Source organism: Rhododendron vialii, chromosome 10a (assembly GCF_030253575.1).
Source record: "Rhododendron vialii isolate Sample 1 chromosome 10a, ASM3025357v1".
Classification (NCBI taxonomy): domain Eukaryota; kingdom Viridiplantae; phylum Streptophyta; class Magnoliopsida; order Ericales; family Ericaceae; genus Rhododendron; species Rhododendron vialii.
In genome coordinates this window covers 12,252,077-12,324,165 of record NC_080566.1, presented here as the reverse complement: position 1 = coordinate 12,324,165, position 72,089 = coordinate 12,252,077, and the positions used below count along the sequence as shown (strand labels likewise).

Here is a 72,089-nt window from a genome sequence, read left to right as displayed (position 1 = left end):
CATCTTGTACAAGCGGCAAATTATTAACCCAAAATTTTTGACAAAAAAAACTAAACAAAAGATTACTAAAAGTAAATAGAATTTTAGTAGTTAATATTTTGCCTCTGCTAATAATAACACCACATTTTCTTAAAGTTGAACATATGTTTTAAGTTTTAAGAGACAAACTTATTTACGGTGGGGTGAATCGGGACAGTCCGGGAGTGTTTTCGACGGTCTGGATTTTAAATAAGCTTTTTTGGAGAAGAGTCTCCAAAACACTTTTGGAAAGTCTGGATTCAAAAAATTATTTACGGACCACCCTCTGTAAATAAGTTTTTCTCATGTTTTAAAAACCTAGCTAGCTAGTTGCTTCAGAATCAGAATGAGACATTCTTCATGTCATGCACTGATTTATCAAAATCGAAGAGGCAAGTATTTGATGAATAACAGCCATGGAATGGAAGCCAATAGAATCGAGAAGATCGAACAGCCAGCCAATGAACAGAGGAAAGACGGCTCAGTACTACTGCATGCTTTTAAGATTTGATATGATAATGATGCATGCTGTGGAATTTCACAACTATCTTTTGACGAATTGGAATTGTCACACATAGAAATGACTTAATACAAGGTGCAGTGGTGTACATATAAAACTGCCGACCAAATGGGTCCGTCCACTTTCATGAGGACATTCGTGTTTGCTAAAATGGGGCTGATGACTTTTTAAGAGTAATATTGGTTGTGGCGGCTAGATTTCGCCCCCACCAGATGACAAACTTGTGCACCCGTGCGCTCTCTCTCTCTCTCTCTCTCTCTCTCTCTCTCTCTCTGATGAACGCAGGGCCGGCCCAGGCCCAAGGCTCAAGAGGCATCCAAAAAATTTTAAATTTTAGGGGCACTTCAATATTATTTGTAAATTAGTATATATATATATTATTTGTTCGTTTTATAACACAAATGTCCTAGCTAGCTCAGTAATAAGTTGATTTTAGTCTATTTGGAGTGTCCGAGTTCAAGTCTTCTTTTAACTGCCAGATTTCGAAACCAAGTCAAATAGAATTCAAGCCAAGCACTTTCTTTTGAAATGTTTTTCCCCCGAAAATAATGCTATTGTAATTGCCAGGTTTTGGTTTCAAAACCAAGTCAAATAGAATTCAAGCCAACTACTTTGGTCGTTGGTGACAAATAAATTAACATGCATTATAAAGTCTAAAGTAATAATATAAAGAAACATTTCTATCATAGTTGTTTAATTCTAAAAATACGTAGGGCACCACCCCACAATTTAGCCTTGAGGCATCCAAATCCCTTGGACTGATCCTGGACGAACGGGACAAAAAAATCAAATTGATTTTTTTTTGGGTCCCATATATTGAATAGGAACAACACTAGTTATTACATATGTGTGGTTGAGAATTAGTTTGGAGCACCGTCGGGCATAGAATATTTTTAATTTCCTCCATATTCACAACCCAGCCTAATCAATACAATAAATAAGCTCATTATAAACAAAGCAAGAAAGGAAAAACCCCTCTAAGGAATGAACATTATCACGTATGTGGAAAGATTCGAACTCCTGATCTTTAAGTAAGATGCAAGAGTACTGGCCAACAGAGCTAGCCCCGGCCAGTTGGTTATGTCCGGCTCGATTGGAAACCCCATTTTCTGCCCCACCAATCAGCACTTGCAAACTAATCAATTACTTGCCTCTGAAGGCTTTGGAAATACACGTGCACCAACAGAGACTATTAAGCTTGGGTTTTTTTCTTTTAACTCCATTACATTCCCACTGAGATGGGAATTACTAGCTTTGATGCAAGAAACATAGACCAATTTTTGGTCACGTGGCATCAAAGAAGTTCTCTCCCCTTAAAATCTCAGTGAAAGTCTTACCTGGATTAGAAATCTGTTATGGTGAAGAAGTTCTAATTAATCATCCCATCTTTAAATGAAGAAAGTATTTTGTTGACAATATACCAATTCTGCTAGCTAGGTTAAATTATTTGGTTTGACTTATTTTGCCTATAATATTGTTTTTTAGATGATGGACTATATTATGTTGACCATATCAACTGTTTGGACTTAATTGTTCAGTTTGGCTAATTTTTGTTTTTCTTTCTATTGGATTTTTGTATTTGGTTTAAAATGTCTTATTTTTGCGATTCGTCTGGATGAGAGTAATTGGCCGGAGGCAAAAAAGTTCTGAATGAAAACTTTATTAAGGTCAATAATGACGATTCTCTTTTGAGTTTTTTTAATGTGTTGAAAGTTGGTTCGTGTTTTATTATTTTTTCAAACCCTCTTATCAAAACGAAGTGATATCCCTTAGATAGTGATAAAAAAAACTCTTAAAAGAGTCACTAAAAAATTAAAATAAAAGATTAAGTTAGGCCAGGAATAGAACACCATTGGAGCACAAATAGAGCACAACTAGACATTGTGATTTGTTTTGGTTTGATGTAAGTTAGGCCAAGAATATCGATATTAATCCTTGGAATTCAAGGCGGATGGCCAGTAGCCCAAAGAAAATAAAGAATTGGTTACATTTTTCTTAGGATCTCCTCTTATAGATAGATTCACATAGAAGTGGGTAAATTTATATTGTATCATAATTGTGAAATTATGATTAAGCTGACCAAATTAAAAGTTGGCATTGTTTGTTATGTATATAATAGTTAAAGACTAGCTTTTAAGTTACTTAAAATTTAATATCTGGTTTCAAAAACACCCTAACCCAACTTCGCTCCAAATCTAATTTTAGATCATTTTTTCAACTTCAAGAAAATGTCTTTTATGTCTTTCAAAATAAACTTCAATAATGGTGTGTAAATGTCAATAATGGTGTTCTATAAGTGACTATTTTTGCAGTGAACAAACTGTGTCTGGGAAGAAATATTCAACACCACAAAGGATGAAAGGTAGAAAAAGTAATACAAGGGCTTATTATATTACTGTAACTCAGAAGGACAGGGTCATACTTCAAAGCTGACGACTCCTGACAAAAATTATACTACAGTAGCTGAATTGCCGTTACCCCCAATACATTCCAATATCTCTCTTCTTCTTTTTAATAATTGATGTCCGGATCGGTCTGCGCGCATTTCGACTAATTTCGAGATCGATTATTAAGTTGAGGATCAAACAAACCTCTAGCGGCCCCAAAATGTGAAATGTTAAACCTTTATGGGATTCAAACTTATGATCACCTCTTAAAAGACAAATTTGGTCTTTAGTTATTTTCTCGTACACATTTGACCAAACACTTAACTCCTTTCTTTGGTCTTCGCCTCTTCTCTCTCTCAATGTCACCTTCATGATCTGACATTCACAATCTGTTTACTTTATACAGACTGCAAGTATATATATGATTGATATGTTCTCAGTTCTCATTACACAATACAAGTTGCATACTAACTCATAAACACAAAGTTAGGTTCCAATGGTATCACAATCGTACTCTACTTCCTCCTCCTCCTCCTCCACCACCAACCCTTTTCCATGCCCACAAGAACGTGACAAATTCAAACCACCCCCGCCTCCGTCGCCAGCACCCCATTTTCATTCCTCGCTCCATTCTGTTCGTAAGCTTTCGACGAAGATAATGAAAGAGCCAATAGCCCCGCTGCCACCGACTCCGCGTAGAGTCTACAAGGTGGATCCTTCAAACTTCAAACAACTGGTTCAGAAGCTAACTGCGGCACCTGAGTTCCAGTCACGACGTCTCGAGAGCGTGGCACCTCCCCCACTTAGTCTCCCAACAACCACAGTATCTGATAAATCATCAACCACCTTAGAGCTCCTTCCGTCACCCATTGCCATAACACCTACTATGTCTGAAACTTACAGTGAGTTGATGAGTGAGAAGCTGGAGATACAGGCGTGGAAGCAATCAGACAGTTTGGCGACGACGAGTGCCATGGGATTTAGTCCGTCGCCAATGTCTCATGCATGGTACTGTTCCAGTGAAATACTGGATACACAGCCATTTTCACTGGATACAGAGCCATGGAAGCAATCAGAGAGTTTGGCAATAGCGAGTCCCATGGGATCCAGTCTATCGCCAGCGTCCCATCTGTGGTGTTCCTTCCCCCTTCTGAGTCCGGGAACTGTATCGTCTTTGGAGAAGGGCATGTGGATCAGGGATGGACGCATGATTTGAAGTTTGGGTTGGTGGACATTAAAAATAATTGAAGTACTAATACCCGAACTAATATGATATTTTATCCAAGCATTTCCAAAAATATTTTTATTTTAAAAGTACTCTTGGTTGTATGTACGGGTGTTAGACTGTTCAAAATGATATTGGGTGGGCGAATGTGTGTATATATATATATATATATATATATATATATACTTTTAATACTTTTGAGATGAAAACTATTATAATTCTCTGTAAAAACTTGAAACATGGGTAAGGCAGTTGCCCGGACTCATCTGCCCATCTACCTCTCCTTGATGCAGATCCCCTACAAGTAAAAGCAACTTCAGCCTCTTGTAATCTCTATCTCTTGTTACAGTTCTGTAAAAAAACCCCTTTCCCATGTCGGTTTTTGGAGGATATAAAATGCATGAATTCTTGTACTGCTTTTCCCTCTGAAGAATGCAAATTAGATGTCATCGTTTTAAGTTCTTTGTGATAACCATTAACTGCACTGGTTGTTTTCAACCTACCTCAGGCTTCCAAAAAGACCAAATCAATGACTACCGATTTGGACAAAGCCAACTAAGGTTTTGCATTTTTAACCATTGGGAGGGAGGGAAGAGGAAAAAAAAACAAGGTGCTTTGTTCTTCCGGTTGCCTCACACACACGCAAGTGGCTGTAGAAAACTTGGTGAAACTGGGGAAAATTTAAGGCGTGGGGTTTATATGTTTTTATTTGTTTACCTTAGTTTCTAATATTCTCATATTCGGGTTTTCTGTGTTAAGCGGACAAAAGAAGTAACGACGGGAAAGATGGGCACGCCAGAGATGGAGTTGTTGGAGTGGGTAGAAAGAGATCAGGTGAGATGGAGAAAGAAGAGAGGAAGTGGGTGATTTTAGGTTTTAATCTCAATCATTCATTTCAATGGCTGAAATATAATGTCAAAATTTGTGTCCAAGGAACCGGCCCTATATATATAAGTTTTAATCTCAGCCATTCATTTCAATGGCTGAGATGGAGTGTCAAAACTGGTTTTTAAATTTGTGTCCACATAACCGGCCAAGACCTTTTAAGAAAGCATTCTTGTTGGAAGTTCGACGTTATTCGGTTTGGAACTGAACTTTTAGTGGAGCATAACTTGGCTTCCTATCTTGTCCTGAACAATGTTGTTTGATAAAAGGTTATTTAGCACTTCTAGATTCTCTTACAGAACACTGCATACACCGGTGGATAATGGCAAACAATCAGCGCCTTAGGGTCACCCATTGGTTACCTATATAGCAAGGGGACTGGCATTCTCTCACATCGAAATCAATAAGAATGTGTCAAGCCAATCAATTTAATTTATTGAGACAGTGAGGAGGCTAACTATTTTCAAACATCTATTTTTACAGACGTGTAATACTTGAAAATGCTCCAAGTTTTCTCCTGAGCGTGGGTCGAAAATCCAACAAAAAAGAAGAAGAAGAAGCAGCAGCAGCGTTGTGCTGAGACAAAGGTGACAGATAATATGAGCCTAAATTTCGACAAGAACAACTTAATTATACTAGTCATGGAGATCAAAGCAAATTCTGATGAGAAATAACAGAGAAATTAAGGACAGCGGAGATAAAAATTACGGTCTCAAAAAGCTTAGTACTGCTTAATTACACTTCTAGGACGTTTAAAATCGACTGGCCGTAAACATAGTAATCTGTGCGAGATAAGCCATAGGCCTCATAGTGGGATTCCCCAGCAATGGTTTTCTCACGCATCTCCAATATGAACCAAAAAACATGAATCTTAGGAGCATTCTTCACTGCTAGGGCCCATGCCACACCCAACTTTCCCCTCCCTAGTGAAACTAAACGTGCGCCCCCGACGACGAGGGGTATCCATTCGAAATCATCATCGTCATCGTCGCTGTCATCATCGACAGACGAAGACGATCCTCCTCCTCATACCATGTTAACTGTCTTCACCTCGTTGTTAGGCTCCGAGAGATCGAGGGTGAACAAGTAACCAGTAATGCACGCGTCCATGAAATACAGAACCCTGTCATAAAAGGCAGATGTCCACCTATTTTTTCCGAAATTCTTATGATACATCTTCCATCTATCAGCATCCGCGTCGTAACCATAAAGACGTTCGTTCATATGACCAAACACGAAGATCCGCTTTCCCCATCGAGGACAGCATGCCCGTTTACTAAAACGGGCGCATCCTCTCTGTCCTTCAACTCGATCCAACTCTCCTCCTCCCTGCGGGTATCGAAAACTTCGGGCACTATAGTTGAAACCTGAAAAGGACCGTCAGGTACGAAACCTCCAAGGACGTAGATCTTCCCGTCTATGTGGACGCCGTAGGGTTCCTGTCTCGGTCTATTCAGGGAAAAGCTTAGTTTCTTCCACCCTTTCTCGGGGCAAAGGGTGTCGATATAGAACACGTCGCGAGTGCATGGAGGGTTCCAGTCCTCCACCTGCTCTTTGCCGCCGAAAACATATATGGTGGACCCAGCGGCGACGCAACTGGAATAGCATCGGAATGGTTCTGGATCCAGAGCCGGAAGCAAGAGTTTGTCGTCGCCAACTTGATCAAGTTTGTTCTAGATCACAAACATAGTTTTAAATCGCGGTATCGGTCGCCGTCGCGGTATCGGTCGCGGTATATCGGTATCGGGACATATCGGTGATACGTCGCGGGAATCGGGTGTCGCGGTCGTGAATTTTTAAAAATCATCAGCAACATGTATAAAACTTGAAAAATATACTGTTGCCCCAAACATTGGCTTAAATTATCACATTTTATTTAGTTTAAGACATGTAATAGCCCATTCTCTTTATGTGAAATATCCGATAATTTATCAAAACTCGCAAGTCAATAAGATTTTACAAATATGAGAAAAATGCAACATTATAAGTTTCGATATAATTGACATAAATAGCAAAAATAAGATGAAGACATTAAAATAAACACACTATAGAGGTTTTACATTACATAATCGCTAGCCACAATTAATTTCAAGCTCATAGCTTTTAAGTCAAACATAATTTTGCTAATACAACTTCAATGCCAGAATGAATGACGTGGAGGTACCGATACGTACATGAATGACGTGGAAGCAAATATATACATATGTGTGGAAGGAGCTCTGTTTTTTGATTTTTTCTGTTTTTTTTTTAAGCTCTGTTTTTTTGGTTTTTTCTGTTTTTTTTTTTCCAGAACCGATACGTACCGGCCGTAACGGCTGTATCGGCCGTACCGGTCCAAAAATCGGTTACAGACCGATACGTTTCGGGAACCGGCTGATACGCCTGTGAATTTCAATCTCACCGATATATCGGCCTATATCCGAACCGGGAGTCGAAAATTCCGGTACGAACCGGCCGATACGTACCGTATCGGCCGATATTTAAAACTATGATCACAAACCATTCGTTCCTGTCCGCGGCCACAGCAGCGTGGAAGTAAATCCTTGGATCGCATATATCTCCTTGATGTTTCCGCTCTACAATTTCTGAACCGGCTTGGGTCTCGGTGGTCGACATCTCACTGTCACAACTCTTTTAGGGCTTCCGAATTTAGGGCTTTCTTATGTATATATACACAATACAAAGAGAGAGAAAGAGAGAGGAGAAATTTTGCAGTGCCAAGCGGGAACCGGCCACGTGGCGCCGAGCACGCATCTCGGCCGTTCAAACGTGTTTTGAACGGTCCAGATTTATTTGGGCTTGAGGGGATTTTTTGGTAATTTTACACTCAAAATTTACCCAAACAGATCTGAGCTGTTCAAAATACGTTTGGACGGCTGAAATGGTGCTCGGCACCACGTGGCTGTACCCACCCGGCATTGACAAACTTCTCGAGAGAGAGAGAGAGAGAGAGAGAGAGAGAGAGAGAGAGATGACGTTGGGCGCATCAAGATATGCCACATGTGACGCTTTTTTCACCGACCTACTTTCGCATACGTTACCTCTTTTCTTTTCTTTTTTTGACATGATACATGTCACGGGGTTGTTTTCCGTCTAGAAATTTGTCCATGATAGCATCAAGTTTGCCAGCAATTTGGTTTCAGCCAACTAGTGTTTACTCACACACCCGATATGTTTGAACGTCTAGAAACACACTCAAGAGTTACGGAAGCCATCCCAACCTTTATTAAGCATCAACTTACAAAGGAACACACTCAAGAGCCTAGACAGAACATCCCCCTGCCTTAGGCTACGAAAATGCCTTGCTTATATAGGTTTACAATCATAAAAACGTGGCCATTAAGTACATGAGATCATGGGGCCAACCCATGATCTTGCAGTTGACACCCTCAACTGCCCTAGGGCTGTGCTGGCTTTGCCAGAATCTACCAGCACATTGAAATATGAAATTGCTTGGAGATAACTGTCGATAACTGCCTGTTTCTACCTTGGGCACCTGTCCCATGCTCCCAGCAACACGTGCAGAATGCTGTTAACCGTCAATAACCGTTTTGCCTGAGCTAACTCAAGTCTGCCTCCGTTTTGCCTGAGCCAACTCAAGGCTGCCTGGCCAATTTCGTGATCCAACCCCACCTCCTAATACTAAGCCGTTTTTTCTCGATTGTCTTGTCCCACAAGCCTGCTTCCCCGTTTAGCATCCCTGCCTCGATATCATTAGGCCTTCACGTGCATCATGACTGCCACTTACCTAAGGGACCAGTGCCAACACCAACCGACACCATAGGGTCACCTTGTAAAGACATGTCTGCCTCATGCCTTTGATTCCATCGGTTGACTAGGGTGTAAGGTGCCACTACTAGCCAAGCTTAGCAAGCCTTGGAAATCAAGGTGCTATCAAACCACCCCCACCAGAGGAAGTCGACGTCCTCGTCGGTAAGGCCCGGAAGTACTCCAGCACTTACTTCTCAGACTGCCACAAAGTTCCATCTGTTTCCCATGTAGCCTCTGGGTCTTGCCTATTTTCACACTTCGCCAAACAGGAGGTTCTCCCACTTGTCTCGCTTTGCCCTTTCGCCATATCACCTAGAATCCCATGCACCTGAATTGCGAGAGAAGCCCTTTGAGCTTGTTTTCTTCCAACATCTACCAAGTTTGGAAAATTCTGCACTTGAATTGTCGATAGACAGCCAACTGTTGCTTTCCTTGCCCGCTTTCCCTACTCTGCCTTAGAACAACACGGTACAAAGCGAGGCCATTTCTCATCAGCAATCAAAATCCCCCCGAGATGTGGCATCACAGCCACTTTTGCAGCCACAAAAAACTCATTGCCCAGTATAAGTTCGAAGTCGTCAAGCGGATACACCATCAAATCCATTTGCCCGTTTCAGTCCTTGATCCTCAAAGCGACATTGCCCGTCATTCCATGCCCCGCCTGTGCATTGGAATTTTCTGTCTTGATCCGACTAAAACTTTCAATGACTTTTAATCCGAGCGACTGCACCACCCATTTTGAAACAAAGTTGTGTGTGGCCCCCGTGTCCACCATGGCCAACACTTCCGTTTCACAAAGCAACACTTTGACGTACATCAAACCAGATCTCTGTGAGGTTACTGCCTTGTCTGCATGAATCACGTTGATGAATCACGTTGAGCAATTACATAGGGTTGACTTGAACATGCACTTCCGAGTCTGAATCACCATATTTCCCTTCATCCACGCAAATAGCATTCAACTTTTCACACTTTGGGCAATCCTTTGCCTGATGAGGCCCATCGCAAATGAAACAACCCTTGCTGAAATTCCCTTTGCCTTGCCGTTTGTCCTCCATAAGTCCTTAGTGGATTCGACTTCGGTCTTACCGGGTATTGTGCTACATCGGTCTCAGCCCTACGCTTGGGGTGATAAGTACCAAAATATACATATTTTGGCCCTCTAATCTACATTTAATAGTCCTTTATTTTTGTTAACTGATTTTTATTCTGTGTTTTAATGTTTATAGGTTGCTCGAGCTCGGTTTCCAATAATTTGGGTAAAAAGAAGATTTTATAGAAGTTCTGGATCAAAATGCAAAGTCCTTCGAAGTTGAATGGCTAATGTTTTATTATGTGAAGTCCAAGGGCCAATATGTAATTTATACTTTCAATCCCTATAAAGCTAAACTTATACCTACTGAGTAAGGGTTTCTCGGCAGCTTTTGGAAAAAAAAAAGAACGACAGTAAAAAAAAGAAAAAGCTACGCACAGGAGGCGATTTCCCACTGGTGGAACAAAAGGCTGCGCAAAAACGGAGAACAAGAGCTGTGCGAATTGTATTGTGCCGAATATTATCTTGCAGTTTTATACTCATGTTTTTCTTTTCAGATTTTATTTTCCTTTCAAGTTTTCAAGTTTTGTTCAGATCTTCGCACTCCGGTAATTCGTATTAATTTTTGTTTTTCGTTAAAATTATTCGTTGATATTCAATTAGTTGGTAGTTCTTGTTTATTGTTTTCACCTCCAGTTAAAAAGCATGATTAATTCTAGGGTTTTATTCTTTTTAGTTTTAATAATGAGTGAGTAGTTTTTCTGAGATTCGGTCGCTGGGTAAAGGCGCGCAGCAACTCAATTAGGATTTGTCTCACAGCTATTTCGTACATTAATTTAATTAAATAAATTTAGTTGGTGAAAACTACGTCCGTTGGACGAATCCGAGGCATTGCCTGGACTCATGTGAGCAGGAACATGAGACCAAAACCTGTTTGCTGCTGTGTACGGGACCGGCAACCTTAGGATTCGCATCCTTCGGAGTTTCCAATTCTCCCTGAATTTAACCATTTTTTTAGAATTTTGAAAAGCGAGCGGATTCTGATTGGGTAGCGAGCGCCGGATTCCCTACGACTGTGGCTCTCTTTTTAATCATTTGAGCAAGTTATTTGTTAGTATTAATTAATCTCAATCAAATCAACAAAGGGTGGCTACCTAAGAGCCCGTTAAATTAGTAACAACCCGAGTTTTTAGTCAGCACACATCACCGTCTTCGTGGATTCGACTCCGGTCTTACCGGATATTGTGCTACGTCGGTCTCCGCCCTACGCTTGGGGTAACCCATTATTTTAGGTCTAGGATTCCGTCAAGCATTTTTGGCGCCGTTGCCGGGGACGGTTACGTGTGTTAAAGAATTCGGGTAGTTAGTTTTATTTTTGTTTTTATTTTTAGTTTTGTTTGAGGCCATCATAGGTAGAGGTGCGCAATCCTCCATTGTAGGAAAGCAATCACCTCTAAAGCCTAAGTACTACCGAGACAATACCAGGCTTCTCGTAGCCATTGAGAGAGAGCCGAGAGTAATCGTGGAGGGAGAGTCTTTTAGTGGTGATTCTTTTGATATCGGTGCCCTTTTTGTTGATTTAATAATTGAGCCACCAATAGTAGAGCCACCGATGTCGATGCGTGCACACATGCATCCTGAGAGGACCACTCCTCTCGGTCCAATAGTTTTACCAACCGAGACGGTGGAAGCACGTAATGCTTTCACCATTAAACCTGGTACGCATAATGCCCTTCCCCTGTTTTGTGGGAAGGAGAATGAGGATCCGTACGAGCACGTCCGTCATTTCGAGGGGTTGGTGCTCACCCTGGCAACCACTACTCAGTGGGAGAATGCTTGCCTTAAGCTTTTCCCAGCATCGCTCAGGGACAATGCAGATAAGTGGCTGCGGATGCAGAAGCCACAATCTCTCATGACGTGGGCTGCTGTCCGAGATTTATTTTACAAGAAATATTTCTCGGAAAGTAAATCGAAGTACCTGACTCGCCAAGTCCAATCGTATAAGCAGAAAGAGGGTGAGTCGTTTTTAAGGTGCTGGGAGCGGTTTAAGGACTTGCTATTGTCCCTACCGCATCATGGTTTCGTGAAACACCAGTTGGTGTCATTTTTCTATTTGGGCTTGAATGTTGCTACGGTCCAACAAATGGAGTACCTCTGTAAAGAGGAGGATTTTCTAGATAAGTCCCCAGATGATGCATGGGACTTTCTCGACGAGTTGGCCGAGAAGCACCGAAGTTGGGAACCTTCCGACCTCGGTGATAGGGCCATGGCTGCACAGGGACCCAGTGGGTCTGGCATTTTTCCTTCTAGTGTACGAGAGCACAATGTCTAGTCTCAGCTGGACAAGATGGCTAAACAGTTAGAGGACTTGAAGCTTAAGCAAGTCCATCAGGCGAATGAGGTAAGAGTTGAAGAGGTGTGTGCATTATGTGAGTGTCCGGGGCATCTTGTCACTGCTTGCCCCGCATTTCCCATTGTCAAAGACGCATACCATAGTAACCAGGCTGAGGTGAACGCGCTTAACCAGCGTTGGGATCTTTATTCAAATACCTACAATCCAGGGTGGGCCCAAAACCCACTTTTGAGTTGGAAGGATCAAAAAGCCCCGGTGCAACCCCAAGCACCACCTCAACCGCAAGTTCAGCAGTTTTGGCCTCCTCAAGGCCAAATGACCCAGTTTCGTTACCCACCTCAGCAGCAGCAGGGGTTCGGTCCTTCATCTTTTGGACCACCCCCAGGCATAAACCATCCCCCGCGGGATAAGCAGACTGATGAGATGATGAAGGCTCTCATGCAGTCTCAGTTAAGCTTCACTGAACAAACCAAACAGGCAATTGGTGACATTAGAACCCAATTGACCCAGTTGACGGCGGCAGTTGGACAAGTCCAACAAGAGAAGGGAAAGTTTCCTTCTCAACCTTTAGTCAATGCCACTGGTACCCATTATGTGGGCGATTCTTCTGGCCCAAGTAATCCGAATCTCAGTCTGGAAGATGCTAAGGCGATCACCACTCTCAGAAGTGGGAAGGTGATTGACAAAGATTTGCCCCTAAAGCAGAAATCGGTGCCACCCCCCGTGCCGGTAGCTATTCCAGCAATCATTCCAGATTTGGGATGTATTCCTGAGGTAGAAAAAGAGAAGGAGTCTCCTGAAATGGTAGTGCCTGCAACTGCGGCCCCCGCGACTCCAATGCCACCCGTTGCTCCATATCCAAATCGCTTGGTGGCGAAACCTAAGGTCAATGTGAACTCTCAAATGCTTGAATTATTCAAGAAAGTTCAGTTTCCTATTTCTTTGATGGAAGCCATTGACGCAATTCCTCAGTTTGCTAAGGTCTTGAAGGATCTGTGCACGTCGAAGCGGAGAACCAAGAGTCAAGACAAAGTGTTTCTGACGGAGCAAGTGAGCTCCATTCTCCAGGCTGAGATCCCCACCAAGTGTAAGGACCCTGGTTGTCCCACCATCCCCATAGGTATCGCGGGCCAAAAGTTTGATAAAGCTTTGCTTGATTTAGGAGCGAGTGTGAACTTGCTCCCATATTCGGTATACTTGAAACTGGGCTTAGGCGATTTGAAAGCCACTCCAGTCACGCTACAGTTGGCTGACCGGAGTGTGAGAGTTCCAAACGGAGTGGTGGAGGATGTTTTAATTCAAGTGGGCGAGTTCCTATTTCCAGTCGATTTCATCATCCTGGATACTTGCCCGATTCCGAAGGTTTTTGAGAAGACTCCTATCATCCTAGGCCGTCCATTTTTAGCCACTTCCAGTGCTGTCATGAATTGCAAAACTGGACAAGTCCAATTGTCGTTTGGGGACTTGAAAATGGAGGTGAATGTTTTCAACGTGGATAGCCGGGTTGAGGATGATGAGGAGATATATGAGGTGAGTTTGATCGACACGCTGGTACAAGAGCATGTCGATAGTGTGTTATACAAGTATCCTCTGGAGATAGCCTTAACCGCCGAAGAGGCGTCATTTTTAGATTCTCCAGAGGTAGGAAGTTTGATGGAGATGCTTGCAGTGGAGGATGTGTGTGGCGCAGCTTGGAACCCAGTTCCTGAGCCACTGGGCGCCCCATCTCCTAAAGTTCTCCCATCGTCTGTCCAGCCGCCTAAACCAGAGTTAAAGCCTCTGCCGGACACGCTTAAGTATGCCTTCCTTAAAGGCGATGATACTTTTCCGGTAGTGATTTCCTCATCCCTCAAGGAGGATCAAGAGGCTAAGTTGCTTGCCTTGTTGAGAAAGCACGTGGGTGCAATAGGCTGGACAATAGCGGATTTACAAGGAATTAGTCCAACGGTGTGTACACACCGCATTTTTCTAGATGAGGATGTGAAGCCTTCTAAGCAACCTCAGCGTCGTCTGAACCCCAATATGAAAGAGGTGGTTCGAGCTGAGGTGCTGAAGCTTTTAGATGCGGGTATTATTTACCCGATATCCCATAGTGAGTGGGTGAGCCCAGTGCAGGTGGTGCCTAAGAAGGCAGGAGTGACCGTTGTGAGAAACGGCGAGGGCGAGCTAGTGCCGACCCGTGTTCAAACCGGGTGGCGAGTTTGCATCGATTACCGGAAGCTCAATGCGAGCACCCGGAAAGACCATTTTCCTCTCCCATTCATTGATCAAATTCTGGAGAGAGTGGCTGGCCGGGCATTTTATTGCTTCCTTGATGGGTACTCTGGCTACAATCAAATTGAGGTAGCCATGGAGGATCAGGAGAAGACCACCTTCACGTGCCCTTATGGTACGTTTGCCTACCGTCGCATGCCCTTTGGCTTGTGCAATGCTCCCGGAACCTTTTCAAGGTGCATGATGGGAATATTTAGCGACATGGTAGAGAAGATCGTGGAGGTGTTTATGGATGACTTTTCAGTTTTTGGGGATTCGTTTGACGAATGCCTCGAGAATTTAGGAAAGGTCTTGCAACGGTGCGAGGAAAAGCAACTTGTGCTTAATTAGGAGAAGTGCCACTTCATGGTGAACCAAGAGATTGTGTTGGGACACATTGTTTCATCCAAGGGTATTGAGGTGGATAAGGCGAAGATTGATTTGATAGCAAATCTTCCCACTCCAAAGTCTGTAAAAGACATTCGATCTTTCCTCGGTCACGCCGGTTTCTACCGGCGTTTCATTAAGGGATTTAGTGCTATCTCCCGGTCATTGTGCCATTTACTGTCAAAAGACACGCCCTTTATATGGTCCGAGGCGTGTGAGGAGGCTTTTCAGACGTTGAAGCGGAGTCTCACTACTCCGCCGATCGTGCAGCCTCCAGATTGGAGTTTGCCCTTTGAGTTGATGTGTGATGCCTCCGACTATGCAGTCGGAGCAGTTTTAGGGCAGAGGCGAGGGAAAGATCCCTGCGTTGTTTATTATGCGAGCAAGACGCTGAATGAGGCACAAATGAATTATACCACCACCGAGAAAGAGTTGCTGGCGGTGGTATTTGCCTTAGATAAGTTTCGATCCTACTTGTTAGGGTCGCAGATTGTGGTTTTTACCGATCATGCGGCTTTGAAGTACTTAATGACCAAGCAGGATGCGAAAGCTCGCCTTATCCGGTGGATTCTTTTGCTGCAAGAATTCCACATTGTCATTAAGGATAAGAAAGGGGTTGAGAATGTAGTGGCCGACCATCTGTCTCGTCTTGAGTTTGAGGACCCCACCTCTCATCTCCCCATTGTGGATACTTTCCCTGACGAGCAGTTGTTTGCTACTAATATATGCCCATGGTTTGCAGATATCGCCAATTATTTGGTGACTGGGCAAATTCCACCCCATTGGTCCACAGCTGAGAAGCAGCGATTTTTGAGAGAGGTCCGGCAATATATCTACGATGATCCATATGTGTTCAAGTATTGCGCGGACCAACTTTTGCGTCGATGTGTCCCCGACACTGATCAAAGGGGAGTTTTAGAGTTTTGTCACACCGAGGCGTGTGGAGGTCATTTCTCCGCAAAGAAGACCGCCGCCAAGGTCAGTGAGTGTGGTTTCTATTGGCCGAGTCTATTTAAGGATGCGTATGTCTTTTGTAAGTCGTGTGACCGATGTCAGAAATTAGGTAAAATTGGCTCGCGGAATATGATGCCCCTCCAGAACATTTTTGTGATAGAGGTTTTCGATTGTTGGGGCATTGATTTCATGGGCCCGTTTCCAGGGTCATACGGTTATGAGTACATCCTCCTGGCGGTGGATTACGTTTCCAAGTGGGTTGAGGCAATCCCCACTAAGACCAGCGATTCTAAGGTCGTGCTAGAGTTCTTGCGAACTAACATTTTGTCAAGATTTGGCATGCCACGTGCCATTATCTCTGATCAGGGCACACATTTTTGCAATAGGTCTTTTGGGGCATTAATGAGCAAGTATGGCATCTCTCACAAGGTGTCTACTGCCTATCACCCTCAAACAAATGGTCAGGCTGAGCTAGCAAATCGCGAGATTAAGGGGATTCTAGAGAAGACCGTGAACCCGAATAGGAAGGATTGGTCACTTCGGTTGACCGATGCCTTGTGGGCCTACCGCACTGCTTACAAGACCGTGTTGGGTGCTTCACCCTACCGGCTCGTTTATGGTAAGGCGTGTCACTTGCCCGTTGAGATGGAGCATAAGGCCTATTGGGCAATTAAGACGCTAAATGCGCGTTTACCAGAGGCAGGTGCCCATAGGAAGCTCCAGTTGTGTGAGCTTGAGGAAATTAGGAATGACGCGTATGAGAGTGCGAGTATTTATAAGGCTAAGGTTAAGGCGTATCATGATAGAAATATTCAGCACAAAACCTTTAGTGTTGGTCAGGAAGTGTTACTGTATAACTCGCGCCTTCATTTGTTTCCTGGTAAGTTGAGGTCCCGTTGGGATGGTCCCTACGTTGTGCATAAGGTGTATCCGAATGGTTCGGTAGATGTTTGTGACCCTAAGAATAACAATGTTTCCAAGGTTAATGGGCAGCGTCTAAAGCCATTTTTGGAATATGTGGAAGTAGGTGAACCTGATGAGATTTTGGTCGATCCTGTTTATTCGGATGACCCTGTTGTGTAGCTGTTGGGCTATATCCTGACGGGTAGCTTTTGCGTACCACTCTCTTCACTAAGAAGTGGACCCGGCTCCTAGCAATAGGGGTACCCATCATTGACTTGGGTTTTGGGCACAATATCTGTATACTTGTTCTTTTATTTCTTGTTAAGCTTTTAAATCCAAAAAAAAAAAAAAAAAGGAAATTGGAAAAGGAAAAAAATTAGCATAATGGTCTGGTATAGCCACCTGGTCGAAGCTATGTATGTAGTACTTAGGAGGTTGGGCCTGACGGCAGGCGCGTAGTTAGCAGCGAGAATTCTGTTCGAACCATCTGACTTTAATGTCCAAACTCTGTGGAGATTGCTTCACAAACGGAGTGGTGGGTAAGGAATTTGGCAGCCCCAGAGGGAGTGACAGCCTATTAGATGATGGTACCATTTCTCAAGATATCATTGAATCCTATGCATATTGTCCTTCCAACAAATAGGGAAACACAGTCTTTGGCTAGGGAGAAAAGTAGTACTCGTGTCTTTCGCGTGAAGAAAGTGGATGGTTTAATTTTTTGTCTTTCATTTTATTTCTTGTCTTATTTATTTCTTTTAGTTATTTTTCTTGCTATCTTGGAGGCTAACATTTTGCAGGTTATTCGATCCAAGTTGGGGGGTCTCCCTCTCTCTATAGTTTACTCTGCTTAGCCCTTCTTTTTCGAGGTGATATCTATCCTCTCTTTTATGTTTATGTCCTATCTTTATTTTTCATGCTTTCAATGTGGACATTGAATAATTCAAGTTGGGGGGAAGGATCACTTTGTTCTTTATTTTGTTAAAAAAATTGAAAAAAATAAAAAATAGATGGAATTCTTTTTGCATGAGATTGAAAGCGGTTGAGATTGGCTCTTAGTTGATTGAGTTTGTGATGTGATAGTCATTGTTTTGATATTGTGGTGGCATAGTAGTTCTTTTTACTAGCCTGTCGCGAAGAATCTGTCATGGCATCTATTTTTAGCACATTTGCACTTCACGTCTGTTTGGGCTTTGGTTGCTTGTGAGCTGTGACTTAATTATTCTTGATGGCTAGTTTAGTGGAGACTTATGCCCCATGTGAGTTTAGAGCCTTATCTTTTCTTGGAGTGGTGTCAAATAAACTCTTGTTTTTCACGAAAAAAGTAAATTCGTTGTTGATCTCATTATTTTTGTCGTCGAGTGTTGGGAATATTGCCTACTTATCTCTTGGGTTTGGAAATTGCATGGTTGTATTGCTCTTTGGAGAGGATTATAGGTCATCTTTGCTATTTTGAGTCGGTTCATTTCTTTCTTTCACACGTTTATCACTTATGAACCAATTTGAGCCTCATGCATACAGCCTTTTTCTTGTTGAGCTCCACCATCTATATTGTGTCTTGAGAATGGTTAGTTAATGATGTGAAGGTGAATTATTGAGAGGGGGATGAGTGGAATTGTGAATTGAACTTTGATTGTTGGTTATCTTTCTCATTCAAAAGAAAAAGAGAGAGAAAGACAAAAAGGGAGGACACACCAAAATTATTGTAGAAGAAGAAACATTTGTTCTTAATGTGGGATTGTATTAAAGAGTTAGGGAGAGAGATATGGTGAAGTTGAAAAAAGAAAAAAAAAAAAATGGGCATCGTTATATTTGTCCTATGTGAATTATGGTTAGACTATTCTCAGACACTTGAATGTGTACCCTAACCTTGAAATATTTTCCCTACCCTAACGTTATCACCGGAATTGAAGTCCTATTTGATCCTAGGGGCAATGGTTTATGGATTGGTGGATAAAGAGAGTTTCCAACACTTGGTATTTCTTTCATGAGATCGTGTGTCTACTATATAAAGCTTTCTTTTCGTGTCAACTTGTGCAGGATACTTTTGCTTTCATTTACATAACATCCGCCTGCACATATTGAAAGTAATATGCACCTTGTTTTGAGTGATTTCAATTGTTGAGTGCATGACACGGTGAGATTTGAAGTTGAGACTCGGTCCAGAGAGAACTTTTGGTTATTTTTCACTTATAACCGAAGCCCTTGTTCACACACGCTGAGTATCGGTGCCATGACTTATTTTTCTGACTTGATAGTATCTAGAACTGTTTATGCCCATTATCTCATTGCGATGGCTTCATATTCTTTGCTTGAAATATCATTAAGCCGTCTTACAGGTTTTTGGGGTTCATGTGAAAAGTATTCACAATGTTTGTGGGTGTTCATTGCTGTAAACCCTCACGAGACTCCACTCGTCCTCTGGGGATCGCCTAGGGGTTTAAAAGGCTTGTTGCACATGCTAAGTGCAATCGTGAGTCCTACGAAAGTGACATAGTTAGAATTTATTTATTTTTATTCTCTTTGCTCGAGGACTAGCAAAATGTAAGTTGGGGGGTGTGATAAGTACCAAAATATACATATTTTGGCCCTCTAATCTACATTTATTAGTCCTTTATTTTTGTTAACTGATTTTTATTCTGTGTTTTAATGTTTATAGGTTGCTCGAGCTCGGTTTCCAATAATTTGGGTAAAAAGAAGATTTTATAGAAGTTCTAGATCAAAATGCAAAGTCCTTCGAAGTTGAATGGCTAATGTTTTATTATGTGAAGTCCAAGGGTCAATATGTAATTTATACTTTCAATCCCTATAAAGCTAAACTTATACCTACTGAGTAAGGGTTCCTCGGCAGCTTTTGGAAAAAAAAAAAGGACGACAGTAAAAAAAAGAAAAAGCTACGCACAGGAGGCGATTTCCCACGGGCGGAACAAAAGGCTGCGCAAAAACGGAGAACAAGAGCTGTGCGAATCGTATTGTGCCGAATATTATCTTGCAGTTTTATACTCACGTTTTTCTTTTCAGATTTTATTTTCCTTTCAAGTTTTGTTCAGATCTTCGCACTCCGGTAATTCGTATTAATTTTTGTTCTTCGTTAAAATTATTCGTTGATATTCAATTAGTTGGTAGTTCTTGTTTATTGTTTTCACCTCCAGTTAAAAAGCATGATTAATTTTAGGGTTTTATTCTTTTTATTTTTAATAATGAGTGAGTAGTTTTTCTGAGATTCGGTCGCTGGGTAAAGGCGCGCCGCAACTCAATTAGGATTTGTCTCGCAGCTATTCCGTACATTAATTTAATTAAATAAATTTAGTTGGTGAAAACTACGTCCGTTGGACGAATCCGAGGCATTGCCAGGACTCATGTGAGTAGGAACATGGGACCAAAACCTGTTTGCTGCTGTGTACGGGACCGGCAACCTTAGGATTCGCATCCTTCGGAGTTTCCAATTCTCCCTAAATTTAACCATTTTTTTAGAATTTTGAAAAGCGAGCGGATTCTGATTGGGTAGCGAGCGCCGGATTTCCTACGACCGTGTCTCTCTTTTTAATCATTTGAGCAAGTTATCTGTTAGTATTAATTAATCTCAATCAAATCAACAAAGGGTGGCTACCTAAGAGCCCGTTAAATTAGTAACAACCCGAGTTTTTAGTCAGCACACATCACCGTCTTTGTGGATTCGACTCCGGTCTTACCGGATATTGTGCTACGTCGGTCTCCGCCCTACGTTTGGGGTAACCCATTATTTTAGGTCTAGGATTCCGTCAAGCATGGGGCAACCCATTATTTTAGGTCTAGAAATCGGTCAAGCACACTCCGGTTCGGTTCAATTCCTTTTAGATTTAAGGTTTCGGTTCGGTTTGGTTGGGCTTTGGGTGAAAAGTCAAGTGACCAAACCAAACTGAAAATTTCAATTTTTTTTATTCCAAAACCAATTACGCTATGAATGTCAGACTTTGGGAGTACTTTGTGGCTCTAAGCCTCTCTATGGGAAAGACATGAGCACCTCCCAAACCAGCGGTGGATTTAAGAAGGGGCGAGTGGGGGCACCTGCCCCCACTGCTGCAAAATTCCGGAACTTTTTTTTTTATTTAAATTTTGCCTTTAAAAAAATATTTGCTCCTTAGTCCTACCTTTTTGTCCTCTTTACAATTTCCACCGACCAGCGAGGGCAGGGAACCAGAGAGGCAGAGAGCCGATCGTCGACATCGAAGCTCGTTGGACCAGCTCCAAGGCCGATCGCCAGAGATCGTCGGACAGTTGGGTATTTTTTTTCCTCGTTTTGTTTGTCCTCCCTTTACAAGCAAAACTAGGGTTGTTTCTCATTCCTTTTCCGTGAATCTGTGTTCGTATGAATCGTATTTTGATGATGATTCATCTGTTTGACTAATTCGAGTTCTTGTGGGGAAGAAAACAAGGGGACTGGGGACCTAGGGAGGTGAATCTGACAAATGATAATATACATATACCTATAGAATAATATAAAACAAGGGGAATAAAATAAGTCTACACTACTTTAGCAAACAAAATAATCAATAATGCCCACTACCATCAAAATGACCCCCTCTGTTTTTTTCCGGATGTGTTATAAACTATTTTTTGTTTACAGATATGGAGAGATACTATAAAACAAAGCCAAAAACTGATGAAATCCGTGATTCTCAAAAACAAGATGAGAGTTCTCTTTCCAAACGAAGTTGTGTGGATTTTAATTTGACAGAACTTCCAGCGGATCCAAGGCTATGTCCTTCGATTATGGATTGAAATCTAAATGATTAAGACTAAAAACAAGATGAGAGTTCTGTTATGCCCCTAGAGGTCTTCATTCCTGGCTACGCCACTGTCCCAAACCACAACTGGAATCAGAACTTGGGTTTTCGCCACTCATTTCCCTCAAGTCCAAAGTGTGGTTTGAACAAATTGCCTGTATTTCGGTGCTAAAAGTTGTCAGTTCTAGCTTTATGGTATGCATTGTTGTTGACAAAAGCACAGGTTCCCACACTATACTAACAATCAGAAATGGAAGAAATAGTTGAAAACAAAGCGGGTATTTAGAAGACAACAATTCCCATAAAAATAAACTACTAACTCAGAAGTGAGAAAATTAAGTCAATGATACAAAAAAAAGAGAGAAGGTGTTTCAAACTTTTACCTCTCTACAAACCATTGCGAAAACATCACCGACTGTGAGATTAAGCTATGGAGATGATGCTGCATCAGTTATTCATTTCCAATTAATTTTAGGAAAAAAAAAGACATGACAAAATGAAGCTCAATAGCTTGGTCAATTTGGACATATTGGTATGATATGCATGGTTGTCTGATCCAGTCTTGTAGATTCATTTGTGAATGCATGATGGTAATGGTGTTGGGCAAAAGGTGGCTAGGGAGGGAATTCTTGGGATTGGGATATGGTTTCTTTATGCAATGAAAATCATATTTATTTGAAGGAAATGCATTTTTTAAACCTCAATGGCAAAATCTATTAAGATAGTGCATAATTATTGCTTTTCTTTAATTTCCAGCCCCTTTCTCAGTTGAAAATTGAAACAGATGCATGAAGGTTGCTCCGTATTGATAACCCTGTAGGTTGGCTTAGCCACAGCACAATATATGATTTTGGTTATAGGAATTACAAAATAAACAAAGACTCCCGTTTGGTATTTGCAGTTGTAATCTCTATTTGCTTACTTGTATATGAAGCTTGCTCTGAATTGGGAGGATCCCAAATTTCAAATTTTTGTATATGAAGCATGTTTAATTGCAGTGGGAAAACATTAGTTATTGAGATCTCTATGGCATTTACTTCGCTATCTTCCACGTGCATCCCACGTGCCTCTTTGCTAGTTTGCCCAAATGTACCAGCCCATTAATTGTCCAACAAAAAAGTAAGCCCATTAGAACTAGCCAAACTTTACGACCCCAAAGAAATACTAAGACCAACCCTAAAGCAGAAAGACTGAGGCTCCTTTTATTTTGATGTAAAACAATTTTCTGTAAAATATTTTACCTATTTTCTGTCGTCTGACATTTCGTTTAGGAAAAGACCGTAAATTATTTTAGTAGATAAAACATTTTCGGTCATATGGATGAAAATATTTTACTCTTTAAAATAGCGTAAGTCATTTTTAGTTGCTTGTTACTTCACGTGCTCAATCAATATCGTGAGTTTGTTGGAGTCCTCCACAACACCAACCTTTTCATTCTCAGTATCTTTACGAAGTTGAACTACTCTAATCACAATCAATCTATATGCTCCATTTATGTCCAGTGTCTACTCTATTTTCGTTGAGGAAAATACTCTTCAACTATCAACCAAACATGCATCAAAACGACGAAACAGAAAATTTCTTTCTGGGGAAATTGTTTTTTATGGAAAATATTTTATACCAAAAAAAAAAAATTATGTTGAAACCAAATGGAGCCTAGAACAAATCCTAGTTGAAAAGGAGAAAAAAGCGCAGTAGAAACAGGTCGTTCTTCTTGACGCAGCTACAGCGACGATCGTTTCCTCTTCTATTTCATTGGTGAACCAAATCTGCAGAAACAACCGTGTCCACATTTTTTCCGCCGGATCTCGTAAGTATCACGCACCCGCGTCGTGTCGACACGGGTTCTTCTTCCAAAACTAGGAATCCGTGTAAAATCGACGAAGACATAAAACAGCATAGAGAATCAGAGATGTTTAATGAATAACTAATACTAAAAAGAACCCGATTGTTAATGAGTATATGTGTGTGTGTAGAGAGAGGGAGAGTATTCCAATACCATATCATGCAGGCATATCACTGTCTGAGACCAACAAGTACGTTTATATTAAATCCCAACTCTCCCGCATCACAAGCACTTGTAACATGGTAGTATTATTCATGTGATTAGATCTCTTTCTCAATCGCAGCTTTCGCGTTAAAACCATAAACCATAATCACCGATGAACGTTCCTACCGGTGAAGAAGACAACCACATAGGGGTTTTCCTTGACAAAAGCGATATCATCCAGACCTTCGACGATGAAGATCTTTCTAACGCGGAGGATGAACCGGGATCCGATGGTGAAGACCACAGATGGGTTTTCCTTGATGAAACCATCAACGACGATGATCTTTCTGAGGCGGAGGATGTACCAGGATCCAATGGCGAGGCAACTGATGAAGCCAATGATTCCATGAACATATTTACTAGTCACACAGACGCACTTTTTACATTAGCGCGTAGTCCAACAGATGGTACATTGGTGGTAACAGGGGGTGGATATGATAAAGGATTTCTTTGGACAATGGGGCAAGGAGATTGGACATTTGAGCTTCAAGGTCATAAAGATTCTGTGTCTAGTTTAGCCTTTAGTACTGATGGACAATTGCTTGCATCCGGAAGCTTTGATGGACTTGTTCAAATCTGGGACACAAATTCTGGCAGTCTCAAGTGTGCACTTGAAGGTTCTGGAAAGGACATTGAGTGGGTCAAGTGGCATCCAAGAGGACATCTGGTCTTGGCTGGTTTATTTGATTCTACTGTTTGGATGTGGAATGCGGACACAAGTTCATATCTTAATATGTTCTCGGGTCATACTGACAGTGTGACATGCGGTGATTTCACTCCTGATGGTAAACAAATTTGTACTGGTTCCAAGGATGCAACTTTGAGAATATGGAACCCGAGAATTGGCAAAACGGTCCATGTCGTTGGAGGTCATCCTTATCACACTAAAGGCTTGACATGTTTAACAATAACATCCGATTCAACACTTGCTCTTATTGGTTCTAAGGACGGCTCAGTTCACATTGTGAATATAACAACTGGGAGAGTTGTTAGTTCTCTAAATGCACACTAGGATTCAATAGAAGGTGTTGGGCTTGCAAAAAGCTTCCCTTTGGCTGCGACCGGAGGCGTTGATCATAAGCTGGTTGTTTGGGATCTATAACATTCATCGCCCCGTTGCATATGTGAACATAAGGATGTGGTTACATGCTTATTGTGGCTCGATGAATCTAAGTACTTGGCCACTGGTTGTTTAGATGGGAAGGTGCGAGTGTGGGATAGTCTCTCTGGAGACTGTGTGAGAACCTTCCGCGGCCACTCTGAACCCATTCAGTCTTTGGTTGTATCTGCTAATGGGAAATTGCTGGTTTCAGGTTCAGATGATGGAACTGCCCGAGTATTTGAGATAGCATATAATCTCTATAGGTTGGCATTTTAATGAGTTATGTACCCTTTTTTTTGGTTGGTTTGTTTTTTGAATCTTCTTAAGGTGCATAATGTGGATTTTTATTATAAAATGGACTTAGAGTTGCATATTTGTGGCTTTTAGTAATCAACATGGTACTGTAAATTTATTTCTCGCAAAATACATTCATGTGATATTAGGTTTATAGAAAATGGAAAAAATAATAGAGAGTAATAACTTCTCCACTCGAAAATCAAAATTGGAAGGATGCAGGCTCTAGTTCAAAAAAGCAGGTTCAATCATTTTTAGTTTATTCATTTTGGTACGTTAGGGCTGTAACTTTTGATCTATTATATTGTTATTCCCCTCTTGTTATCTTGTTGATTTAAGGTCTCCTCATAGAAATTGTGCAGAAAGTTTAAGATGTTAGGAAATGGGTCCAGCAATGGAGATTACATTGTCCAATACCTCCCTCACGTGCGACCCCATCTAGCACGTAATGACATAAAGATGCAAATACAATACCTAACGCGAAGAGGTTGCTAAGGGGGAACCAGTGCAAATAGAGAGAATTGAGCCTAAGACCTCCTAGAACCAAAGCACTGGTGGCATGTTAGATTCATGTATAGGCCCAATAGCTGCAGCTGTTAGGAAATGGGCACAACATTGTATATCAAGCTATCCAACAAATTGAAAACTTTTGGTCAAGGGGAATAATTTACATTCAGGACTGATATGTCAACATGCGAGAACTGAGTGTACTTTCCGGCAGTTTACTGTTGAGGAATAATTTACAGAGTTTCAATTGTTGTCAAAATTCTGTTGTTGGTTAAAGTTAGAAGCCCACATATATATGTAGATGCTCTTAATCATGCCGCTGGTGTGCAATAGTCTGATGTTGGAGCCAAAGTACGCTTGTAGTCCAGATCAGTAAACGAAAGAGCTTTGACTTACCCACTTACATGGACAATCATGATTTTTCTATGTATGGTGTTTTTGGTGGTGGCTATATAGTTGAGCATCAAAAGTAATTAAAGGGTGTTCATTCTCAGAGACTCTCACTAATCACAACCATTTTTTTGTTTACAGCTGTGTTCTTTCACCTAATTGCCAAATTCTAAGTCACCTTAGCTGCTCATGAGTATTAACAATGCGGCAAGCATTTCTAGGATTCCTGTTATCGGCTAAAGCACTGCCCATGTGTTCAAATTGACATCATAAAAAGAGTGCTCATGATGAGTTATAATGAGTGATACTGATTATGTTTTCCACTTTCTTGTTTTCCTGTTGCTGAGATAGTGAGATTGCAGAGGCCGATGGAGTGGTAGGTAAGTACCACACTAATGAATCTCTGATTATAGGAAGGAGGATCACGTTTGGTAGAGTTGTTTTTTCAATATGGGAAGGAGGATCATGTTTGGTAGAGTTGTTTTTTCAATTTCCTAGGCTCGATTCTAGGCCTTAATTCCTCATCTCCTTTGGTTCTGCTTTATCTGCTATTTTTGGCTATCATTTTTGGAGGATTGATTTGCTGCTGACTGCTGTCGCTATAATTGGAGGAAATATGCTGCTGGATATGGACTGTAATAGTTTTTCTATCATTCATCATATTCTGGTCCTCTTTTCTGGAGGTTTTGAACTGCTGCTGCTACTATGATTGGAGCTGTTTATGCTACTATCATTCTTGCTGTCATTGTGGAGGAAATTTTGCTGTCATTATGGAGGAAACCTGATAAGTGACATCCATTGTTTTCATCGTTTCTGTGCTGCAATACTTGATGGAGAACCAGTCATCTCCCTCTCCTTACGTGTCCAATTCAAACTATCGAGTCATAACTCTCATTGGCATCTCAGTGCACCATTTCAAATTGTAATCTTAATCTTAACTTTTGTGGGTGCATTTATACCCTAACGTTGTTCAAAACCTCGGCTGAGTAATACGGAATAAAATTCCCCGCTTTCATTTATCCCAACCAGGTGCCCTCGTTTTGAAACACTGATGCTCTCTCTCTCTCTCTCTCTAAAATCACCTTTCTTGCCGCCGCTGTAGTCTAGGGTTTCGGAGGGGAGGAGGCACTGCCGGCCCCCTTCCACCCCCTCCCACCGCCGCTACCACTCCCTCACGCCGACGATCTGTCTACGCTGTCGATGTGTCCGCTTCCCCCGTCGCCGTTCACGACGATTTCGATCTGTGTCGCTCCGCCTCCCGATCTGTCGATCTGTGTCCATTTCCACCGTCGTCATCATAATAGGTAGTACAACTTAGTAGTATAATAGTATTCTCTCTCTAACTACTCTGTTCTCTTGTAATCGTCACTGCTTTTACTAATTGGATTTTGGATTTTTGGTTCGTGAAAATTGTTTAGCTATGCAGACCGAAGCGCTTCCTCTTGTGAACAAGTTCCAGCTTAAGGAGGACCTCAATTCTGTGTTAGTTTCCTCTCTCACTTTTTTCTTCTCTTACTAGAACGTGTGTGTTGTATTTTCGTGGAGAAGAAAATTACAAGGGAACTAAGCCAACGAAATTTGAATTTATCGTGCTTAATGTAGAAAGGGAGTTTTGTTAGAAGTTGTCTGTGCTAGCTTGTTACAGGTGGTGTACGCATGATTTGTGTTTAGCAGGGGCCCAATCACATGTATTTTCATATTCATGATAGAAATATGTTTTATGAGTGTATATATTGCTACTTGCGAGATACAATGAAGAAACCATATTGTGTGTATGTGGGTAAACACCATTTAATTTTATACATGCAACCTAAAAAATGATTGATAACTTGAAATTTTAGGAAATTTTACTCAACACCGTATAGAAATTTTAAGAAATTTTTATCATTTGAGGGACTTGTAGGGGCCAAGCCCAAATAAATTTTCTTAATTAACCTGAAAATTGGTATAATACACGAGAATATTCTGAATGTATATGATACTTATAGTTATGCTTTTTCTCTCTTTTAAAGAGTACACAGACGCCAACTGGTTAAGTGTATAGCAGTAGTCCTTACCATTATACACAAATGTCTTGCATGCACAGTACATAGACGTATTTCATGGCAACTCTTCTACAACCACATGCACTTACACAAACACAATACACTCACACTAATGTTGGGATCCACACACTTTCAATGTGTGGGGCCAGAATGTGTGTGTAAGAGTGTGATTGTAGAGTTTTTGATTTCATAGGCAGCAGAGGTATGTCCTTTTATGACAGCTACATAAATAGCAAATGCATAGTGATGATGATTGATTAAGGAAATGGTACTAGGAGAACTAAAATTATGAAGCAGGACAGTTTTCCGGTTCTTGATTGTGTGTGTGTGTGTGTGTGTGTGTGTGTGTGTGGGGGGGGGGGGGGGGGGGGGGGGGGGGGGGGCGGTGTTGAATTCCACTTAAATCCTTTCCTCCCTCTGTTGAATGATGTGGGGGCTTGCTGAGTCTGGAGAGATTTCTACCGAGTTTGGGGTGGTTGTTGCCGAGCAGTGGAGCTTTGCCGAGCAATAGGGTGGTTGCCACCAAGCCTGGTACCTACAAATCGGTGGGGGGTTCCTCCGAGTAAAGCTTCCGACGAGCTAGTTAGTACCCGGAGAAGATAAAACGAAACATAAAGCAAGGAATATAAGCCGTTATGTAGGAGAGGAGAGTTGTGTACCTTAGGTGAGGGGAAGAGCTTTGCTTATATAGAGAAAAGGTGAGTGAAACTTAATGACTAAGAGCATTCACAATGTAATAATCAAAACTTAAAGGTTGCTAAAGTTAGCAATGTTTGTTCAAAAAAGTGCTCACATTGTAAGGCCATCCACAATGATATAATCAAAAAAGGATAACCAAAAGTTGACACATCAGCTTTTGATTATTTACCTAAGAGGTTGCTAAGCTTAACAATATTGAGCTTCACAATGGTCACTTCTAGTCCATAATCAAAATAAGGGTCCACTACAATTTCACTCTCTCTCCCCCTCTGTTTTCTGTCATTCACTTCCCCCCATTTACAATTTTTTTTTGGCAAAAATATATCGATTTCCTCTCTTAATTTTTGGAAAAAATCGGTGACTTTCTTCCCTCCTATTATAAATTTTTTTGGGGAAAAAAAAATAGAAACAAAAAAGAAAAGTGAAATACCTTAATCCTGCGATGATAGGTTGAATTGTAAATGATCGAAAGATATGAGCTTCACTTTTTGAGGGAAAGAAAGAGAAATAGTTTGTAGGTAAAGTGAAGAAGATATAGAGTATGCGAAGAAGAGAAGAAAAAAATATCAATTGAAACACGCGTGTATACAAATTTTGGAACTAGTTAACTTATGTGACGTGGAGTCCACAAATTTTGATTATTGAAAAAGGTTGCTAGTTTTGATTATCCAAAGCCCAAAATTTGATTGTTTCTAAAGATGTTGCTAAGTTTGATTATACCATTGTGAGCCACCTTTTGCACCAACGTTGTTAACTTTAAAGACAATTGGCTTTTGATTATACCACTGTGAATGGCCTAATAACCAAATTTAACAACCTCTTAGCAACTCATCAAATTTTGACCTTTGAATAACCAAACTTAACAACTTTTATCAATAACCAAAACTCAATAACCAAACCCAATAACCAAATTCAAAACTAAAAAATTAAAAAACACCTCACATTAGAATCGTCTCATCGAGACGAATAATTTGGTGTGGTTGGGTACGTGATTGGAACTTATTTGCAATTGGACATAGATGCATTGCGTATTGTAATGGGGTTTTTTATAAGGATACAAAAATAACCAATGTGGAGATCAAGTTTGTTAGGTTTGATTATGAACTAAATGGATAATCAAATGCTGACGTGGCATATTTTGGTTATCGATTTTGATTATTCCCATTGCGGATGCTCTAAGTAAAGGCTATTAATTGAAAGTTACTATAAATGAAAAGTTAGGAGACTTAGGGAGTAAGCTAGGTAAAAAAGTGCAAAGGAAGCTTCTAGAAGATCACAGCTTGTCGCGTCCACATACCGAGCAATAGCAATACGTTCCGAGAAATATAAAGAACCTTTCGAGCAATACAAAGAGCTGCCGAATGATACTAAGAACTGTCGAGCCGAGTGATAAAAAGAGCTGTCGAGCGACAATAAGAACTGCCGAGTAATATAAAGAACTCCTGAGCGTATTTAAGACAAATGTTCGGCAATACTTGTGGGATAATACTTTACTTGCTGAAATTGTTCGGCTGTAATGATGTAGCTTCGGCAAGATAATAAATGGAAGTCCCGAAACTTGAATATGAACAAAGATAAACATCTTTTGGTCCTTCAGAGATATAACGGTACACCTTTTGGACCTTATGAACTGAGGGAAATTTGGCCTCCTACAATAGCCCATCAACTTCTTCTTTATTGCTTAGATGAAGGAGGAGTTGAACCCATGTGTTGCCGAATGACCGAAGTGAATTCTTTGCAAGATGCAAAATAGACCATAATTGCGTTTCGAATAAATTTAGCATAATAACCCAAGCCGGGGTGATGTAGCCGAGCCCCAGAATGCTAATAGAAGTCCTGTCCTCGACCAGATTTCGGCTGGAATGAGAGAGAGCTCTACGGCTAGATTCAGACAATCATTCAGCCGGATTGTCCAAAGGCAATGAAATCCGAATGCGATAGTAACACAAAATTCCAAACACTCTTGAAACCTGAATGTTTATGAGATGATGCATACGAAATGACAAGTCTGAAATGAATTGAAAGTGAACAACTGAGGATACACGACGCTCGGTATTCCCAAGAACTGAACACTCGAGCAAAAATGTCGAAGGTATGCATTGGGTTATGTGTCGCGCAATCAAGATAGTAACCGATAGAGTATCCGAGATGGTAACAAATCCAAGCTATCTTCGTCTTCTTTGTCGCCCGAACGTTGGAGGCCTACAACCCGTAGAGAGGGTTTAGTCCAGTCGTAAGAATCCTTCGACCAGCAGGGAAGGCTTAAATGAACGTAGGAGACCTGCGACCTAGAGGGAGGGCTTGGTCTGAACCTAAGGATTCTTCGTATAACTTGGCGCGGCTGCATGACTCTTCGGGAGGGACGGGCTGAGGTTGGAGCGCTGAATCTTCATTGCTCGACGGATTTGGGCCATCTTCAACTTGTGAGCCCATACTTCGGACTGGAAGAGTCAGTGGTGGAAAGTGGGACCATCTAGATGTGAAACTAGGAGTGAGCCCCAATGCTCGGTGGAAGAGTCCGCCGCCGGGAGTGAATGCCTCTTCGAACGGCGGAGTTGAGATGTCTGAACGAGGAGATTTTCGAGGGCTACGAGGATTTCGCCCAAACAAATAGATTGCTGAGGGCTACGAGGATTTTGCCCGAACGAATGTATTGCACATTTAATTATAATGAAATTTCCATTATTAATCCCATGGTTCTAACAAAGCGCACGTAGATATTTGCAGTTTGTAGACAAATATATGAATTGCAAAATAGTATTACAGGGAGAATGTTAATCGTTGTCAGAGTAGCAACGAATCTGCTGTTTAGATAAATCTCAGTAATTGAATGGTTGGTAGCCATAATAAACTTATGGTAGCAAATGAAAAAATAATTTGAGCACATATCCGAACAATTGGGTAGAATGTCACATAGTTGGAGAATATAAATCACAATTAAAGAATAAGTGTTTATGTGAGTCGAGCACTTTAACTTGCTATTTAAAAATAAAAAGGACAAAAACCTGTTCCACGAAAGAGATGAATGGAGGGTCTTAGATGAGGACCCAAAAGCGAAAAATGGAAGAGAGAACTACCGCCGTACGATCAGAAATTGAGGTGCTCGAAGTCAGATCAGGACGAGCCCACCAATATATGCCATGTTTTCAACCCCAGCAGAGTCACCAATTGTGGGCGGGTGAATTCCACTTAAATCCTTTCCTCCTTCTGTTGAACGGTGTGGGGGCTCGCCGAGTTTGGAGAGATTTCTACTGAGTTTGGGGTGGTTGTTGCCGAGCAGTGGAGCTTTGCCGAGGAATAGGGTGGTTGCCACCAAGCTTGGTACCTACAAACCGGAGGGGGGTTCCTTCGGGTAGAGCCTCCGACGAGCTAGTTAGTACCCGAGGAAGATAAAATGAAACATAAAGCAAGGAATATAAGCCGTTTATGTAGGAGAGGAGAGTTGTGTACCTTGGGTGAGGGAGAGAGCTTTGCTTATATAGAGAAAAGGTGAGTGAAACTTAATGACTAAGTAAAGGCTATTAATCGAAAGTTACTATAAATGAAAAGATAGGAGACTTAGGGAGTAAGCTAGGTAAAAAGTGCAAAGGAAGCTTCTAGAAACTTCTAAAAGATCACAACATGTCGCGTCTACGTACCGAGCAATAGCAATACGTTCTGAGAAATATAAAGAACCTTTTGAGCAATACAAAGAGCTGGCGAGCCGAGCGATAAAAAGAGCTGTTGAGCGATAATAAAAACTGCCGAGTAATATAAAGAACTTCCGAGCGTATTTAAGACAAATGTTTGGCAATACTTGTGGGATAATACTTTACTTGTTGAAATTGTTCGGTTGTAATGATGTAGCTTCGACAAGATAATAAATGGAAGTCCCAAAACTTAAATATGAACAAAGATAACATCTTTTGGTCCTTCTGAGATATGACGGTACACCTTTTGGACCTTATGAACTGAGGGAAATTTGGCCCTCTACAGATTGCCCTCTATAATGGAGACAAATTTATGTGAACCTACCTTGAATGTGGACATAACAAGTATCCAATATGTTTTCACTTAATTATAGAATCTTGACATTGATTTAAAATGGGTCAATGTTATTTTTATGATTGGTTTATATTTTGTGTGATGCAGTGTTGTGTTTTGTCAATTGCATTTTGTATCACAGGGGATCAAACATTACAAATAGTGTTTTCCAAGTTTCAATTATCTCGGTTTTTTTTCTCTCTTCCTTTTGGCATTTGAAGTGAACTTGCTTCACTGTTGCTTTCGGGTACTATATTCTCTGATGCATGCCGATATTTTAATTATTTAAGAAATATAGCAATGTTAGTTTATTATTTTACAATTAATATTTTATTAGGAATCTTTTCGTTTTCGCATAAATTGTCTAGGATATTGGGTTTTCTTAATTAGGTTGATTCTATTTCCTCTTTATTGTTTTCTTGCTCTCTAAGACGTAGATTTAGTTTTTCCTTATTTAGGTTTCCTTTTTATTATTTCTAGCTTATTATAAATTGAGTTGTAAGCCTTATGGTTAAGGGAGTTGTTTTTTGATGAATATTAATGAAAATTGAGATTATTTCTCATTATTGTGTGTTCGCAGAGGGAGCACCTCTAGTTCATACTTATTCGTGATTGTCCTTGTTGCGCGTTCTTCTATTTCGACATGCCTCCATGCATTAGTTGGTATCAAAGCCTGCGCTCGATTCCGGATCATGGCGCGACAAGGAGTTCGTTATGGTCATTATGCTGTTATTGAAGATGTGTATGAACGAAGTAAAGCTGCACGAGAAGCATGAATGGAGGAGAGGTTTCAACAACTTGAGCAGTGGATGGAGGAGACGTTTCGTGCGCTGGCCGATCAGATTGCTGCCTTGTCTGTTGGTGGAAACCCCCCTCGCCGTCATCCGATTCAACCTTGGTTTCCGAAAGAGGAGGAGGTGTTGGATGATGTTTCTATCACCGAACCTTTGGTTGGTAACCATCAGTCGAGGGGGAGGACAATGGTGGTTGAAGCCACCATTGTGTGGCCATTTACATCAAGTATTATTCTAGATCCAATTGTGGATTTGAGTAAACAGCCAGTTTTTAACAAAGAACTGGTGGAGAAAATTATAAAAGGAAAAAATCAAAAAATATTGCAAAAAAAAGTTGTTACCATGCTTAAAGGTGGTGAAATTGGATGGGGTGGTCAATGCATGGATCCTTTTGGGGAATATATTGGAGTTGCTATAAAGAATAATATTTGGGTTGCGTACTTAGATAAAATTGGGAAGAAAATTCTTACTTTTATTTTTCATAACTCTTCTTTGCAGTTTGGGATGGAGAAAATCAATTTGAAGTACAAGCTTGATGCAGACAAGGTTCGGCGTATTCAACTATATAAACTCGAGGACGAGTTTCTTCAAGCCGGGGAGGATGATGCATGCCAATGTTTTAATTATTTAAGAAATATAGCAATGTTAGTTTATTATTTTGCAATTAGTATTTTATTAGGAATCTTTCCGTTTTAGCATAAATTTTCTAGGATATTGGGTTTTCTTAATTAGGTTGATTCTATTTCCTCTTTATTGTTTTCTTTCTCTCTAAGACGTAGATTTAGTTTTCCATTATTTAGGTTTCCTTTTTATTATTTCTAGTTTATTATAAATTGAGTTGTAAGCCTTATGGCTAAGCGAGTTGTTTTTTGATGAATATTAATGAAAATTGAGATTATTTCTCATTATTGTGTGTTCGCAGAGGGAGCACCTCTAGTTCATACTTATTCGTGATTGTCGTTGTTGCGCGTTCTTCTATTTCGACATGCCTCCCTGCATCAGTTGGTATCAGAGCCTGCGCTCGATTCTGGATCATGGCATGACAAGGAGTTCGTTATGGTCATTATGCTGTTGTCGAAGATGTGTATGAACGAAATAAAGCTGCACGAGAAACATGAATGGAGGAAAGGTTTCAACAACTTGAGCAGTGGATGGAAGAGACGTTTCGTGCGCTGGCCGATTAGATTGCTGCCTTGTCTGTTGGTGGAAACCCCCCTTGCCATCATCCGATTCAACCTCGGTTTCCGAAAGAGGAGGACGTGTTGGATGATGTTTCTATCACCGAACCTTTGGTTGGTAACCATCAGTCGAGGGGGAGGACAATGGTGGCTGAAGCTACCATTGTGTGGCCATTCACATCAAGTATTATTCCAGATCCAATTGTGGATTGGAGTAAACCGCCAGTTTTTGACAAAAAACCGGTGGAGAAAATTATAAAAGGAAAAAATCAAAAAATATTGCAAAAAAGAGTTGTTACCATGCTTAAAGGTGGTGAAATTGGATGGGGTGGTCAATTCATGGATCCTTTTGGGGAATATATTGGAGTTGCTATAAAGAATAATATCTGGGTTGCTTACTTAGATAAAATTGGGAAGAAAGTTCTTACTTTTATTTTTCATAACTCTTCTTTACAGTTTGGGATGGAGAAAATCAATTTGAAGTACAAGCTTGATGCAGACAAGGTTCGGCGTATTCAACTATATAAACTCTAGGACGAGTTTCTTCAAGCCGGGGAGGATGATGCATGCCGATGTTTTAATTATTTAAGAAATATAGCAATGTTAGTTTATTATTTTGCAATTAGTATTTTAGTAGGAATCTTTCCATTTTAGCATAAATTGTCTAGGATATTGGGTTTTCTTAATTAGGTTGATTCTATTTCCTCTTTATTGTTTTCTAGATTTAGTTTTCCCTTATTTAGGTTTCCTTTTTATTTTTTCTAGTTTATTATAAATTGAGTTGTAAGCCTTATGGCTAAGGGAGTTGTTTTTTGATGAATATTAATGAAAATTGAGATTATTTCTCATTATTGTGTGTTCACAGAGGGAGCACCTCTAGTTCATACTTATTCGTGATTGTCCTTGTTGCGTGTTCTTCTATTTCGACACGCCTCCCTGCATCATTCTCTTACTTGGTTCGGATTTTGATTTGTTAACTCAAAACTATGCAGGTTCCCAATGGAGGTTCCTTGGGTTCGCTACTATTGTGTGCGTAGCCAATAAACACATAATCAACAGTTCTCGGCGCTAACTTCTCCTTTTTAGGTGGAGGTACAGTAACCTTTGCGAGATACCCCCACATTCGAAGGTAACTGTAAATCACACACCTCAATGTGGATTAAATCCAATGGCTCAGTACTTCTTTCAACTCATTGATAAGAAGTCTTTGTCACTTCGAACCTCACAAGGCAAAATCACTTGTCTATCCTGCTCATTCCGTAAATGAGAAGAACTTGTTCCTATAGGAATTACTGTCGGCGCACCAAACGGTTATGGTCAAACCACTTAGAAAAATATCAAAACAAGTATTCCCTTAGTTAGACATATATCTAAAAACACTAGGCCCAGCAGAGCCAAGTATAAAAATTGTCTACAATGAACAGATCAAATATAAGATTGAGGTCGAGCAGTGTCAAGGCCGAAGTCAAGTAGACTACTCCAGAGATCGAGCGATCCAATGATCTGAAGCCAAGTCGTGCATGACCGACCAGGACCGTAGCCCAACAGTTTATCACAAAATTGAATCGTGGCCCAATCGCGCACGACTGACCAAGGCCGAAGCCACACAGCTTCTCCTTTCGCTCCAAACAAATGCCTAGCATTACCACCCATGAGCTCCAAAATGACCATGCTTTAACAAGCTATGGCCCATCATTTTGCATAAACAATATGGTCACCATCCTGTGGAAACAATCACGAAAACCTCCCACACAAGGTCAAACCACATATGTCTCAATTTAAATTGATCTCCAAAACAGGAAACAAACTGTAAAGATCTCATATTCGGTATAAACATCTTTCCTAGGAAAACATGAGACATTGGCAAATAATTGCAACAATCATGAGACAATAGCATAAGTCACTTATTCACATTTTTCCATCTTGAACTGATCCAAATATAAATGACTCATAAATACGCCATAAAGCACATGTTCAATACTTGCTAATGTAACTATCCAATTCCAAACATTGTAATCATGGTGCAATCACGATTTGTTTATCGGGAAGAATGATTACCAACATCCTTTCTAATTTAGAGAATGTGCACCTTGGCAAGATTTGCTAACCTCACAAGCAGAGATAAATACAAACATACACTACACCAAATATGTCTTTTAATAGCATTAGGTAACAACGTTTTTTAAGGAATGCTATAATAGGAAAACAATTATAGCGTTCAGGGATAAAGATTTAGGGAAACGCTCGCGCTCAAAATAGTATAGCGTTTCATTAACTCTTTAATAGCGTTCCATGAAAATTTAAGGCACCCAACCCTTTGCTGAAAAATCAAATTTGTTACGCCAAGTACTAGAGTTCTCAATCGTTTCGTGAGAACTAGAGCAGATTGGGTTCCGATCGTGGTTTGAAGCACCAGTTGGCAGCATATGGATCGATCTTCATCTTCTGGTATTCTAGGGTTCTAAGCCTAAGCTGCAGGTTTGTTCCTTGTTATGTATTTCTCCTACAATCCAATCGATTAACTTCTATTTCCTACGAATCTCCCAATTTTTCTCGTTCTTCTTCCTCTCATCCCGTAGCCGGAGAAGAATCAAAGCACTATTTGGACATATTGCACTAGCAAAAGCAAGCAGCCAGTTCGGAGAGTCCTCACAAGGTTTGATTTGATTTTTTTGCCTTAATTCTTACCCAAATACAAAGCTAGGGTTTTGTGTTGACTCATTTCAAATTATCCCTATTTTGGCTTTTGTGTTGATTCATTCCAATGATATTGAGGCTTTTGTGCTGATCCATTCCAAATTATTAGTTATTTGCCTCAAGATTCTATATTTGGATTTGGTAGTGAATCATGTTCTGTTCATCGAACATGTTAGATTGAGCATATGAGTTACACTTGTTTAGATTGTGGTGGTGTATTGTTCTCTCTTTTGAATTTTTACAAAAAGGAAGAGAAATAATAGCTGAAAAGCACTCCGTGTGCGACGGTTTGGTGCATTATAGTTTGGTTGGTGTGGTAAAAGTTGTTCGAATTCCCAACACAAAGTGGAGGTTTTTTGGTGAGTGAGTGAGGGTCTTTGTAGTTTGGGGGTTTTTACGGTTTGGTTTGTGTGCAGTTTTGGTTTGTGAGTCTAGGCGTTTTAAAAATGAGGCCCGATAAGCGTGCTTAATCTTCTTCTATTTTCTTGATCCACAGCTACTATAAATCATTAACTTTCCATATTTTTGTTTTCATCGCAGGTTCTTGAAGGACATTGTGTATTTGGAGGGAATTAAGGTATATGTCTCAATAATCAAATCTTTGAGTTTCGTTGAGGGGGTTGCTTCTGTTTAATTACCTTACCAAGTAGTGCAAATAGGTGAAATTCAGCATATTCGATTGAGTTCTAATCAGTGATCACTTCCTTCCACAATATTTGGTGGTTGCATCTTGTGTGTTTGGTGACTCTTCGTTCTTCATTTTGTACATAGCAGTTGTTTTGCAATAATATACTCTTGAAGAATTGTGAAAGCACCTTTGCCTTTGCGATTTAGCTTTTAATTCATACCATTTTCGTGAATTATAATTTATAAATAACTCAACCTTTTCAAATTTCTCGAACAGTATAAATTTCCAATTTTCCATATTCAAGAAGTGCTCATAAGTTGGAAACATTACCTGATAGATGACGTGTGTTGTTGAACGATTGAAACTTCATGAATTCTTGTTGCAAATTAGACTGTTTGTTTCCAATTTTAAGGCTCACACTTGCAGTGGAGTATGTTTGTGAGAGTTTGTAGGTAGCCAGCCGTGCCCTTTCATTACTTTTTCTTTTTTTTTTTTCGTTTTTTGGGAGTTTGATTCTCCCAACTGAAATCTGAGCCTTCTCACCAGGGACTAAGGGCTCTTGGGACAATCAAATTAAGGCATACCATGTGGTGCTGTGGATTATAGTTTCTGCACTTACAACACTAAGTGTTTTGCTTTTTATTTTGGGGGTTGAGTTTGAGTACTTGGTCCCAAGAGGCATGGCCGTTTAAGAGGATTTGGAAAAGGAGTCACACTGACGAAATTAATCATATTATCACAAATGAGTGATCATATAGCTCAGCTACATGAAGAAATTGTTCAATTCAAGTCACAAATGGCACATATGCAGTCTACAATCGACGAGTTAAAGAAAACCATGTAAGTAGCTTGTCATTTTCTTCACCGGTGGTAATTTTGTACTACTTTGAGTAACAAAGTTTTGTTTGTTTTCCTTTTTTGAACTTTTTAGGTTCAGAATCATGCAACAACTGAAGGACACCGGTGAAAAGTTATTTACTTATAGCATTTCAGATTACGATTTCCGGAATGTAAGTTCAAGTGTACGTTGAATTCTCTAGTTAATGAAATTATGAAAAGTTGCTTTTGAAATGTCCTGAAACATAAACAAAAGACATAGACTAAGTGACTTGAAAACTTAAGTGACTAGGGCTATAGACCAATCAGCATAAGTAGCTACATCACCCATTTGACCAAGTAAGTTCAGTTAAAAATTATTGGACACATATATTGGGTAAGTTTAGATTTCCTTTTAAAGCCCAAACCATTTGTAACATAAATGGTCTATGTTGTATGTCCTTCCTGCTGGGGTTAGGGGGGGTGGGTTTGTTTGTGTGTTTGTGCGAGGGATGCATTATTGAAAGCAGACAACCTTCTGAAGGTGTCCTACCCCACCACTAATAGTTCAAAATTGCAGTATCGCATGTGGTTCATGTGAAGTTTAAGTAAAGTTGACTGTCCTTTCTCAACTTGTGTTGTTGAAATTGCTCAAGTAAAGTTGACTGTCCATTTGTGTTAGTCGAACAAGGAGTACATTTGTGTCCATTTTTGTTCAGTTGGTACCCGTGGAAATATCTATTACAGAGCAGTAGCCAAGTGAACCCCCAAATCCTTCTTGTTTCTATGTAAAGTAACCTAACAAAGACAAAGTGCTTGAATACGATATTTTTTGTTGCTGATGTACCATAGTTGTTGCTGAAGTGTGCAGAAATTATGGAGAGACATGGGGAGAAGCAGAAGAAATCTATTGCTACCATAGCATTCCACCAAATTTAAGGTGCCAATCTCTTTTCCCTCTTCGTGAGCCTACGATATCAAATGACCAACCCCAAAAAATTTCAATCACTTCATACCAAAACTGCAGCTCTATTTCCCTCTCTAATCACTTCGTAACAGATATCAGATGCATGGCTTCTAATGGTTAGATCGTGAGTTCCTTCCCTCTATGAACTATTACTTTTCCATTATATGTAGTTGAGTTAATTGCAATTGGTTGAAATGTATGATCATGCCAACTTTTCCTGGACTCTCAACTTCAGAAGAAGGCTTTTTGTTTGGGAGGAAAATAAGGCTTGAGTAATTTTCGATTGAACTCAAGTGGGATAGTAAATCTGGCTTGTTCTCTATTAAATCATTCTATGGGAATGGGAAGAGCTCTATAATGCAGATATTCACATTGGTGCAGAACACTTGTCTCAGTGGTATGGAGTCCGGGAATGGGAATGTTATGCTCGAATCTGTTTCTATTCCTTGTCTTTTACAATTTCTCCTCTCAATGTTTGAGGGTTGGTGACATGAAGTATGTTGAGCAGCCTAGAGTCTGAAGTTAGATGAGAAAAAGAAAGTTGGATGACCGTTTGATTCATTCTAGAAAAGTAGAAGCATGCTGTTTGAAATTTTAACCAACTACAAGTTTGTTAACCGTGCAATTCATCTGCACTTTGGGTTGGGAAAAGTTCTTTGGTTATTGAAGTTATTTAACTTAGTGTCTTGACAACATGTATCGATGTGCAAAGCAACATGCAAGCGTTTTTCAATTTCGTTAACTACTTCTCATTAGGCTTAATTAGTCCATGTTCTTAAAATCTGGAATTCCACGACATTATGTCCCTCGATTTTCTTCTCTAGTCGTCTCCTCCACTCACATGAATTTGGGATTACTTCAGTACTGTTATTGTTGCCGCTGTAGAATGTCTGTATTCGATGTTTCAGTAAATATTGATAGCATTTTTTGTGCTGAACCAATGCAATCCATTCCTGTCATAGTTGACTCCGATGTTGTAGGATGCTGCAGTTTGAATCACTTGTTGAGACACTATTTTACACATGATGCAACCTCTATCTTGGATAATGATGTGTTATTTTTGCATTTTATCTTGTATGACCAGAACACTTCCACTGAATCACTTTTTCTTTTTCCATAGTGTTTTGCACACGGGTTCATGTTGACCAAACTGCTGGGATGTATTTACAAAGGTTGTCGCTAGAATGTGCACTATTTTTTTCTATAAGCGTATATACCTTTTCTCACTTGCTCTTGTCTTAAATTACTGAAGGATGGCCTACTATCGAAACTGAAGAGAGTAAGTGCAGAATCATAACACCACAAGAATGGTATTTGACCACATCCGTGAAAAGCAAAGAGCTTCCTGTCATTGGCTACATCAAGTAATGCTTTCTCCCCGTCATTTGAGGCCTTGCTCCGTACCAGAAAATAGACTCGTTAGAAGTAGCTTGAACATAGATACGCCATTGAAGTGATGAGAGAAACAGAGAGCAATGCCTGAAGAATCTGCTACTGTGTATCCTCTTTCTAAGCTGATGATTTTACCATTTATGTTTAAGGTATCTGCTGGAATATTATGGTATTCTAATTGCTGACACTACAATAAATTAGGCTTTTTATAGCATTAGGTGATAGCGTTTGTTCCCAAGCACTACCTGTTCGATAGCATTTCTGCCTTTGTTGTTTCCTATACTTTCGATATAGTATTGGTTCGGTTGAGATACAAATTAATGGGGTGAGAGGAGTTATGTGTTGAACCAATATCTTGCTACAGAAAAGGTTGAAATGGAGGATATGTAGAAATGGAAGATTGTAGAGTAAGCATGCTTCTACTAGGAGGACCCAAAGTACCCAAGCTTGTTTTTAACCTTGTTGTTTCGTTTTCCCTTCGTCTTATTGGTTTCTTCCTAAATCTTTGGAAACCAGTTTGGACAACCACATGGTTTTTAACATGGTTTTTTCCTAAATTTTTGGCGAGCAGATCCATAAGACGATGATGTTGATGTGCCTCTTGCTTGAGATATTGAGTTGACTATTGAAAGGGGGAATCAACACTGCTGCAAGTATCCTAAAAAGATCTACTGACCGAAGACATGAACACTTGGTCGAATCCTTAAGCCCTCCTCCTATGTATGTGTGTCGGATTGCGACCTACCTTTTTTACTTACCGACTGCTTAGTTACACAGCTTTGTGAGGGTTTTTTTTTTTTTTTTTTCTCTTTGACGGATTATACATAGGTACTGAGCAGTTTTCTTAGGTAATTCTAAGTTATATTATGCATCTTAATGATGCACTTCCGAAGTGATCCACTTATTTAATAATGCTTGTGCTTCTATAGTATGAATACTTTCGCGAATCATGAGCTTATTCTACACCCATCTATTGATCCAAAATTTTGTACCACAGGAAATCAAGAAGATTGCATCAATTCCACGTGTTTGGCTTTGGGAGGAAAGAGAGACCAAATTGCTCGAAGATTGTTTCAATTTCAACAAGCATGAAACATAGAAAATTTTCAAGTAATATGTTGGTTAGCTTGTTTATGGCTACCTTTGGTAACATTGGACACCGGGGTACTATATGAATCCATTGTAATTCTTGCAACCCTTTAATGTAATTTGTGTTTTTGAGTTGTTTCGAAAGGTGGTGTAATGAATACTTGCCCGATTGAATGAATTTGGTTAATTACATTGGTAACATTAAAGTTTTAGATTATATTCGTGTTTTTCTAATAATTGTTTTACAATTGGTGCTCAATGTAATAAAAAAAAATATTAAATGAGTGGTGTAATGACAAACATGCTATTAAAAGAATCTCAAAATTAGCATGCAAAAAATGCTATTAAAAATATTAAAAGTTTATCAAAGACAGCGTTTAAAAAATGCTATTAAAAGTTAATCTAAGACAGCGTTCAAAAAACGCTATTAAAAGTTTATCTATGACAGCGTTCAAAAAACGCTATTAAAAATTTAGCAAAGACAGCGTTCAAAAAACGCTATTAAAAGTCTTCACTTTTAATAGCATCGGCTAATACAGCGTTCCAAAGAACGCTATCTATGACATTCAATAGCGTTTTTCGAACGCTGTAAAATGTAAATTTTTGTTGTAGTGATATGTCCTTGTTTTGGCCATAAACGCCATAACCAACAGATTTTCCACAATAAATCTGAATCTAATAGATGAATGAAAAGAGTTTAAAACAAATACTTTTTGTGTTCTTTTCCTTTAGAACAAGTTTATCGATTCGACAGATAAACTCAAACTGTCTAGCATCTATAGGCATACGGTATTGTCCTTGTAATCAAACATGGTGTATGCACAAAAACTCTTATGAACTAATCAAAGTGATTATCATGATGAGCCGTGTATTAAAAAATCATTTATGTACCATGAACAAAACTAATACATGCTTATTCTCTTTAAATTTCCTAAGAAACTGTTCATGTTCTTTCCTAGAACAATATTGACCAAATATTTATCTTTCAAAAAACCATCTTTTTGGTAATCCAAAGTCAATCAATATCTCATGGTGCATGTGAGGAAATAAAATCTCCAATCGTATCTATTTAAAATGAGCAAACCAACATTTACCCATTAGCCAGACGTAAACAACGATCTTGACATCCATCATCCATAGTCCACTACTCCGCGTAGCCATTTCAAACGTCATCCCCAAAACTTTTACTATCCCGAGATGCAAACAGAAACGTCAATATGATATGATTTCTAACCTGCTAATGTAATCGTGAGATATAATTCCCCCGAAATAAACACTCCTGCTTAATCACCCACGTAGAGGTAATCTGAAACTGTTTTGAAACCGATCAAGAGTAGTCAAACCGTTTAACTACCCAGAATCAAAACCTTATTTATTTATTTTTTATGTATAACCAAGTCAGCAATTAACCGGAATCTCATCCATTGATTCGAGACGTTCTGATCACAAACCACTGGCCAAGATATTAGTGAGCGGAAAAATATATAACGAGAAACAAATGTTAATGACTATAATGCTAGTTAGAAACAAAAGCAATGACTTAACACGTTTACCTTTTTCCAAATCAAAACAACTAAGAAAACCAGAATAAAGTTTATCTAAGAAATCCGTGAACAGTATTTTATTTTATTTTTTCTGTCTGTAATTGAGAAAACCAGAATAAAGTTTTTTTTTCCCAAAACTGTTCCAGAAAACTCAACGTAAAACTGTTTTTATAAAACACTATTTTCCAATAAGGAATTTGTCTTAAGATTGCAGGAAAATATAGTGCTGAAAGCAGTAATCGATTTTACTAATTTCTGAAAATTTACAATTGAACAGAATAGTACATGAATTTGAATTACAGAATATGAAACATAAACTGTAAGTAGGGAACATGAATTTGTAAACCCAGACCCGTTTTATTCAATGGTGCCTTTAAGACAAATTCACCGCCTCACCGGTGCTGGAGATTGTGTTGGTGTTGGTCTCCTAGGGTTGACTCGGTTCCCACTCAGCCACTGGAGTACCATCGTACACTACCCGTCGAATGAACTTGTGTCTGTACTCTCTCTCTCTCTCGGAAAGAAGAACAATATTGCAGATGAAGAGCTCTCGATTTTTGGTCTATGAAACAAAGGAACTAAACTCCTTTATATAATCGAGGAGGAGTCTTCTCATTGAATACGCGAATTCAATAGAGGGAGTTTGCCCATTCAATAGGGCCAATTCAATATTTCATATTGAATACGGGGAATTCAATTTTTAGAGAAAAACTGCTACAGTCATTAATTCAGTAATTGATTCCATAATCAAATCATGAGTTTTATTCTGGGCATTTAACCCAGTATTAATCAGCTGCGCAAATTGATTCTGTAACTGGACCAACCAAACGCGAATAGTTTAGACCCAATAAAGCAAATCAATTCCAAACCAATCTAGATTGGATTATAGACCACAGATCTCAAACCACAGGTCACGATTCCACGAATCCTAAGTTCCGGCTCCGACCCCAGTCTAATTCAGGTGTTTGGTGACGGTGCGCAAGCACGTCATTTGGCTTTTTCAATGCCCATAATGAGATAATTTCTTATTCATCTTTTAATGCAATTTGTTCACTTTTGTTGGGCCCACCTCATGCAATGTGAGTCCCACCAAATTCTCTTTGATAAAATTCCATTTTCCAATAGTTACTTTGCACTTTGTCTTTGCAGCTTGCGTTTATTTGAAGAGGACATGTAAAGAAGGCATCCCTACTTAATAATAGTTAAAGGCAAGGAATATAAAAAGTAAAAACCATATGTACATAGTCATTGATTTGGTTGTTTTGAAACTTGAGGTTGAAAACAACCAGTGCAGTTGTTGGTTATCACAAAGAACACATAAAAGGGTCAACAAAAAAAGAACATGAAAGGGTGACATCTATATATAGGGCATTGATCAAAGGGAAAAGCAGTAGAAGAATTCATTATATATCTTCCAAAAAACCCAAATGGGAAAGTGGGAATAACAAAACTGTAACAAGAGATAGCTAGAGATGACTAGAGGCAGAAGTTGCTTTTACTTGTAGCTAGGGTATCTGCATGCATGAAAGAGAGGGAGAAGGGTGGATGAGCCTAGGCGACCACCCTACTCAAGTTTCATGCAAGTTTTTATTATACGTTCGTCCGCCCAACATTATTTTGAACAATCTTAACACCCATCCAACCAAGAGTTTTGAAAATGGAATTGGGACCATGGCGATAGACTGGATCCCATGGGACTCGCCATCGCCAAACTCTCTGATTCCTTCCACGGCTCTGTATCCAGTATTTCACTAGAACACCATGAATGAGACATTGGCGACAGACTAAATCCCGCGGGACTCGCTGTCGCCAAACTGTCTGATTGATTCCACGCCTGTATCTCCAGCTTCTTACTCATCAACTCACTGTAAGTTTCAAACATAGGTGTTGTAGCAATGGGTGACGGAAGGAGCTCTAAGGTTGTTGACGGTTTATCAGATACTGTAGTTGTTGGGAGACTAAGTGGGGGAGGTGCCATGCTCTCGAGACATCGTGACTGGAACTCAGGTGCCGCAGTTAGCTTCTGAACAAGTTGTTTGAAGTTTGAGGAATCCGGGGGAGGTGCCATGCTCTCGAGAGGTCGTGACTGGAACTCAGGTGCCGCAGTTAACTTCTGAACAAGTTGTTTGAAGTTCGAGGAATCCACCATGTAGACTCTACGTGGAGTCGGTGGCATGGGCGGAATCGGCTTTTTCATTATCTTCGTCGAATAAGGCTTACGAACAGAGTGGAGTGAGGAATGAAAATGGGGTGCTGGCGACGGCGGCGGTGGTTTGAACGTGTTACGTTGTTGTGGGCATGGAAAATGGTTGGTGGTGGATGAGGAGGAGGAGGCAGAGTAGGATGGTGATACCATTGGAGCCTATACTTCGTGTTTGTATTGAGTTAGTATGCAATTTGTATTGTGTGATGAGAAGTGAGAACATGTCGACTATATATATACTTGCAGTCTTTGTAAAGTAGTAAACAGATTGTCAATGACAGATCATGACGCAGAGAGAGAGAGAGAGAGAGAGGTGGCAATTAAGGAACAGATCATGACGCGGAGAGAGAGAGAGAGAGAGGGAGAGGTGGCAAAGACTTAAGGAATGAGTTAAGTGTTTGGTCAAGTGGGGTGACGCAGAGAGAGGTGGCAAAGACGAAAGGAATGAGTTAAGTATTTGGTTAAGTGAATATGAGAAAATTAAAAAAATTGTGTCGTAAATTTGAATCCCATAAAGGTTAAAACATTTCAGATGTGGCAAGGGCGGAGCTATGTTGGGGCCCGGCTTGGGGGCTTTTCGGTCCCAACCCCCGAACGTCCGAGTCTTAAAAATTTTATTTTGTATATACCTGATTTTGAATATTATTCGTAATTATTCGCGTATAGCTACTTATAATCTAAATTATTTTGATTTGATTTGATAAAAAACAGGTTAATTTTCATTCTCATTTTTCAATTTCTTTCACAAATAAAAAATAAGCACATAACAGTTAAAGTAGTCTAAAGAAAAAAATAAAATGATTCGTATCATTTACCATCAATCAGTTAGAATTATTTCAATGTAAAATGTAATATATTGGAAAGCAAAAATATTATAATATAATAAGTATATGTTCCGATAAATAATAATGTTTGTTAAGCCGGCCCCCCGGAGTCCTAATCCTGACTTCGCCACTGCATGTTGGGCTATTAGAGGTTTGTTTGGTCCTCCAATTCAAGATTTCAGAATTAGTCGAGGTGCGTGCAGCCAATCCGGACATCGAATTTTGTTAAAAACAAAGAGATGGAGGAGGTAACATAAATTCATGGGCATCTTACCTCTGGGTTCAGATAATAGAAAGTAATTCCTACCGGGTCTTCTCTAATTAACGAAACACTAAAACCCTATGAAAGTGCCTAAAATCCAGGGTATCCTATAAAAATACCTAAACCCCTAGAGTACCCTATAAAAATGCCTACACCTCTAAAATCCTATAATAAGAAAGTACACTATAAAACCCCTATGAAAGTGCCTAAAACTAAACCCTAGGGCTCTACGAAAGCTTCTAAATCTAAACTTTAGGGTACCCTAAACTCTAGGGTAACCTAAAACTTAAAACCTTAAGGTATCCTAAAATCCTAGGGTACCTTAAAATCCTAAAATCCTGTGGTACCCTAAGATTTTAGGGTATCCAAGGGTATTAGGGTACCCATTAGGGTACCATAAAATCTTAGCATACCCTAAAACCCTAGGGTGATATTTCTATTAATGATAAATATATTTTTATAAAAGTGGATCTAATAATAATTAAGTATTCCATCTCCCTTTAATGAGAATTAAGTGCCACTTTTAGGTAAAAATCTCGAAATTCAACTACATGCATCCAGTAGTATAATTATTGTCATGAGCCGTCGGCTATGAAGTTAGCATACGCCGCAGCAAGTAGAACGTGGTCAAAAAGCTGGAAGTATACAATAAGCCCTTCTATTACTTTCTCTTAATTTGTGGTGTTGAATATTTCTTCAGTCATTTTGTTCACTGCGAGAATAGTCACCTATAGAACACCATTATTGACACGCACACACCCTTTATACACGTGTCAACACATATATTCACACACATACACATAAATTTCCGGGTACTGTTCTACGGAATAGTTGTAATCTCCACAAAACGTCGGTTATCATTTTAAGATATTTTTCTATTTGATCATATAAGGCAACATTATTTTACATAGAGATACATTGTCCAAAAAGTGAGATAGAAAGGGATAGATTTATTAAGAGAATATATATCTTTTAAAAAAAATAATCTGATAACTATAAATTAAACATGAAGTCATCTAATGGTTGTAGAGGTTGCCCTCATTTATATGCCTAGATATTTTTAACAGAAATCACTCTGTTATATTATATAGATTTTCAACAGAAACCGCTTTGTTTTATTATATATAGACTAGCGCATGTTCGTGCCGAAAGGCACGTCCCGAAAAATTCGGTATTCGATACGGCATCGAGTGTCACAAGTAAAGTTTGAGTAAACAGCCTATACCTAGGCCCAACACAACTTAACATTGAGTTTGCAACAACTCAATCATTCAATTTAATTATGCATCTTCAACCTTGGCTTCAAATTTGAGGATGTCAATTTTTTTTAAAGGCTTACGTGGTAATTTGACATTTTAGAATTTGAGATCTTTAAGGTACCCACTCCACTAGCATGTCAATTTTTTAATTTTAGGAATTTTTGGAAAAAAGTAATGAAAGAAATTTTTTGACATCACATGTCAAATGTGACATGAGAGAGGGGATGTTAAATGACGCATAAGCATTTGACATTTGGGTTGGAATTGCATCTCATGCCAATTCTTTCACTTGGCAGGCTATGTCAAATTTGACATCATTAGCATCTCCAATCCTTGACTTCATATTGGAGATGCCAAACTTTTTTTGAAGGCTTACGTGACATTTTGACATCTCCAATTCGATATCAAAACCTTCATTTCCAACCCTTATGCCAAATTTTATTTATTTGACATCAAGCTATACCTTTCCAACCCTTAATGTCAATTCTTGTGTCAAATGTTCAAAATCCAAACGGTCATTTTTTGAAATTTGGCATGGAGGGGATGGTTGTCAAAGTTGGCAGGTTTGCCATTCCCTTCAAAGCCACGTAAATTTTGGCATCAAAAAAGGCTGTTAGGTTGGATTGAATTTTGATATCAATTTTTACCGTTAAAATGTCCACATAGAAATTGACATTTCCCACTGGAGATGCTCTTAAAAGGCGATTGCGAATCCTAACCATCAATTGTCCACACTAAACACAATTTTCAGTAATTAAACACCACATTCAGGCGTAGAATTTTTCGTTGCCCGTCCGTACCTAAATGAATTGCCCTCCCTACTATTAAATAGCCTCACAAACAAACTTGAATATCTCAAAAGCTATTTTTTCAATAAGCATCTCCCTTATGACATCATGTAAGCAGTAATAGAATTCTATGTTGGAGGAATTACATGACATCATACCAACCAAACCAAAATACCGATGGATAGCTGTAGTATTTTTAATATTTCTCCCTATTGAACAAACCAATGATCGTAACTAAACCTAGTTAATAAGACGATCTCAAATTTACAATCAACAATTACCTATAGGGGTTACTATGAGAACCTCATAATATTTATAAAATTCTTGTTTTGGTAGAGAGAGAGAGAGAGAGTTGGATTCTTCCCAAAAATGTCTAGCCTTAGGATCTCAGTCGTTGGATTCAAGAGACCACTTTAGACCATTAGATTTATGCATGAGTATAAGATTCAAAAACTGGGATTGGTTATTAAATAGATAGGTGACTAAAATCAGTCATATACAAGTCAAGATATTCACATACACATACATGTCTCACATATGCAGAACTAAAATCAATTTCGAGTGTTTGTCGAAATTTAACAATTTAAATATAAACTTCTTGAAGTTTTTATTTGAAAGACAATTTCTTGAAGTTGAAAAAATTATCTAAAATTGGATGTTGGAGCGAAGTGGGGTTTTTGAAACCAGATATTCAATTTTAAGTAACTTAAAAGCTAGTTTTTAACTTTTATACTGTAACAAACAATACCAACTTTTAATTTGGTACAGCTTAATCATAATTTCACAATTATATATGATACAATATAAATTTATCCAATTCTATGTGAATCTATATATACGAGGAGATCATATGAAATATGTAACCGATTCTTTCTTTTCTTTGGGCCACTGACCATCCATCGTGAGTTTCAAGTTTAATATTGACATTCTCGCAACAAATTATATATCCAACATCTCAAATTTATTTTTATTATCTAAAGTTATAACCCAAAATATGCTCCCATACAAATTAGTGAATCAAATTACTAAAATACGAATCGTGACAAAGGATATACCACAAAAGATCAATAGCAATGTAGAATCTACGTTCACTCGAATAGAAGAATTATACATGATGTTTGTTTTAATACTTTCAATGGAGTCGACCACATGTAAGATGAAAACAATTAAGATGACATCACACGATAGTCAAATGTGATAGTTACGTACACATAGCCGGGATGCATTTTTATATGTCAATTAATTTGTATACATAACGATATTATATAGATTCTGTCAGGTTTACCAGGAAAACCCCCTTTCGCCCCACCAATTGATACTTGACAACTCAGCAATTGCTTTTAAAGGCGCGCACCAACAGATACAAGTATTGTGGTCACTTTAACTAAAGTTGGTTTTTTTTTTTTGTTACATTACTTTCCCATTCGAAAACTGATCATTAATTTGTGTCAACAAATAAACAACAACAAAAACAAAAGGAAAGATTCGTAATTTTTACATTGATCAAATTACCAAAACAAATCACGTACAATGTCTATTTGTGCTCCCATGCATGGTGTTCTATTCCTCCTGGCCTAACTTAACCTTTCACTACTTTTTTTATTTTTAGTGATTTTTAAGAGTTTTTAATCACTATCTAAGGGATATTACTTCGTTTTGATAGGAGGGTTTGAAAAAATAATACAGTAAAACATGGACCAAATTTCAACACATTAAAAAAAAAACTCAAAAAAGAATCGTCATTACTGACCTTATTAAAAGATTTCAGTCAAAACTTTTTTGCCTCCAATTACTCTGTCATCCAGACGAATCGCAAAAATAAAGCATTTTAAACCAAATCTAGAAAATCCAAGAGAAACGAAATTAAGCCCAAACAGTTGATATCGTCAACATAATATAGTCCCTCATCTACCTAAAAAATAATATATAGGCAAAATAAGTCAGACCAAATAATTTAACCAAACAGAATTGGTATATTGTCAACAAAATACTTTCTTCATTTAATTTAAAGATAGGATGATTATTAGAACTTCTTCACCATAACATATTTCTTGTCCAGGTAAGACTTTCTCATTAATTGCGATTTTAAGGGGAGAGAACTCCTTTGATGCATCAGAGCTAGCTAGTTCTCTCGTTCAATAGAATAACCTAATGGTGGGAACGTATTAATTGGAGTTTAAAAAACAAATCCAAGTTAATTTTAGTTTAATGGTCTCTGTTGGTAAACGTGTTTTTCCAAAGCCTTTAAGAGGCAATTGCTGAGTTTGCAAGTATTGATTGGTGGGGAAGAAATTGGGGTTTTTCAACCGAGCCGGATGTAACCAACTAGGGCTAGTTAAGTTGGCCAGTACTCTTGCATCTCACTAAAAAGATTAGGAGTTCGAATCTACCCACTTACGTCCGGGTGTTCTTATTTTAGAGGGATTTTTTCTTTCTTTGTTTGTTTATAAATGAGTTTATTTCTTGTATTGGTTGGACTTGGTTATCTCGTGAACTTTCACAATATTTGATGTAGTGTCCCGAATTTATATTTTGTACTTCATATATGATGTAAATGATCTCTTCTTTTTATCGATTGAAAAAAAAACTCAAGAGCCGGGTAGAATTTATTCTCTTTTACAACACATCTCTTAACATCAATCAATCAATACATATTCCATACAAATGTATTTTGCATTCAAAACCTTCCAAACTCACTCCCGATGTTAATTTTCTAGAGAGAGACTTGGGGAGGGGGAGGGGAGGGGTCTGGATGAATATGGAGGAAATTAAAAAAATCTATGACCGGCAGTGTCCAAACTAATTCTCCACCACACCTATGTTTTTTAGTGCATATGATGAGAACAATGTTGGTATGCATCGAACACAGAACTGAAAAAGAAAATCAAATTATCTTTTTTAACAATTATCATTGTGCCCATTCGATATATTGTGCTGAAAAAACGCCAATGTAATTTTTTTTTTCTCGTTGATCGAACATGCAGAGAGAGAGAGAGAGAGAGAGGGGGGGGGAGAGCGCACACGGGTGCACAAGGTTGTCACTTGTCATATGGTGGGGGTGAAATCTAGCCGCCACGACCAAGACTCTTAGAAAGTCATCACCCCATTTTAGCAACACGTACGAATGTCCTCAAAGTGGACGGACCCATTTGGTCACCACTTTTTTAATTTTAATATTATGTCTTTTTTTTTATCGGCAAAACAAACTTTTATAAAACTCGATACTCCCATAAGAAACAAACTTTTATAAAACAAATTTTCGGACCCATTTGGTTACATCGAGGGGAGGCATGGAGCACAAAACTGCTACAACTCGTACAACTGCCAAATTTTAATATTATGTATTAAGGCATTTTCTATGTACGTGTAACAATTCAGATTCGTCAAAAGATAGTTGTGAAATTCCACAGATACTCCCATGCATCACAATCATCACATCTTAAAAGCAGTTATCAGCCGTCTTAATTGATCAAATTTAAATTATTTTTGGCTGGCTGTTCGATCTTCTTCTCGATTCTATTGACTTCCATTCCATGGCTGTTATTCGTCAAATATTTGCATCTTCGATTTTGATAGTTCCTTGACATGAAGAATGGCTAGGTTTTAAAACATGAGAAAAACTTATTTACGGAGGGTTTCGTAAATAAGTTTATGAATCCGGATTGTCGAAAAGTGTTTTGGAAACTCTTCTCCGAAATTTTTTATTTAAAATCCGGACCGTCGAAAACACTCTTGAACTGTACTGATTCACCCCGCTGTAAATAAGTTTGTCTCTTAAAACATATGTTCAATTTTAAAAAGTTGTGGTCACTATTAGCAGTGGCAAAATGATAAAGGGACCGATCAAACCCATAGCAATGAGGTACCGACGGGCACTGGGGCTCATTCTGGGTTCCGCACGTATGATTCGAGCCATTTAATATTAAAAAAAATTGAGTAGGCCTCGTGAAAAATTAGCTCAATCCGATATGTGTAGGCGCTCGATCCAATCTTTCATCTTTTCATTCAGATTTTATAATCCTGTAATTTGAATGAAAAAAATGGAAGATTAGTTTGAGCATCTACACATATCGAATAAAACTGATTTTTCAGAAGCCCACTCGGTACCCCATCGGCAATGGCGTAGCCAGAAGTACGAATAAGTGAGGGCACTACGAAACACAAACACAAAGATAAATTTTCGTAGGTAACAATATTATGGCAATAAGAACTTTTTTTTGGTGAAAATACTAATAAAATTGCATATTAATGAATAAAACTAAAACAAATTATGTAAGATTTGACGGAAGAGCATGACTAGTTTTCGTGTTTTGAAAGTTGTGCATGATAGTTTATTGTGAATGCCTTCAAAATTATCTACTAATAAGTATGCAATCATGTCATTGCTCATCAATTATTCACTAATTTGTTTGCGTTACACATTTTTTACATGATTCATGTTCGAAAATGCCCTCTCAATAATCATAAAGGTTAGGGGTGAAATTTTGGAAGACCGAGTCGAGTCAAGGTATATTTTTTCAGGACCAATCCCGACCGTATTTGATTTCAGTTCGGTTCGGTTCGGGGTGAGTTCGGTCGAGTCAGGGATTTCATTCCGCTCAAAATGGGCATTAGTTGGGCCATTTGGGCAATTTTTTAAACCTAACAGTGGACTACAGGCCATGTTTGGGCCATTTTTTTACCCATATATTTGGGTCATTTTCACTTGTTTTCCACCCATATTTGGGTCATTTTCAGCCTTAACAATTTCACCTATATTTGGGCCATTTTCTGCCTTAAGTCAATCACTCATATTTGGGCCATTCTTCCACCTGTTGCCAAATGATAAAACTCTTCCCCCCATATTTTCAGCCTTAAAACTCTTCTACGTATTTTTTTTAAAACACCAATTGAAAAGAAAATAACATACGACAGACATGCTCAAACAATTACAAGTACTCTTCCACCTGTTTTTTTTCCAAGCACCAATTCAAAAGAAAACACAACCAGGCATACGAAGAATTACAAGTACCAACTACAAAGTACGAGTATCAACTACCATCCATATTTTTAGCCTTAAAACTCTTCCACCTGTTTTTTTTTTCAACCACCAATTCAAAAGAAAACACTAACAGTTAACAGGGATAGGCATACTCAAATAAATTACAAGTACCAACAACCAAGTTACCAATCATACTCAAAGTCTCAAACTACAGATACAGAGAATTACAAGTACCAATCATACTCAACGGATTTGCCATAACAGAATACTCCAAAGAAAAAGAAACACTCCTAATTAAGACAAGCATTATCGGACACCTCAGTCAGCAGTATAATGAGTCAATGACCACACTTCTTGTGAGCATCACCAGCAAAATATAGAGCCAGCACAATGCAGAAACCAGCACCAGCAGAATGAAGAAAACTGCATAAAAAACAGGTTCAAAATACAAAGGTTCAAACTCCAACATTATAGAATTCAAAGTCTATCAAGTTCAAAATACTATGCCAAGTTGCCAACAATCTAGCCCTCCTTTTCAACATAAAAAATAGTAAACATTAAACAGACCGTTGATTCCAAAAAACGAAAACAGTAAGAAAATTATAACAAATAGAAATAGATATGTGTATGTGATTAGGATTTACTTCAACCATGAAATAAACAATGGCACCATGCCACCAACTCCTTAGTCCTTATCAGTTGACTAGGGTTTGCCCGTGCCGAAGGCACGGCATAACTCATTTTGAATACATTTAAAATGAATTACGAAACTAACGATCACCCCCGCTGATAAGCCCTAAATAGTGTAAATAATGAGGCTTATCTATCCCGTTTTACTGCACTCGCAAGCGTTTTATACTTGTTTGCACAAGTTTTGTTTTTGTTGAAAAGTAGATAATCGGAGCGAAAAGGTTGTTTCCAAGGCTCCCAATAATCCCTAGAAGAATCCAGAAGCATTCGAGTTCGTGCGGCACATTGGGAATCCTTCCCCAAACCTTAAACGAAGCAATCAAAGCATGTAAGGAAGGTTCGGGGTCCTCAACGATCGAAAGAAGCAAGAAAATAACCAAAAACTAGCCAGAGAAGCATGGGGTATCGATACCCCAAAACTGGGTATTGATACCAGGAAGCAAGCTGTCCAGGGGAGCAGGAGGTATCGATACCTCTTTTAGGGGTATCGATATTTGGTGTCTACTCGTGAATTTTTTTTGTTGCATTTTTGTAATTATTCTGTAAATGGGGTATATATACCAACTTAAGCCCAATTCTAGGGCATTCAATACCTACACTTTCTCTCGCTACCTCCGTTAAAAGCTTTAGCTCCCACCTCTCTCCTCATTCATGTTTTGAGGAGGGTTTTTAGGTCCGACCCGTTTGGATTCGAAGCATTTCTCCTTCATTAAAGTTGTAAGGAATTCTTTCCTCTTCAAGGATCTCATTTTTATTTCAAGTTTAATCAATGTTTAGTATTTGCCTTATGTTTACCCTTGTTCATTTCATGCCTCCTTTCAATATGTGTAAGTAGTGTATCAAGGTTAGGTTGTGGGAAGATTAACATCCCGTAACCAAGAGTATTACTTGTTCTTCTCTCTTCAATCTTCATTTTTCGAGTTTAAGCTTGTGCTTGGGGTACTTTTATGTATCGTGTTAATCTCTTTGATCATATGTAGGCAATGGTTAGGCTACTTGTCACATATGATACTTGGAGCTATGTCCTTCCGAGGGTTTGTCAAAATATCTTGAAAGCCCTAGTCTGTATTCAACTTTTCTCCTTGCATTTGATTGCAAACACTCTCCTTTTTCCCCATTCCAAAGACTCCGGCCACCAATGTCAACAACTCTGTAGACCATATTTTCGCCCACAATGACAAATGTGCCTTTGAGTTCTTTGAAGGCATGTATTCAACTTTCCTCCCTGCCTTTTGATTGCAAACACTTTCCCCTTTCCCCCTTCGAAAGACACCGCCCACCAATGTCGACAACTCTGTAGACCATAATTTCGCACACAAATAGTTTGACAAATTAAATGTGCCTTCGAAACAATTTAACAATAACAGAGAAAGTTGGGATGCTATAGTAAAAGTATTGTTACGGATAGATGGAGTTATCCATCATTAATTGAAGCGTCTGTCCCTGAAAAAGTTGTCCTGTTTGCAAACTTATGAAGTGGAAGGGCCCTATAACATGATAGGAAGATGTAAGCAAATAATTAGAGTATAAGAGATTATAGTATTTGTTGGACTTTAAAAAAGAACAATTGGACTTTGAAAAAGACCCTGACCGTGTGAATTAAGGATTCATAAATTTGATTTATCAGACTTCAATGGCCTATTGGATATTTTGGCTTGAATTTAATTTTGTTGTTTCAGAGTGTTGAAAGGATATTCTTACTTACAATGCCTCAAAAAAAGTTCATTGGTGAGGAATACAAGCTAGATATTTTGAAACCTGTCTTTATGATTGTATATATATACTTCTTGAGGTTTTGAGTGTAATCTTGAACTCCAAGTCTGAATCCACTGTAAGTTAGGCTTTACCGGTTTAGATTCGTAGTCTCAAATCTTCATCCAGTTTATAATGGTATAAACATTAACTATAGCTTCTCGAAGGCCTCAGATTAATGGTCAAGAGGTCACAGTTGGTCCATTTATGATGAATGGAATCCATCTGAAGTCACTGGTATCAAGTGAAAAGTCTGTAGGTATGTGTAATCCATGTTTATGTTACAATATATTTTCCCCTTAGTCCGGCATTTGTTCAATTTTAAAATGTAGAGCTATTTTTTTGCATTTTTGTGATACCCGGAGTGGGCCCCACTAGCGTGTGCGGTGGACTGCCACTGCATCCCCGTGCGGTGGGCATAGTAGTGTTGGGTTTGAAAAATCTCCCTTGTCACTCTGGTTTGGTTTGGTTGGGCTTGGGGTGAAAAGTCAAGTGACCCAGGCCAAACCGAAAATTTCAATTTTTCTTTTATTCCAAAACCAATTATGCTATGGATGTCACACTTTGGGAGTACTTTGTGGCGTGAAACCTCTCTATGGGAAAGACATGAGCACCTCCCAAACCACAACTACAATCAGAACTAGGGTTTTTGCCACTCATTTCCCTCAGGTCCAAAGTGTGGTTTGAACAAATTGCCTGTGTTTTGGTGCTAAAAGTTGTCAGTTCTAGCTTTATGGTATGCACTGCTGTTGACAAAAGCACAGGTTCCTAAGTATACTAACAATCAGAAATGGAAGAAATAGTTGAAAACAAAGCGGGTCTTTAGAAGACAACAATTCCCATAAAAATAAACTACTAACTCAAAAGTGAGAAAATTAAGTCAATGATACAAAAAAAAAAAAAAAAAGGTGTTTCAAACTTCAACCTTTCTACAAACCATTGCGAAAACATCACTGACTTTGAGATTAAGCTATGGAGATGCTACGGTATCAGTTATTCATTTCCAATTAATTTTAGGAAAAAAAAACATATAACAAAATGAAGCTCAATAGCTTGGTCAATTTGGACATATTGGTATGATATGCACGGTTGTCTGATCTAGTCTTGTAGATTCATTTGTGAAATGGTAATGGTGTCGGGCAAAAGGTGGCTAGGGAGGGAATTCTTGGGATTGGGATATGGTTTCTTTATGCAATGAAAATCATACTAGTATTTATCTGAAAGAAATGCTTTTCTTAAACCTCAATGGCAAAATCTATTAAGATAGTGCATAATTGTTGCTTTTCTTTAATTTCCAACCCCTTTCTCAGTTGAAAATTGAAACAGATGCATGAAGGTTGCTCCGTATTGATAACGCTGTAGGTTGGCTTAGCCGAAGCACAATATATGATTTTGGTTATAGGAATTACAAAATAAACAAAGACTCCCTTTTGGTATTTGCATTTGTAATCTCTATTTGCTTACTTGTATATGAAACTTGTTCTAAATTGGGAGGATCCCAAATTTCAAATTTTTGTAGATGAAGCGTGTTTAATTACAGTAGGAAAACATTAGTTACTGAGATCTCTGTAGCATTTACTTCGCTATCTTCTATGTGCATCGCACATGCCTCTTTGCTAGTTTGCCCAAATGTACCAGCCCATTAATTGTCCAAAAAAAGTAAGCCCATTACAACAAGCCAAACTTTCCGACCCCAAAGAAATGCTAAGACCAACCCTGAAGCAGAAAGACTAAGGTTTCGTTTATTTTGATGTAAAATAATTTTCTGTAAAATATTTTAACTATTTTTTGTCATTTGGCGTTTCGTTAAGGAAATGACTGTAAATAATTTCAGCAGATAAAATATTTTCGATCATACGGGTGAAAATATTTTACTCTCTGAAATAGCGTAAGTCGTTTTTAATTGCTTGTTACCTCACGTGCTCAATCAATATCGTGAGTTTGTTGGAGTCCTCCACAACACAAACCTTTTCATTCTCAGTATCTTTGCAAAGTTGAACTACTCTAATCACAATCAATCTATATGCTCCATTTATGTCCAGTGTCACTCTATTTTCGTTGAGGAAGATACTCCTCAACTATCAACCAAAATCCTAGTCAAAAAGGAGGAAAAAAGCGCAGTAGAATCAGGTCGTTCTTCTTGACGCAGCACAAGCGACGATCGTCGGTGACGAAACCAGGTATGCCTCTTTCCTCTTCTATTTCATCGGTGAATCAAATCTGCAGAAACAACCGTGTCCACATTTTTTCCTCCGGATCTAGTAAGTATCCCGCGACACAACACGGGTTCTTCGTCCAAAACTGGGAATCCGTGTAAAATCGACAAAGACATAAACAACATAGAGAATCAGAGATGTTTAATGAATAACCAGTACTAAAACAATTGTTAATGAGTATATGTGTGTGTGTAGAGAGAGAGAGAGAGAAAGAGAGAGTATTCCAATACCATATCATGCAGGCATACCACTGTCTGAGACCAACAAGTACGTTTATATTAAATCCCAACTCTCCCGCATCACAAGCACTTGTAACATGGTAGTATTATTCATGTGCTTAGATCTCTTTCTCCATCGTAGCTTTCGTGTTCAAAACCATAAACCATAATCAGCGATGAACGTTCCTGCCGATGAAGAAGACAACCATAGAGGGGTTTTCCTTAATGAAATCATCCAGACCTTCGACGACGAAGATCTTTCTGACGCAGAGGACGAATCGGGATCCGATGGTGAAGACCACAGACGGGTTTTCCTTGACGAAACTATCAACGACAATGATCTTTCTGATGCGGAGGACGAACCAGGATCCAATGGCGAGGCAATTGATGAAGCCAATGATTCCATGCACATATTTACAGTTGCGTGTAGTCCAACAGATGGTACATTGGTGGCAACAGGGGGGGGGGGGGGGGGAGATGGTAAAGGATTTCTTTGGAGAATGGGGCAAGGAGATTGGACATTTGAGCTTCAAGGTCATAAAGATTCTGTGTCTTGTTTAGCCTTTAGTACTGATGGACAATTGCTTGCATCCGGAAGCTTTGATGGACTTGTTCAAATTTGGGACACAAATTCTGGCAGTCTCAAGTGTGCACTTGAAGGTTCTGGAAAGGACATTGAGTGGGTCAGGTGGCATCCAAGAGGACATCTAGTCTTGGCTGGTTTAGATGATTCTACTGTTTGGATGTGGAATGCGGACACAGGTTCATATCTTAATATGTTCTCGGGTCATACTGACAGTGTGACATGCGGTGATTTCACTTCTGATGGATGGTAAACAAATTTGTACTGTTTCCAAGGATGCAACTTTGAGAATATGGAACCCGAGAACTGGAAAAACTGTCCATGTCGTTGGAGGTCACCCTTATCACACTAAAGGCTTGACATGTTTAACAATAACTTTCGATTCAACACTTGTTTAACAATATAACAACTGGGAGGGTTGTTAGTTCTCTAAATGCACACTTGGATTCTATAGAAGGTGTTGGGCTTGCAAAAAGCTTCCCTTTGGCTGCAACCGGAGGCGTTGATCATAAGTTGGTTGTTTGGGATCTGTAACATTCATCGCCCCGTTGCATATGCATGTGAACATAAGGATGTGGTTACATGCTTATTGTGGCTCGGTGAATCTAAGTACTTGGCCACTGGTTGTTTATATGGGAAGGTGCGAGTGTGGGATAGTCTCTCTGGAGACTGTGTGAGAACCTTTCGCGGCCACTCTGAACCCATTCAGTCTTTGGCTATATCTACTAATGAGAAATGCTGGTTTCAGGTTCGGATAATGGAACTGCCTGAGTATTTGAGATAGCATAACTGGTTTCAGTTTCGCTTGTTTGAGATAGCATAATATCTATAGGTTGGCATTTTAATGAGTTATGTACCCTTTTTTTTGGTTGGTTTGTTATTTGAATCTTCTTAAGGTGCATAATTTGGATTTTTATTATAAAATGGACTTAGAGTTGCATATTTATGGCTTTTAGTAATCAACATGGTACTGTAAATTTATTTCTCACAAAATATATTCATGTGATATTAGGTTTATAGAAAATGGAAAAAATAATAGAGAGTAATAACTTCTCCACTCGGAAATCAAAACTGGAAGGATGCAGGCTCTAGTTCAAAAAAGCAGGTTCAATCATTCTTAGTTTATTCATTTTGGTACGTCAGGGCTGTAACTTTTGATCTATTATATTGTTATTCCCCTCTTGTTATCTTGCTGATTTTGTTGGGGTGCTAGGTTAGATTTTGAAGTAAATTGGACAAGAGAATGAGATTTATAAAGAAAGGATGGGTGAGAGATGTTACAAGTTGTGAAAGGCTTTTAGTAGATTTTTATTGCAACAAAGTGAGTACAACAAGGCTTTATTTATAGAGCACTTCCACCAACTTAGAATTCTCTAGAATTGTCTAGCTAGAGATAAGCACATGTGCATTACAAAGATCTCCTAACTTCTAGATTTTTCTAGTTTTAACCCATGTGCTTAATTACAAAACATCTTTCATGCTTCTTCTAGAATTATCTAGTCTTACCCATACAAATATCTTCTAGTGTAATTATTACTTCTACACACTTCTAATTATTTTAAACTTAGATATTTAAATACTCATTCTACATTATTCTAGAAGATTACAAATTACTTGTTCTAACACTCCTCCTTAATTTGTAATCTTCATGATCTCTTGAAATTGAGAGAATTTTTCTGATGCTACTGATTTGGTCATGATATCCGCAAGCTGCTCCTTGGTGTTGACGAACTCAAGCTAAATTTCACCTTTCTGCACTAAGTCTATGATAAAGTGATGTCCGAGCTCAATGTGCTTTGTCCTGCCATGAAAGACTGGATTTTTGCTCATTGTTATGGCTGACATATTATCGCAGTAGATGACTGTAGGTTCTTCTTCTTTATGCTCCATGTCAGAAAGAATCCTTCTTAGCCATACTGCTTCACAAGTAACATCTATAGCTGCCATATATTCTACTTCTGTCGATGACTGTGCAATTGTCCTTTGCTTCTTAGAACTCCAACAAATTATTTTAGATCCCAAACAAAATACATAGCCAAACGTGCTCTTTCGATCGTCGATTGATCCAACCCAATCACTATTGTTGTAGCCAATAAGCTTGTTGTCTTTCTCTTTTGTATACTTGATGCCGAATTTCTTCGTCCCTTGGAGATAACGGAGGATCTGCTTGGCTGCTGCATAGTGTAGCTTGCTCGGCTCGTGCATAAATCTCGAGATAAGATTTACAGAATACACAATATCTGGCCTTGTATGAGTGAGATAGTTTAGCGATCCAACCAATCTTCGATAGGCCGTAGCATCGACCTTCTCTGCTCCATCATTTAATTGCAACTTCTCATTTAAAGAGAGTGGAGTAGAGACTGGTTTGCAGTTGCTCATGCGGAATTTCTTTAATAAGTCTTCAAGATATTTTTCTTGAGAGATAAAAATCTCTCCTTTGGACTGCTTTACTTGAATGCCGAGAAAATATCTCATAAGGCCTAGATCCGTCATCTCATATTCCTTCATCATAGCATTTTTAAATTCATCGAGCATTGCTACATTGGTGCCTGTGTAGATTAAATCATCAACATAAAGGCAAACAATGAGAAAATCTTGCGTACCTCCTTTTTTGACATATAGGGATGGTTCGCTTTGGCTTCTTTCAAATCCGCTTTGACAGAAGTACTTGTCAATATTGCTATTCCAAGCTCGTGGTGCTTGCTTCAAGCCGTATAGGGCCTTCTGAAGTTGATACACCTTGCCTTCTTTTCCTTTGACTGTATAGCCTTGTGGTTGCTCCACATAGACCTCTTATTCTAGTTTACCATTGAGAAAGGCAGATTTGACATCGAGCTGATATACGGGAAGCTCGTTTTGTGCGGCTAAGGCCAAGACTGCCCGTATTGTCTCCATCCTTGCAGCTGGAGCAAAAGTCTCATTAAAGTCTATTCCAGATTGTTGGGAATAGCCTTTTGCCACTAAGCGGGCCTTGTGTTTTTGGATGGATCTATCTTCTTTGTACTTGGTCTTGTAAACCCATTTAACACCAATTACGTCTGTTCTTTTGGGCAAGTCAACAAGCTCCCATGTGTGGTTCTTCTCAATAGTTGTAATTTCTTCATTCATTGCTTTTAGCCAAATTTCTTCTTTTGCAGCTTCCTCAAAATTATGTGGTTCACAAGTAAAGAAGGCAAAATCACACGAGTCATATATATCCCGTAAGGAATGTACCTTTCTTGTTGGATTGAGATCATCCGATGATGAGCTCTCTGGACTGGTGCGTGGGCTTTGATTTGGACTTAGATCTTGAGTCAAAGTTTCTCGCTCATGTACTGCATCATCAGGCCCAAAAAACTTTGGCTCTTGGGAGGAATTGACATCCCACTTCCATGCAGCACCTTCATCAAATATCACATCTCGGGAAATCATAAATTTATTTGTGTTTGGATTATAGAGACGATAACCCTTGGACTCGTCACTATATCCAATGAAAATATATTTCTCCCCTTTTTGGTCAAATTTTTTCCTTTTTTCTGAGGGAACTAATGCATATGCAATGCATCTGAAAATCTTTCGATCAAAAATTTACCTGTGGCTTCTTTTTGTTCCACGCCTCATATGGTGTCTTGTTTCGAACTGCCTTAGTGGGAGAACGGTTGAGGATGAAAACAGCAGTATTGACAGCTTCGGCCCAGAATGTGTTAGGAAGCCATTTGCCTTTAAGCATGCTCTGTGCCATCTCTGCAATTGTCCGGTTCTTCCGTTCTGCCACTCCATTTTGTTGGGGTGTTTTTCGGATTGTGAGTTGTCTCTTGATTCCTTTTTCCTTGCAATAGTCCATGAATGGAGTGTAGATGAATTTGCCACCACGATCTGTCCGAAGTGTCTTTATTTGTCTTCCGCTTTGCCTCTCCACCAAGGCTTGAAATTTGAGGAATACAGAGAAAGCTTCTGATTTTTTGTCAAGGATGTATAGCCACATCATCCTTCTATAGTCATCAACGAAGAGGAGAAAATATCTTTTTCCACTAAGAGATGGTGTTCTGGTAGGGCCAAAAATATCATAATGCACCAATTCCAAAGGCGCTTTAGCTCTCCAAGTGAACTTTGGAAATGGGAGTCTATGCATTTTCCCATATATACACCCCTCACAAACTTTATCAATATTGGGTAGCCCTTCACCATATTTTTTTCCTTTAGCAATCTCATGCCCTTGTAATTTAAGTGGCCATATCTTAGATGCAACAAATATGAGTCATCAATTTTTTCTTCTTTAAGGGCAAAATTTTTATTAAGTGGCATTATTAACGGAAAAACTTTATTTGGAGTCATTTTGACTTTTGCCACTTTAAAATTTTTCTTTTTGTCAATGATGGTGCACTCATCATTATCAAAGTTAAGTGCATAGCCTTTTTGCAGTAATTGCCCCACGCTTAATAAGTTTTGAGTAAGCCCAGGAACATAAAGGACATCTGAAATTAATATTTTGTTACCTCCCTTTGTGTAGACAGCGATAACTCCTTTTCCTTCGACATTCTGCAGCTTTCCATCTCCGAGCTTCACTTGTGAAGAAACTTTATCATCCAGCTGCACAAACTTTTCACGATCGCCTGTCATATGATTACTGCATCCACTATCCAAATACCAAGATACCAAATGTTATCTGACTCTTGTTGAGCATTCATGCAAGAGAATAAGTATTCAGCTTCATTTTCTTTTGAAAAATTAGCTTTATTTTTTTCTTGATTGAACCAGCAATCTCGGTCAAAATGATTAGAAACCTTGCATCTCTTGCATTTAAATTTGCAATCTTTGGATGCATGATTAGATTTTTTGCAAATAATGCAAGAAGAGTTAGAGTTACCGCCATTACGATTCCTCTGATTGTCGTATCCTTTTCCTTTGTTCCGGGCTTGGAATGCATTTTGGCCTCCACGTCTTTGTCCATTCATGCCTCTTCCTCGAGATGAGCCCTTCTCTTGATCTTCTTGGTTCTTTCCTCCAAAATTGATTTTGCTTTGAAATGCTTGCTCCAAGGATTAATTTGTGAACTTGCTCATTCTTTGTTCATGGGCCTTAAGACAACTCATTAGTTCATGTCGAGTAAGTTTAGACAAATCCTTGGATTCTTCGATAGCGGCTATAACATGATCAAACTTTGGAGGCAAACTTCTAAGAACCTTTTCGACGATTCTTTTATCCGGAAGGGTATGTCCATAACTTCGAATTTGATTGATAATTCCAACAACTCGGGAAAAGAACGTTTGAACAGATTCATTTTCCTTCATTGCTAGATTATCAAAGTCTCTCCATAGTGTATGAAGTTTAATGGAGATAACCTTATCATAACCTTGATATTTAATTTTTAGTATTTTCCATGCTTCTTTTGAAGTTTTTGCACCCATAATTCTTGGAAAGATAGATTTGCTTACCCCACGTTGAATGTTGAGGAGAGCCAAAGCATCTCCCTTCTTGTTCTCCTTGAACTTCTTCTTCCTTGCTTCCGTCCAAGTCGCTTCTTCTTCGGCATTTGCCGGTGCCTCGTATCCGCTTTCAACAAGATCTCACAATTCTTGTGAGACAAATAAAGTTTGCATTTGGATGCTCCAATAGTCATAGTTCTCTCCCTCAAATACAAGGATGAGATTTTGTGCATAGTTGAAAGTGGAAGAGTTGGTCTCCATGGTGGTTGAAAGAAGGACAAGGATGGATCGGTTATGTTAGCTCTGATACCAAAATTGTTGGGGTGCTAGGTTAGATTTTGAAGTAAATTGGACTAGATAATGGGATTTATAAAGAAATGATGGGTGAGAGATGTTACAAGTTGTGAAAGGCTTTTAGTAGATTTTCATTGCAACAAAGTGAGTACAACAAGGCTCTATTTATAGAGCACTTCCACCAACATAGAATTCTCTAGAATTGTCTAGCTAGAGATAAGCACATGTGCATTACAAAGATCTCCTAACTTCTAGATTTTTCTAGTTTTAACCCATGTGCTTAATTACAAAATATCTTTCATGCTTCTTCTAGAATTATCTAGCCCTACCCATACAAATATCTTCTAGTGTAATTATTACTTCTACACACTTCTAATTATTTTAAACTTAGATATTTAAATACTCATTCTACATTACTCTAGAAGATTACAAATTACTTATTCTAATAGATTTAAGGTCTCCTCATACAAATTGTGCAGAAAGTTTAAGATGTTAGGAAATGGGTCCAACAATGGAGATTACATTGTCCAATACCTCCCTCACGTGCGACCCCAGTAATTGAAACACCAATGGCAGAGCAGAAGTCGATGTGCGAGCACATGCATCCGGAGAGGACCACTCCTCTCGGACCAATTTTTTCGCCAACAGAGACAGTGGAGGCACGCAATGCTTTTACTGTCAAACCTGGTACCCACAATGTCCTTCCCCTGTTTTATGGGAAGGAGAATGAGGATCCGTATGAGCACATCCGTTATTTCAAGGGGTTGGTGCGCACTCTTGCCACCACTTCTCAGTGGGAGAATCCTTGTCTTAAGCTTTTCCCGGTTTCACTCAAGGACAATGCGGATAAGTGGATGCGGATGCAGAAGCCACAGTCTCTCACAACATGGGCTGCTGTCCGAGATTTATTTTACAAGAAATATTTCTCGGAGAGTAAATCGAAGTACCTGACTCGCCAAGCTCAGTCGTATAAGCAGAAAAAGGGCGAGTCGTTTTTAAGGTGCTGGGAGCGATTTAAGGACTTGTTGTTGTCCTTACCGCATCATGGGTTCGTGAAACACCAGTTGGTGTCATTTTTCTATTTGGGCTTGAATATTGCGATGACCCAGAAGATTGAGTATCTCTGTAAGGAGGAAGATTTTCTAGACAAGTCCCCGGACGAAGCATGGGATTTCTTAGATGAGTTTGCCGAGAAATACCGAAGTTGGGAACCTTCCGAGCTCAGTGATAGGGCCATGGCTGCTCAGGGACTCGGTGGGTCTAGCATTTTCCCTTCGAGTGTGCAAGAGCACAATGTCCAGTCTCAGCTGGACAAGATGGCTGAACAGTTAGAGGACTTGAAGCTTAAGCAAGTCCATCAGGTAAATGACATGAGAGTCGAGGAGGCATGTGCATTATGTGAGTGTCCGGGGCATTTAGTCACTGCTTGCCCCGCGTTTTCAATTGTTAAAGACGCTTAGGCTGAGGTGAACACAATTAACCAGCGTTTGGACTCGTATTCTAATACCTACAATCCAAGGTGGGCCCAAAACCGACTTTTGAGTTGGAGGGATCAAAAAACCCCGATGCAACCCCAGGCACCACCTCAGTTAGTCCAGCAGTTTCAGCCTCCTCAAGGCCAAATGACCCAGTTTCGTTACCCACCTCAGCAACAGCAGGGGTTTGATCCTTCATCTTTTGGACCAGCCCCTGGCATTAACCATCCCCCGCGGGATAAGCAGACTGATGAGATGATGAAGGCTCTCATGCAGTCTCAAATTAACTTCACTGAGCAGACTAAGCAGGCGATTGGTGACATTAGGACCCAATTGACCTAGTTAACGGCGGTAGTTGGACAAGTCCAACAAGAGAAGGGAAAGTTTCCTTCTCAACCTTTAGTCAATGTCGCCGGTACTCATTATGTGGGTGATTCTTCTAGCCAGAGTAGTTTAAATCTCAGTCTAGAAAAGGCTAAGGCGATCACTACTCTCAGAAGTGGGAATGTGATCAACAAGGACTTACCTCCAAAGCAGAAATCGGTACCACCCCCGGTGCCGGTAGCTATTCCAGCAGTCATTCCAGACTTGGGAAGTGTTCCTGAGGTTGAGAAAAAGGTGAAGTCTCCTAAAGTGGCGGTGTCTGCCCCTGCAGCTCCCACAACTCCGTCGCCACCCATTGCTCCATATCCCCATCGCTTGATGGCAAAACCTAAGGCCAATGTGAACTTCCAGATTCTTGAGTTATTCAAGAAAATTCAATTTCCTATCTCATTGATGGAAGCCATTGATGCCATCCCTCAGTTTGCGAAGGTTTTGAAGGATCTGTGCATTTCAAAACGAAGGACTAAGAGTCAGGACAAAGTGCTTTTGACGGAGCAGGTGAGCTCCATCCTCTAGACCGATATCCCAACCAAGTGCAAAGACCCTGGTTGTCCCATCATCCCTATAGCTATTGCAGGCCAGAAATTTGATAAGGCATTACTAGATTTAGGAGCAAGTGTCAACCTGCTCCCATATTCAGTATACTTGAGGCTTGGCCTCGGTGATTTGAGAGCCACACCGGTCACACTACAATTGGCTGACCGGAATGTGAGAGTTCCCAAAGGGGTGGTGGAAGATGTTTTAATTCAAGTGGGCAAGTTTCTTTTTCCAGTCGACTTCATTGTCCTGGATACATGCCCAATACCGGAGGTCTTTGAAAAGACTCCTATCATCCTAGGCCATCCATTTTTAGCCACCTCTAATGCTATCATGGATTGCAAAACTGGACAAGTCCAATTGTCGTTTGGGGACTTAAAAATGGAGGTGAATGTGTTTAATGTGGATAGCCGAGTTGAGGATGATAAGGAAGTGTATGAGGTGAGTTTAATCGACACGCTGGTGCAAGAGCATGTCGATAGTGTGTTGTACAAGGATCCTCTGGAGATAGCCTTAACCGCCGAAGATGCGTCATTCTTAGATTCTCAAGAGGTAGGGAGTTTGATAGATATGCCTACAGTAGAGGATATGCGTGGCACCATTTGGAACCCAATTCTTGAGCTGTTAGGTGCCCCATTATCTTAAGTTCCGACGGGTAGCTTTTGCGTACTACTTTTTTCACTAAGAAGTGGACCCGACCCCTAGTAATAGGGGTACCCATCATTGACTTGGGTTTTATAGCTTCGCACGCCGCTATTAAAATAAGGATCGTGTGCCCAGCTCCGGTTAGTAAGGGCAATTTTGTGTCAATGACATTGAATTCTATCAAGTTCTTTTATTTTTGGCACAATCTATGCATAATTGTCTTTTATTTCTTGTTTTTATTTAGTTGTTCTTGTATTTCTCGTTACGAAAAAGAAAAATTCAAAAAAAAAAGAAGGAAAATTGAACAGAGAAACAAAAATAGCATAATGGTCTTGTATAGCCACCCGTTCCTTGCCCCACCGGTGAGGGATGGGGAGAAAAGTATGACACGTTGATCGCGTGAAGATTTGGTGGCGTCTTTGTTTTTCTTTTATTTTTATCTGTGGGAGCCCGGATAACATGCGTCGGGCGGTACTAGTGTTTTTTATTTTGTATTGGGACTAACATTGTGCAGGTACTTCGCTTCAAGTTGGGGGATGTCTCCCACCTCTTCTTTTGCCTTGCCTTTTGTTGCTCCTCCGCGAGGTGATATCTCTCCTATCTTTCTCCGGTTTGTCTTTTATTTTTCTATCGTTGAGTCATCACTGAGGACAATGTCGTTTTAAGTTGGGGGGATGGATCACTTTGTTCATTATCTTTTTGCAAAAAGAAAAAGAAAAAAAGACACCAAAAAAAAATGAAAATTTAAAAATACTTGTTGGATCCTTTCTACTTGAGACTTGGAGATTGCAATGTCTACTTGTTGGTTGCTTGTGCTGAGAATATGTGGGCATTCATTGAATATTTATGTTACATGGTAGTTCTTTTTGCTAGCTTGGCGATAGGAATTTATCTTGGCATTCACTCTTAGCATATTTGCACTGCACGTTTCTTGGACCTTAACTGCTTGTGAGTTGTGACTTGAGTGCTTTCAATGGTTAGATTAGTGGAGACTTATGCCCATGTGAGCTTTAGCACCTTACCTTCCTTTGGAGTGGTGTCACACAAATTCTTTTGTTTGTCATTAAAAAAAGGGAAGTTTAATCATTGTCGATCTCATTATCTTTGTCATCAAGTATTGGGACTTAATGCATGCCTATTATTTCTTATTTTGGGAATGGAAAGTTACATGGTTGTATTGCCCCTAGGAGATGATAGTAGGCCATTTTTGTGCTTTGAGCCGGTTCGTTTCTTTTTCTTAAACACTAATCCCTTGCAAGCCACATTGTGCCTTTTGCAATAGCCTTTTCTTGTTAAGCTTCACCAACCATATTGTGTTTTGAGAATGACAAGTTAATCATGTGAAGGTTAATTTTTTTTAAGAGAATGGAGAAAGTGTATTTGAGAAGTGTGCTTGAAATGTGGTGTGTTCTTCCCCATAGCTAAAAAACAAAAAAACAAAAAAAACAAAAGAAAGAAAGGAACTTAAATCAAAAAGAGGAAGACACCCATACATTTGTTTGAAGAAAGAAACGTGTGAACTTCATTGGGAAATTGTGTGAAGGGTGAAAATTTTGAGAGATATGGTGGAGTTGAAAAGAATGATAAGAGGGTGCACATTGGTACACTTGCCCTATGTTATTTTAGCCTATTCTGGGACACTTGCTTATGATTTATCCTAACCTTTAAAGTACTTTTCCTTACCCAACGATATAACCGAATAAAAGTCCTATTTGACCTTAGGGGCAATTGGGTTGTGGTTCGATGGATAGATAGTTTTTAATGCTTGACATTCCTTTCATGAGATCACGTGTCTACCTTAAAAAGCTTTCTCTTTGTGTCTAAAGTGTGCGGGGTACTTTGATTCTTTATTGCATAACTTCCGTCCGCACACATTGAGAATTTATTAAATGCACCTTGTTTCAAGTGTTTTCTTTTGTTGAGTGCATGATGCTGTGAGAATTGAAGTCGATACTCGGTCCGGAGAGAGTGCTCAGTTGTGGTTCACTTGTGGTTAAGGTCTTTGTTCACACACGCTAAGCTTGGATGCCATGATTTATTTCTATATTTTGATAGCCTCCAGAACTATTTTCGCATATGCTGTATTCTTGGCATTGGCATATCAATGAGTCGCATTGCAGGTTTTTGGGTTCCAAGTAAAGGGATCCGCGGTGTTTTGTGGGTGATCACTGTTGAAAATCCTCACGAGATTTCACTCGTCCTACCCGGGCCACCCAGGGGTTTAAAAGATCTATCCCTTAGCTAGTTGCTTTATTTTATTTATTTTCTTTTCTTTGCTAGGGACTAGCAAAGTGTAAGTTGGGGGATGTGATAGGTGCGTAAATACACCTATTTACGCCCCATAACTTAAATTTGTTATGTCCATTTATCGCTTTATTTAAGGTTTGATACTTGTTAATTGTGTTTTAGGACTCTTGGAGCCGATGGTTAACAATTGGAGCTAAAAGCACAAATCATATTTTACCCCAAGTTGATGCCGATCCAATTGATTCAGAGACGTGATCACACTTATATTGGATAATGAAAAGCAGGCAATCAAAATTACAACATAATGGAACTTCGGAGTATATCGATGTGGATTTGCATGTGGTGCAAGTTAAAGGCAATTGCATATTTTCATTAATGGGCCAGCAATTAAATCTTTGCATTGGCACGTGGAAGATGAGGGCCCAGTATTGACAAAGTCGGTCTCTCTCCTCTCATAGGTTTTAGACGGCAACAAACATATAAAACAGAGGGAGAGCTGCGGCTGCTAAAAAAAAATCGTGAATTGTTCCGCATATTATTTTGAGTTTTATACTTACGTTCTTCCTTCCAGATTTTCTTTTCCCTTCAAGTTTTCAAAGTTTTGTTCAAAGCTCGCCCTCCGGTAACTCATATTAATTTACGTTCTTAATTAAAATTGTTCGTTGATATTCGTTTAGTATAAATCTCTCGTTCGTTTTTCTTTTCCGAGCAATAGAAGCATGTTTCAATTAGAGTTTCTTCTGTTTTTTTGTGCAATGATTAGTGAGTATTCGTTAAGTAAGGTCGTGGGGTGATTAGCAAGTTGTGACCAGTTCGGGCACTGCTCCTGTTTTCAAACAATGAAAAAGATGATTTTAGATTGGAAAAAAATACTTCCCGCAGACAAACCCAGGCATTGTCGGAGCCCATGTGAACGGGGGAATGGGGATCCAAAACTTATTCCCTGCTGCGCATGGGTAAACGGCGACCATAGGGTCTCGCATCTTGTGGGGCGTCTTTTTCAATCCAAAGTTGAATGTTTTTAAGAATACCGAACAGAGCAAATAAGTCCAGAATTGGTTGCGAGTGCTATGAACCCTACGGTCGTACCTTCTTTAATTATTTGAAAAGTATAATCAATTTCTAGGTTTAATTAATCTCCGCATAAAACGACAAGGGTGGCTACCTAAGAGCCAGTTAATCAGTAAAACCCGAGTTTTTAGTCAACACATATTACCGTCTCTGTGGATTCGACTCCGGACTTACCGGATATTGTGCTACGTCGGTCTCCGCCCTACGCTTGGGGCAACCCATTATTTTGGGTCTAGGAAATCGTCAAGCATACCCCTTGGATTTTGTTCGTAATCCAACTCCATTGCTTTCTCCTTATCTTTAGGATCTTCCTGTATAAACTCTTTGAGGTAACCCCGGGAAACCAAATCATCAAGGTGCTTCTTGAACATCTTGCAGTCTTCGGTCATGTGACCCCAATCCTTATGGTAACTGCAGTGCTGATTCGTAGCCCGCTTTGCTTCCTTGTTTCCTCCCAGGGTCTGGGGCCATTTAAAGTAAGACTGATTCTTTATTCGATAAAGAATCATGTAAATGGGTTCCTTCCAAACCGTATTTATCGAAAAGAAAGATTTAGGATCAGGAGCTTGTTTATCCTTGTACGGCTCT

At 39.4% G+C, this 72,089-nt stretch overlaps 2 protein-coding genes and 2 pseudogenes across 2 annotated transcripts; 3 read left to right on the top strand and 1 right to left on the bottom strand.

Annotated features, from left to right (window-relative positions):
- Nucleotides 1-3,410: 3,410 nt before the first annotated feature.
- On the top strand, nt 3,411-4,141 carry LOC131302887 (uncharacterized). The gene has a single exon (XM_058329681.1). The coding sequence runs from the start codon at nt 3,422-3,424 to the stop codon at nt 4,139-4,141; it is 720 nt and encodes a 239-aa protein (XP_058185664.1). The 5' UTR covers nt 3,411-3,421.
- Nucleotides 4,142-21,534: 17,393 nt separating this feature from the next.
- On the top strand, nt 21,535-60,446 carry LOC131303817 (uncharacterized; annotated as a pseudogene).
- LOC131303816 (uncharacterized) lies at nt 23,202-26,717 on the top strand (annotated as a pseudogene).
- A 1,790-nt stretch (nt 60,447-62,236) lies between the features above and the next one.
- Nucleotides 62,237-62,996, bottom strand: LOC131303818 (uncharacterized mitochondrial protein AtMg00820-like). The gene has a single exon (XM_058330845.1). The coding sequence runs from the start codon at nt 62,852-62,854 to the stop codon at nt 62,237-62,239; it is 618 nt and encodes a 205-aa protein (XP_058186828.1). The 5' UTR covers nt 62,855-62,996.
- Between the last annotated feature and the right edge of the window lie 9,093 nt (nt 62,997-72,089).

Coding starts and splice junctions, on each gene's coding strand:
- LOC131302887 (XM_058329681.1), top strand. CDS start 3,422: ATGGTATCACAATCGTACTCTACTTCCTCCTCCTCCTCCTCCACCACC.
- LOC131303818 (XM_058330845.1), bottom strand. CDS start 62,854: ATGATTTCCCGAGATGTGATATTTGATGAAGGTGCTGCATGGAAGTGG.